The sequence below is a fragment of the Camellia sinensis genome, chromosome 8, assembly GCF_055761805.1.
Source record: "Camellia sinensis isolate YWXY chromosome 8, ASM5576180v1, whole genome shotgun sequence".
In the NCBI taxonomy this organism is placed as follows: Eukaryota; Viridiplantae; Streptophyta; class Magnoliopsida; order Ericales; family Theaceae; genus Camellia; species Camellia sinensis.
Genome location: NC_138968.1, coordinates 60,337,875 through 60,409,963, shown reverse-complemented (window position 1 = coordinate 60,409,963; position 72,089 = coordinate 60,337,875). Strand labels below are relative to the sequence as shown.

The following is a 72,089-nucleotide window of genomic DNA, read 5'->3' as shown; positions in this document are numbered from 1 at the left end:
TCGTTCTGTTACTTCTGTAACCATTGTCTGACTTCGGCGATCCTTACACCGGCTTCTTTTCTTCAGTAAGTTTACTGTTCCTTTCGTTTTCAATTCTTTGATGCTTTCTATTACTTGCTGCCATTACTACATTTGTTCAAACTTTTAATTTGTGAATCATACATCTGAATGTGTTTTTTTCACGATTTTGCCCTTGCCCATATCTTGAACACACGCACTGTTTCACCACTTCCCTGCACTTTTGCCACTGTTCTTGGCCCTATACTTATTGTATTATTTATGCTCTTGATAGGCCATCTTTGTTCTTGATTCTGAAACTCGTTCATGTTTCTGTTTTTTGTGTCTTTTTCAGATTCGTGCCTTCAACTTTGTTTCCATAGACTTAGGTTTGGGATTTGTCTGTAGAACCCACAATTTAGGGCAAAACTGAAACGAACTCCCTCTAGATCCATACAAACCCTTACCAAAGTGTACTTTTAGGTTTTTGGTCAAGGTCTTTTAAACCTTCCAAAAATACTTCTTCCTGAAATCCGATATCTTCATTTAAGCCGACATCATGGGTATGTGGAAACATAGGGTAAACACCCTATCCAAACTAGAATTCTTTAGACAAGAGTTTGAAATCCCAGCCGACGTCCATCTGAGGTTGGCTGGGGATGATGACTCTATCATGCCTACTGATGACTCCATGCCTTTCCCTGTGGTAGCCTTCATTGAGTGTGGACTTCGGCTCCCACTTAACATCCTTTTCCGTGAAATACTTCATTATTACAAGTTGAACCCAATGCAACTTTCCATCAATTCCTATCGAACCATCAATGGTATCATAGCCTTAGCCAAATGAGAAAATGCTAGGATCACATTAGCTGACATCCAGTATTGCTACACTATGTGTGGCCTTAAAAAAGACACTGGCTACATTTACTACCTCAAGCCGAGGTCCACTGAATACAAAATCGTTGCCTACCTCCCTGACTCCAACAAGGGAGATGGGGACGATTATTTCATTACTTTGAGGAACTGGGAGTTTGCCCCAGATGAAGACCTACATCTCTTCCCTCTCCTTCGATCAGTCTTTGTAGAGGGCAATGGTAAGAGCCCTGCATTCATACCTACTTTGTTTTTTAAAGTTTTTCATACTTTATCTATTTCTTAATGTTTATTTTTCTTGCAGCTGTTCCTAAGCCACCAAAAAACTTTCGCCAATCCTTCATTCCCAGCAAGGATTTGAAGAAACTCTTGGACCTGCCAGTCCATAAATGAACAGCGCCTCTGCTTCTTAATTTTATTCCAACATACAAGTCAGCTCTGCCCGACATCCCTAAAAGGAGGAAGAAAAGCCTTTCCCCACCATCTGCCACAACTCCACAAACTGCATCTACATCTTGGACAGACCAAGGGTCAACCTCTGATCTAGCTGAGCAACCGTCAACCTCAGCTCCATACTTGATTCCAATATCCCAACGCCGTCGTCGACACCGAACAGTTTCTACTGTCGAGATGGGTCGCCCAAAACCAGTTGCCAAAAATCTCCTAGCTAACATTCCAACTGATGTTGACGCTCAGCCAACACAAACTCTGCCTCCTCCAAAGCCAAAATGAATCAAAATGGCTCAGCCCAAGGCAAAGGTGCCTCAGATCGATTCTGAGGATACCTTGCTAATTTCAAAACTGGCTCCAAGTGAAAAAAATTGCATCTGTCCCTGCGAAGAGGTCTGTTGAGATACTTCCTTCCGAATCCACAAAATCCAAAAGGCTGAGGTCATCTTCTGCAATGACCTCGGGGTCTAAGAAGTCTAATGCCCCCTGGGCCCCCGAAATCACTTTGGAAGATAAGCCTGTTATGGCTAGTGATAGCACTGATGATATCAATGTCGGCGTTGCCCTCAGTACTGCTCTGCTTCTTCCAGGCAATCTGGAGCGAAATGCTGAGTTCAGTGAGTACGAGAACTATGCCTTGATGCTTCAGCGTTCTATTCAAGTAAGTGTCTTTCATCTGGCACTTTTTTCCTTCTTTCTCATACTTAGAAATTTTCTAATAACTTTTGTTTTGTGTTTTTTCAGGCTATCCAGCATGCCCATTCTTTCTCTATTCAATCTTTTGAAAATTGGGAGAAGTTGGCCGAGATGAAGAGGGAGTTCTCTACTCTTCAAAAACCAACAAGAGTTTACAATCAGAGATGAAAAAGTTGGAGGACCAAGCGAGGCTACAATCAAAGCCCAAACCGATGCCGAAGAAAAGGCTGAATCTGTCGAGGTCATCAGGAAGGTTTTTGAGGCCCAAAAAAGAGAGGCCGAGAAAAAGATGGATCAGGCCCAAAAAGAGCTTCAAGAGGCCTTGGCCACGAAAGAAGTCGAAATCAAGGATGCCGTTGAGAAGGCATATGCCCAGGGCATGGCCGATGTCACAGAGGCCTACGAAAAGCAAGTGAAGGAGGCATGCAACAAGGGTTTCACCCTTGGTTGGATGTCCCTTCTAAAAAAGCTTAATGTCCCTGAGGATTCGCCTTTGAGAAGCGCCGACACTATTCTTCTTCCATTCCCCCCACCTCCTCCACCAGCTCAATCTGATGATGATTCTGAATCTGAAGAGGATGAGACCTTGGTCAGGAAATCCAAGGAGGCTGATGGGGCCAAGTCCCCTTTTCTGAATGAGCAAGTCCTAGACTTGACTCAAGATGAGGAGGGTGATGAGGTCCTCAAAGATGCTGCTCCTGAAAGGGTTTCAGCCAACGTCCCCCTCGCCGACAAGAGCATTGATGAAACATTGCGAGAAATTGATGCTGAGCTTGTGGCGGAGAAGGTGGCCGAGGTGACTTCTCAACAGTCTTCCGAGGTCCCAACCTAGCTTACTGCCGATGCTGAGGAATCTTAATTTTGATGTCTTTTTCTTCTGTCTTTTGTACTTTTGCTTTTCTTCTTTTGGGAACAATTGTAAGCTTTTGGCCGACGTGCCTTTTCTGAATATTAATACAACTTTCCTTCTCTGAGAGGTTGTATCTTTGTCTTCTCTTTACTGCTTTTGCACAATTCTATACTTAGAAATTTTTGCATGTCTTCAATATACACTTCAATCCTTGTGCAACCTTCTCGGGGTGGTACACCTCGATTGTACAAACTGATGATTTATCTCGGCAAGTACCTAACTACCTTTCTCGACGTAATCTTGGTTTCACCTTGTAAATATAAAATTTTCAACAAGTGTTTAATCTTAGTCTTCAATTTTCTAATTTGTCCACAATTTTCAACAAGTGTTTAAACAATGATCTCGGTTTAACTTCAACTTGTAAATTGTCCACAAATTTCAACAAGTGTTAAACTATGATCTCGGCTTAACTTCAACTTGTAAATTGTCCACAAATTTCAACAAGTGTTAAATAATGATTTCGGTTTAACTTCAACTTGTAAATTGTCCACAAATTTCAACAAGTGTTAAACAATGTTTTCGGTTTAACTTTAACTTGTAAATTGTCCACAAATTTCAACAAGTGTTAAACAATAATTTCAGTTTAACTTCAACTTGTAAATTGTCCACAAGTTTTCATAAGTGTTAAACAATGTTTTCGGTTTAATTTTAACTTGTAAATTGTCCACAAATTTCAACAAGTGTTAAACAATGATTTCGGTTTAACTTCAACTTGTAAATTGTCCACAAATTTCAACAATTGTTAAACAATGTTTTCGGTTTAACTTTAACTTGTAAATTATCCACAAATTTCAACAAGTTTAAACATATTCTTCTTCTCTCTACCCCCTAATGTGAACCTGAGTTCCACTGGGGTTCTCATTATGCATGTATTCTAGAGACAATGTCAAGTATCTTGAAAACAAAACCAAGCTGAATCTTTATTTATTTACGTCGGCAAATGAAAAAAGAACAAAGGGATTCTAATAATAGAAAATTTTCAAATTGCAATTGTTCCAAGTCCTTGGCAACTCTTTGCCCTCATTATCTTCAATGCCCCATTGCCCAGCACCGAGATGATTCTATAGGGTCCTTCCCAATTTGGGCTAAGCTTGCCCTCTCTGGGTTCCTTCTTATTATTGACGACTTTTCTTAAGACGAGGTCACCAATCTGAAATTCCCTTGGGTTAACCTTCTTGTTATAAGCTCTGGCAAGCTGTTGTTGGTATGCTGCGAGCTGAATTGCAGCTTTCTCCCTTCGTTCTTCTAGAAGATCTAGATCTCAGGCTAGGAGTATATTATTAGTCCCATTCTTTACTCCCTGGGTTCTGATCCCAGGGATGCCGACCTCCAGCGGAATGACTGCTTCTGTGCCATAAGCCATGGCAAAGGGAGATTCCCCTGTTGATCTTCTTGGCGTAGTTCGATATGCCCAGAGTACATTGGACAATTCGTCTACCCACTTTCATTTCGCTGCCTGTAGCCTCTTCTTTATCCCATCCAGAATTACTTTGTTAGATGCTTCTGCTTGTCTATTGCTTTGTGGAAAGCTTGGGGTTGAAAAGTAGTTCTTGATCTTGAACCTTGCACAGAAGTTCTTAATTAGCTTACTGTCAAATTGAGTTCTATTGTCTGTAATAATTGCTCTTGAAATCCCAAACCTGGTGATAATGTTCTTCCAAATGAAGTTCTTTACGTCCACATCTCGAATCTTAGCAAGAGGTTCAGCTTCTATCCATTTAGTGAAGTAATCTATTGCTACCAGCAAATACTTCTTTTGTCCAGTTGCTTGGGGTAGTTGCTCGACGAGGTCCATGCCCCATTGGGCAAATGGCCAAGGACTGGATACAGGGTTCAGGTCTGCTGCTGGCTGGTGTATCAGAGGTGCAAACCTTTGGCATTGTTCACACTTCTTTACATAGGCTTCTGCATCTTTCTGCATGTAAGGCCGACAATATCCTTGGGTGATGGCCCTATGAGTGAGTGATCTGCCCCCAGCGTGGCTTCCACAGATTCCTTCATGTATTTCATATAAAAAATCTTTGACTTGTAAAGGGTGTACGCACCTTAAAAGGGGTCCAGTGAAGGATCTTCTGTAGAGATGTCCTTCTGCTGTCAGACTGAATCTTGCCGATTTGTGTGCCTCCTTGCGGTCATCTGGCAGCTTTCCTTCTTTTAGGAATGCAATAATTGCATCCATCCAGCTTGCTCCCATGTCTACACACATCGCTTCACGCTCTATGGTTACTGGTTCAATGCTCGGGCCCGACAGGTAGTCAATCATTATTGTCCTTGCTTTTCCAGGTTGTACTGCACTAGCTAGGTTGGCCAACGCATCGGCGTGGCTGTTATCATCTCGGCTTACTTGAAGTAATCGGCAGTTCTGAAACAAGGCTGACAGCTTGATGACCTCCTTTGTATAGGCCGACATTCGTTCATCTTGGGCTGCAAACTCGCTTGTTGTCTGGTTAACTATCAGTTGTGAATCAAAAAAAACTATTACCCCATCTGCTTGCACTGCTGCTGCCAGCTTCAGCCCTGTAATGAGTGCTTCATACTCTGCTTCACTGTTTGAGGCCTTGAACCCCAAACGAATTGATTGTTCTAGTACCTGCCCATCTGGGGATATCAATACTACTCCTGCCTCTGCTCCCTGTCTGTTTGAACTCCCATCAACGAACAGTCGAAAGGAGTCGCCGATGTAAATGCTGCAGGGTCTGAGTTTTTCTTCTTTCTTTTGTTCTTTCGCCTTTGCCTGGGCTTCTCCTTGTTTGTCTGGACATCGTTCATCTTGGCTCAATGGAGCCCGATGTACAATGGAATCTGGCGTGAACTCGGCCACGAAGTCGGCCAAAACTTAACCTTTGATTGTTGTTCTGGGCCTGTACTCCAGATCATACTAGCCTAGGGCGACTGCCCATCTGGCTATTCTTCCTGTTAAGTCTCCCTGCTGTAATGGGGACTTCAATGGATATTCTGTCAGTACCACAATTTTGTGGGCCTAGAAGTAATGGTTCAACTTCTTTGAAGCCATTACTAAAGCCAGTGCCAATTTCTCTAAGGGTAGATACCTCGTTTCTGCGTCGGCTAAGGTTTTCCTTACATAGTAAACAGCCCTTTGCTCCCCTTTTTCTTCTCGGATTAGCACTGCACTTATCGCATGTTCCGAAACTGCCAAGTACAGGAACAGCTCCTCTCCCGGTTCTGGATTCGAAAGAGTTGGAGCTGTGGTTAGGTACTTCTTTAGATCGGCTAATGCTTCTTCGCACTCCTCTGTCCAAAGAAAGTCCGTGGCTTTCTTCACTAAGTTGAAGAAAGGTTTGCACTTGTCTGAGCTTCTGCTTATGAACCTGTTCAGGGCTGCGCCCTTCCAGTTAGCATCTGCACCTGTTTTGCTGACATCGGGCTCTTCAACTCTAGGATGGCCTTGATCTGATCTGGGTTGGTCTCAATGCCCCTTCTGGTCACCAGGTATCCTAAAAACTTACCAGATCCAACTTCAAATGCACACTTCGATGCATTGAGTCGGAGCCGATATGTTTTAAGGATTTCAAAGACTGCTTTTAGATCGGCGAGATGACCCTCAGGCTCCTTGGTCTTAACGACCATGTCGTCGATGTAGACTTAAACTGTTCGGCCAATCAGGTGTTTGAACATTTTGGTTACCAACCTTTGGTAAGTTGCTCCTGCGTTTTTCAACCCGAAAGGCATTACTCTGTAACAGTACAGGCCTTTGGGGTAGTGAACGCAATCTTCTCTTCGTCTAGGGGGTACATGGCTATCTGGTGGTACCTCCTGTAGGCATCTAGGAAGCTCATTCTTCCATGCCCTGAAGTGGCATCTACTAGCTGGTCAATCTTGGGTAGAGGAAAGCTATCTTTGGGACAGGCTTTGTTGAGGCTGGTAAAGTCTACGCAGACCCTCTATTTACTGTTCTTTTTCTTTACCACCACTGTATTGGATAGCCATGTCGGGTAGTGAACTTCTCTAATGGCCCTAGCTTCCAGAAATCTGTCTACTTCTTCCTCGACTGCTTCGACGTGCATTAACATCGGTCTTCTGGCTCGCTGAATTACAGGTTTGGCCAACCTATCAACATTCAGTTTGTGGCAAGTGACCTCGGGGTCAATGCCAGGCATTTCGTAAGGTATCCAAGCAAACACCTCAATATTTGCTCTCAGAAAAGCTTCCAACTCTTTTTCCTCTTCTTCGGCTAAGCCCGAGCCGAGAAGAAAGAAGCGTTCTTCATCCCCATCCTGGACGAGGATTTTCTTCAGTGCCTCTTCACTTTTTTTGACTGGCTCCTTGCCGACGTCTTCTAGGACTTCTACGTCCTCATCTTCAATTTCTGCCTTTTCTGGCTCTCGTATGCTGCAGGTAGATTTCATTACTGCCATGGAGCAATTCTTCGCCTGCAGCTGATCGCCTCTGACTTCCTCTATCCCATGCTCTATTGGGAATCGCAATAGTTGGTACAATGTTGAGGGAACTGCCCCCATCGTATGCAACCATGGCCTTCCCAAGATGATGTTGTAAGGGGAGGGTGTGTCGATGATGGTGAATTCTGTCTTGATCTTCCTGGTGCCAGCCTGCTCCTCCAAGCTTACTGTTCCCAGTGGCCGTGTCGGCGTTCCATTGAACCCAACCATTGGGCCATTGGATTGTTCCATATCAACTGGATAAAGGCCGAGCTCCTTGTAACATCGGACGTACATGATGTCACAAGAGCTGCCTTGGTCAATCAGGATGCGTTTCACTTGGCACTCCCCAACCTGGAGGGATACTACCAAGGCATCATTATGCGAATGCTGGACCATCTCTAGGTCGGCTTCAGTAAAGGTTATCATTGGTCCCTAGCACTCTTCTGCCCGATGTCTTTTCTCCCCGACATGGTAGACATGTTGTAGGTGTTTTACCTTCTAGGTCTCTCCTCAGATTTCATTTTCGTTGACCTTCGAGTGGATTACGTTGATTACCGGAGGTCCTCCTGCCTGCGGTTGCTGTGCTGGGGGAGGTGGGGCTGCTGGTGCCTAAGGCAACCTTGCCCGTTCTTCCCTTGTCCTTGTCTCACCAGGTCTTCTAAATGTGTTTTCAGGGCTCTACAACCCTGAGTGTTTGCCCATCTTCATTGTGGTAGGCACAATTCCTGCCAATGTTTCTTCCCATGAACTCTCCTGGAGTCCTCTCTGGCATTCTGAAATAGGGCTGGTTCCGAATTTGATCTAGGATTTTGTGGATTGGGATTCGGAACACAGTTGTTACTGCTTGTGTGGCCCTCAGTTTTGCCTCATGTTTGCTTGATCCATTGTTACCTCAGCCTCGCTTCGGCGAGCTGTTTCCTTTCTCTTGCTTTATCTCCTTAGTCCCTGACCTATCTTCTTCGGCTCTGGCATACTTCTCGATTCTCGCCATGAGCTCTTCCATACTTTTTGGCAATATCTTTGCCAAAGACTTTCATACTGGACAGTTGTCTTTCAGGCCATTCTTGAAAGATACGACCGCCACCTCTTGATTACATTCGGGTATTCGATTGAACACCTCATAGTATCTTTTTGCATAGGCCCTAAGGCCTTCATCCTTGCTGATCTTCAGGGCCATCAATGCGTCCACCCTTAATGGCTGCAGCTTGTTTGTCACGAACCTGGCCACGAACATCTCAACCAGGCCTTCCCAAGTCTTCATGCTTCCTTTTGGTAATTTATGGAACCAATCTGATGCAATCTCCCCAAAAGATGAGGGGAACACTTTGCAGAGCAACGGTTCGTTCCCACTATACAATGTCATTGAGTTCAAATATAATCCAACGTGAAAGTTGGGGTCTGACTTACCATCGTATATTTGAAACCTCGGCATACTGAATCTCTTCGGCGCCTCAAACTTGTCCAATTCTACCGAGAATGGTGTCCTCGGCTTATCTGGGGAGGTTACCTCGGCTTCGACATTCTGTTGTTTCCTCTTTAGGTAATCTCTTAAGTCTTCCTTCGTCCGCCCAAGAGCTCGGCTATCTCCTACTTTCAATCTTTTTGGTGCGCTACTTTCAGCTTCGTAGTGAGTCCTTTTCGACCCTTCTCCATGAGTTGTGTCGAAGCATAGTGCCTGCCCCTGAACATTCCGATGTCCTTTGGGGTCTGCCTCCTTTGTGCGATGCGTCCTCCGTGATTCTTCTCTTCTTGACTCTCTTCGTCCGACTTCCCTAGAAGGTCAGTGAGAGTATCTGTCGCTCTCGTTGTGCTGAGGGGCTACGGGGATTGTTTTCTGCCCTCCCTTCTGGGCATTGGCCGCTGGAACTGGCGTGTCCTGTAGTGGGAATGGTGGCTGCATTACATTATTTTGCATCATGAAATTGACGACCAACTGTAGGCCTGCCAATTTGTTTGTCATCTCTTTTACCTCTTTGTCCCTTCGTAGGCACCTATCTTTCCAAACCTGGAGGTCGTCTTCGTTGTAGTACCTGCTTCAATCAGGTTTCTTTGGTACGTCGTCAGTCTGGCCGACGTCTTTTACTCCGTGAGCTTGCTCATGAGTTTCTGCGGTGGACCTGTCTCCTTCGACATCAAGGTCAATAGGTCGCCCACTCCCAGCAGGAGTGTCGTCCCCAATCTTTTCCTTCTGTTCGTTACTGGCCATCTATTCTACTTTCTTTCCCACAGACGGCGCCAAATTGTGTGAGTGAATTTCCGATCACACTGCCCAACTCAGTATTCAGCTGGAGAACACTGACAGAATAGATAACACCTGGCTAACCTGTAACAGAAAGAGAAGATTCTGGCGATGGTTCGTCCACCCGGGGGCACTCCAACGATCAAGTCAATATATCTCTCTAAGATAATTAATAGTGCTAATCTCACTGTTCAAAATAAATTGCATACCTTAGACCCACGGGGGTGCCTCTCTTTTATAGTTAACTCAATCCTTGTCCCAACAAGAGCCTAGCTCTAATGGACTTAGGATTACTATCAATCTTGGACTCCTAGTAGGATTAGGATAAACTCCCTAAGAGTCTTATCCTTTCCCAACTGTAGTCTTCCCCTTTTCTAGGATTCTTGTGCCTTATCCGCTTATCTCAGATTCCGATATCTTCGGAGGTAACCTTGGTGTGGACGCGCCCTCGGGCATTATGCCACCACAGTTCGGACTCCCTTTTGTGTCACGGTTCTTAGTCTGAACCAAAGAGTCCAAATCCGGAAAATCGTTTTGAGAAAACAGATTTTTAGAAAAGAAGTGCCAAACATAGACTGTTTTGCCAGATACAGAGTCACCACCTAAATATTTTTTTAATGGGGGAATTTAGGAAACCCTGACTCGTTTGCCTAAGGCCACGTGTCCGTCATTACGAAAGTTGCCTCGACTCGGGAACTTGGGTACGATTGGGGAAGGTCAGCTATGAGCACCCCCTCTCGCCTGATCCGAAGATCGGCCTCTACTAACCATGATATCCAATTTTGAAAACGTTATGTGTTCTTATTCCGGTTAATTAGCTAGAATTATTATGTGATGCGCACAGCAAAACAAGTATAAACTAGATCGCCTAATTTGGAACAAAGCATCGCATATTCGTTTGTTTGGAAAATGTTTTGAAATTTGCTACTCGCGAGTAGGCTAAAACACGGATTTTGATGAGTTGTTCCAACTCAAGCAATCCAACCTTCACCCACAGGCATTCAGGCAGCTCATATCACATAAGCATCTAGCCACATGGTAAGCATGTTGTCATGTTAACATTCACACTCGTGCGAGATGCTAAAGCACAAAATACTTACAGTGTACTCCAAGCCAAAACAAAGAACTCGTTAGCATTCAATGTATGATCCAAGTCCATGTTAAGTGTCTAATGCAACGCATACAGAATGCAATTAGGATAGGCTCGGCTAATCCTAGGATGGCATATGAAATGCAACCATTTGATGCGCATATTGAAGTTAGATTTGAAATACTATGTAGTTAGTATGATGCGCCGAGCCCGATGCATGCAATACTGATGAATGATGCACGCATGCATAGCATAAGGATGCTAAATTAAATATGCCCTAGTACTAACCATCAAAGCAGGTAAGTAAAAGGAAGAAAGAAGTGGGGGTTGGAAGACATGCACACACGCACCCATACTTATTACAAATTTGCCCTCGCTTGGAGGGACCGAAAGAATAATACAGATTTAACTAACCTATAAGCTAATTAAATATTACAGACCAATTAAACTAGTTAAGCAAATTAACTAATCTAATAAAACAGTAAACAGCCTCGGGAAGAGGGCCCAATGCAATGCATGCTCAGCTCCGCTCGGAAGTCTACTGCCATGCACAAGTTGCCTCTGTCCACACTGTTTTCCTTCTCTGATCATTGCAAAATTCCCAAGGTGCACTCTATGAACCCTGTGGGATACCACCGGCCAAGGGAAATGGTCACCGGCCAAAGGAAATGATCACCGGCCACTGGTTAAGCTATCGGCCACTGATTGTTGGTCGGTCGCCACTAAAGATGGCCGGCCGGCCAAATCTTCCTGTAGAATCCTGTTTTGACAGCAGCAGAGGGCAAAACAAGGCATGGCAATGCATTCCAAGCAAATGTGTGCACCAACACATCCCTTATCATGTTTATGACTCAAAGGGACATGGTTCTCGGTTCTCGGACCACCAATTGCGCATTTCGATGCGTGATGGCCCAAGAAACCAAGTTATGCACTTTGATTTCAAATGAAATACACATAAACAAGCAAGAAGCTTAACCTCTATTGTACTCAATTCAAGAGGCTAAGCATGCATGTCAATGCAATGCAACCTAGACGTATGAGCTAGTATGCAACATGAGCAATGCGAACAAGCATACAAGGCATGCGACGATCATGCTAACCAATAAGTATGCCAAATACAATGGGGATGTTCAAGCATGCAAGCAAGCATGTGACTTCATTCAATCATGCCACAACACATGGAGCAAACATGTTAGACAACCTAAACATGTGACAACACACAAGTATGCAACAGCACACAAGGTGAGCATGCAACAACATGGGAACTATGGACTTAAACTAATTTGGGCAGCTCTATACTAAGCCCAAAACAGTGGCCAATATGCTCAAGAATGAAGGCAAAATGACATGCAAACATGCATGCACACAAGGACCAACACTTAGGCATATAGAAATAACTCTCAAGCACACTTAAGAGGATGCAAACATGGACAAATAGCATGCATTATAAGCTCTGAAAGTCATGTTAGAAAAGGTGCCAAACCAATCTACAATGCAAGCTAGGCATGCCACCAAGCCCAAGGACTTAAACCATGACCATATGACACATGAAGCAAATGACCAAAATGAACTAAAACAGTCCTAAATCATGCAAAAGTAAGCCCCCAAAACCACTTAGATGGCATCTAAATGATCTAATCCTAGAGGCATACACAATGGCACAAACATAGAGCAAGAAACACCAACCTTTTAAAGCATGAAAGGGGCATCAAATGCAAGCATACGCGCATATCATGAGGACTGAAATGACATGACAAGTGGTTCCAAACCACTGAAATGATGCAAGGATGGCATGCTAGAGGGGTCAATGCATAGGGCATACAAGAGAGGTTACATGGTAACTATACAAAGCAAAGAATGGACAACCCAAATAACCAAAAACAGACCTTTAGCATGCTAAAACAAGCATAAAAGCTTCACAAAGCTAAGCCAAAAACATGCTAGAAACAAGGCTCAAAGCACAAGGCATGTTAAGGCAATTCATGGCATTACAGGACATGTATGCAAGGCAAGCATGGTGTGTCTAAACCAAGTAAAAATAGAGGTAAGGCATGGCAAAATACTACCAAATACCTACTGAAACATGGCCAACATGAGTTCAAAAATGGTGCTCACACATGAGGCTTAAATGGCACATTTTGAAGACAACAAGGAGAGGGGGTGGCCCTTTCCTTCTTAGGACCTTAAACCACCATCCTCACCACTGAAATCCCTCAAGATTTCAGTGGTGAGGAGGCCCAAACAAGGTGGTCCCGGAGCTCACCAAAATAGCACAAAAATGGGTCCAAACAAGCCCTAAGAGGGGTTGAACAACCCCAAACAACAAAACACCCTTAAACAACTATTTTAAGCAAGTAAAAACAAGACTTTTATTAGTTATATGAAAAGTCTAAAAACAGTTGCAAGATAGGCAAAAAATCTATGCAAAAATGGGGAATAAAAGGCAAGAACACTCACCCTTGAAGAACACTTCCAAGATCACAAGGTCAGACCTCTTCTTGGATCAAAACTAGCTCAAAAAGTCCAAGATCAACCCTCTAAAGCCTCAGCAATTAAGGGAAGGTGTAATGGTAGGTGTTTATGTGCAAAACTATGAACAAACACACACACACTTCTACACAATGAGAGGAAAGTATAGAGATAGAATAGACACACTTCTAACCCTAAAAAGAACCAGACCTCTGGAGCTTCTTTCTAACCCTAGAAGAGGGAGGAGAGGCCTCCTCTTTATAGAAGCTCACTCTTGCAAAGCTTCTCAAGTAAGCTAGTCAAGAGGGAGATCCCTCCATACACGTGTATGGAGGGGAGCAAAGTGGGTGCCAGGTATCACAGCTGGCACAAAATATCTGCCAAAAGCAAATGCACAGTGGTCGGCCAGCCAAAAATGTAATTTGACCAAAATATATGGCCGATGGAAACAAAACCCAGCCGGTGGCCTCAAGCCATGGCCGGTGATGTGTGGGAATGGCCAATAAGCCATTCTCTGCCCCCTCAAAGGCAAAACACAAGTATTTGGTGCAAAACCAAACACAGAACAGTCGAGTCGAGAGATCCTGAGGCAGGGCGCGTGGTCGAGACCTCCGGGAACTCAAGACGAACACAAACATGGATGATCACCGAGTGTTCAAACGGTGACGTCCAAGTCTTGAGGACGGTCAAAAATGGGGTGTCTACACTCGGCCTCGCCGAGATAACCTCGGCGTCATGTCCAGAACACGTGGCACCTCGGCTGACACGTCGGCGTCACCTTAGCCACATGTTGGTACTTAGAAAATATATCCCCACAGTTAGTATGGGGAGCAGTGACAAATTTACGAAGAAATGTTTAAAATGGGAATAATATGAGGCCTTTGATGGTTTACAAGCTAAGATTTATGACTAACTCAGCAAGAATTTTGAGAAAATAACTGGAGCAAAAAGAAAAATGAAAAAAAAAATGTGAACATGTTTGAGCATGGGAGATAAGATGGAAAATCAGTTGTGAACTGGTGTCTTGCAAGTAACCATTGAATTTTGCATGCCAATAGTTGTCATTCTTAGTATCTCAACAAATTATTGTTTATTACAGACTGAATAATTTAATGTCAGTTACTGGCATTCAATTTAAGACCTATCCTTAAACATGATTATTTAGTCATCATTGATTCCACAGAGTCGATTTTTACTTTTACAAGTAAAAGTTCATAGGTCATATGTAAAGGAATTCATTACTTACAAAGACTGCAGGGAAGCAGACAGAGCAAACACTGGTGCACCAAACACACCAGAACCGCACCCTCTGATTGATACATCATCAAATTTTCATGTACTGTTAGCTGCAAAGAGAAGAAAGTGTATATGCTAAAGATGAATCATGAACAATCTACCAATTCTTCCAACATAGATAGCTTATTCACTAAAAAAAATCAGGAAATCATAGCATTAAGGCCTAGTTAAAGAGATAACAATATAAGTAAAACGAAGATTCAAAGGCTTCTCAAAGTCATCATATAAAAGGAACACAACTTACCAGAAAAGCAATTTAAATGTATATTCCGAAGGTTTGGCATTCTTGGTAAGAAATCATCCTGAAAACATTAAGTTGAGGTGTAGACGTCCCCGAACGCCCTGGGAGGATGAGTCCCGTTCTGTTCATTTGTGGGGTCACTACAGCTCGGACTCTCAAATTGTCACGATTCTTAATCTGAACCAAAGAGTCCAAATCCGGCAAATCGTTTTGAGAAACAGATTTTTGAAAAGAAGTGCCAAACATGGACTGCTTTGCCAGATACAAAGTCGCCACCTAAATATTTTTTATGGGGGAATTTAGGAAACCCTGACTCGGTGCCGAAGGTCACATGTCCGTCATCACCAAAGTTGTCTTGGCTCGGGAGCTTGGGTACGATCGGGGAAGGTCAGCTATGAGCACCCCCTTTCGCCCGGTCTGAAGACCGGCCTCTACTAACCATGATATCCGATTTTAAAAACGTTATGTGTTCTTATTCCGGTTATTAGCCTAGAATCACTATGTTATGCGCGCAGCAGGTCAGCTATGAGCACCCCCTTTCGCCCGGTCCGAAGACCGGCCTCTACTAACCATGATATCTAATTTTAAAAACGTTATGTGTTCTTATTCCGGTTATTAGCCTAGAATCACTATGTTATGCGCGCAGCAAACAAGTATAGACTAGACTGCCTAATTTGGAAATAAGCATTGCATATCCGTTTGGTTTTGAAAAGCGCTTTGGAATTTGCTACTCGCAAGTAGGCTAAAATACGGATTTCAACGAGTTTTTCCAACTTAAACAATCCAACCTTCACCCACAGGCATTAAAACAGTTTATCTCACATAAGTACTTAGCCGCATGGCAGGCATACTGTCATGGCAACACTCACACACATGCGGGATGCTAAAGCATAAATACTTACATCGTACTCCGTGCCAAAACAGTAAACTAGTTAGCAAACATGCATGTCCTAGTTCATGTTAAGAATGGATAATGCATCGCATGCAAAAATGCAATCTAGATAGGCTCGGCTAACCTAAACATGGCATGTGAAATGCGATCAACTACCACATATTCAATTTGTGAATTGAAGTACAAATGCAGTTAGCGTGATGTACCGAGCCTAATGCATGCAATACAAATGCATGAATGCACGCATGCATTGCATGAGGTATGCTAATTTAAACGTGCCCTAATACTAACCATCAAAGCGGGTAAATAAAAGGGAAGAAAGAAGTGGGGATTGGAAGACATACACCCACTCACACACACTTATTACAGATTTACCCTCACTCGGAGGGACCAAATAAATAATACAAATTAATTAACTACGCAAGCTAATTAAATATTACAAATTGCCTAATCAGCTAAGCAAATTAATTTAAGCTAAGAAAACAGATAAACCGCCTCGGGAGGAGAGCCTGATACAATGTACGCTCGGTCTTGCTCGGAAATGCACCGCCATGCACAGGCTGCCTCTGTTTTCTTTCCTTTACTCCTCTGGAGGCTGCCAAAACCTCAGGACTGCTTCCTTGGACATCGGGGAACACCACCGGCTGAATGGAATTGCCACCGGCAGTGGGATGTGGCCATCGGCCATGGATGAAGCTATCGGCAGAGAAGAGGTTGCCGGTCGGCACTTAGAACTGTCGGTCGGCAGAGTGTTCCTGCAGAATCTGCAATTGACAGCAACAGAGGGCAAGGCAAAGCATGGCAGCACAATTCAAGGCATATATGCACCAATCATGTCTCTTATCATGGTAATGACTCAAAGGGACATATTTCTCGGTTCTTGGACCACCAATCACGCATTTCCATGCATGATGGCCCAAGTGACCAAGTGTGCAACTTTCATGTCAAATGAAATGAAAACCAAACAAACACATCAAGGCCCAATTCCTATCATCAAGTCAAGGAACAAGGCATGCATGCAAGATGCAATGCAACCTAGGCATGCAAGCTAAGGATGCAACATGGCATGGCAAGGCACTTATGCAAGCATACAAGCAAACATGAGGCAATGAAAATGGATGAAAAGATGGGCTTAAACATGATTTGGGCAGCTCTAAATAGGCCCAAAACAGCGGCCAAAGTGCTATAAAATGAGGGCTAAATGGCATGCAAACATGCATGCACACAAGGACCAACGCTTAAGCATAAAAAGGCAACTCTCAAGCACACTTGGAAGAGACATAATGTGGGCTAATGGCATGTAAAGTAAACATTGAATATGCATGAATTAGAGGTTCCAAACGAACCAATTAACACAAGCAATGCATGCTAGCATGATCAAAGCTCAAAGCAAGCGAAAGGGAGTATTGGACCACACTTAACAGAACCGAACATGGCATGAAAGGAAGGACCAAAATCAGAGGTTTAGCATGTTAAAACAAAGCTAAGAACACAATGACATGACATCCTAGGGGCCTAAACATGGTGGCATGCATGAAGGCACGAACATGGAGCATGAGATGACAACCTTACAAGGCATTAAAGGGACATCAAATGCAAGCTTATAAGCACATCATGAGGTCTGAAATAGCATGTCAAGTGGTTCCAAACCACCGAAACAAAGCAAGGATGGCATGCTAGAAGGGCCAAAACTTAAGGCATATAAGAGGGATTACATGGTAGCTATACAAAGCAAAGCATGAACGACTCAAATGACTTAAAACAGTCCCTTAGCACATCAAAACATGGATATAAGCTTCACAAAGCTTGGCCAAAACACAAAAGCATGGTAGTCTAAATGCTATGCATGTATTTGAAGCAAATCATGGCATTACAAGGTAGGTATGCTAAGCATGCATGGTGTACCAAAACCAACAAAAAACAGAGGTATAATATGACATATTAAGCACAAAAAACAGCCAAGGCATGGTCAATACACACTCTAACATGGTGCTCCCTCAAGAGGCCCAAAATGGTCCATTTCAAGGACAACAAGGAGAGGGGGTGGCCCTCTCCTTTTTGAGACTTCAAGACACCATCTCCACCACTGAAATCCCTCAAGATTTCAGTGGTGAAGCGGCCCAAACATCAAAGTCTCGAAACTAGCACAAAATAGCACAAAATGAGGCCTTTCAAGGCCTAAGAGGGGTCAAACACCCTCAAACCACAAAACACCCTTAATAAACAATCAAGAGGGCTAAAAAATAGAACTTTTTTGTATTATACACCAAGCTCAAAAACGAATTTAAGATAGGTAAAAATACAATGCAAGATTGGGGTAAAAAGGGGTAAGATTCTCACCCTTGAAGACCTCTTCAACAATGATGCTCCAATGGCCCTCCTTGGCTTGAATCCAACACCAAACACCAAAATCAGCCCCTTAGAACCTCAGGAGCCAAAGGAAGGTGAAACACTATGTGTTTTTGTGCAATAGTAAGACACAAACACACTTTAACACACACAAGAGGAAAAAAGAGAGAGATAATGTGTATCAAACCCTAACCCTAGAACTCAAACCCTAAAAATGGCTCTCTAAGCTCTCTAAAATATCTCAAGTGTCTAACCCTTGCAACAAGAGAGAGCCCCTCTCTTTATAGAACTTCTTGTCTTGTAAAGCTTACAAGATAAGCTTCTCAAGAGGGAAATCTCTCCATACACGTGTATGGAGGGGAGCCAAAAGCAAGACAGCTGTCTTAAAATATCTGCAAAAGCAGATGCACAGTAGTCGGCCTGCCAAAAATGTCATTTTGACAAAATTGAGTGCCGACCGGCAACAAACAGTGCCGGCCGGCAATATACATTGCCGGTGGCAGCAAAAACCAGCCGGTGGCCTCTAGCCACTGCCGGTGGTGTGTGGGGATGCCTCACAAGGCATTCCCTGCCCCTCCAAGGCAAAACACAAGTATTTGGTGCAAAACCAGACACTAAACAGTCAAGTTCGGAGATCCTGAGGTAGGGCGCGCGAGCCGAGACCTCCGGGAACTCCAAACGAACACAAACATGGATAATCACCGAGTGTTCAAACGGTGACGTCCAAGTCTTGAGGACGGTCAAAAATGGGGTGTCTACAGTTGCCCCTCTTTGATAGAACTCGAAAGTCATAACAATGATGGGAGTGAATGTCAAAGCCCAAGGACGACCCATTTTTGACAAGGCCGAAGACTTAGACAAACATGCAAGACAATCAACATATGCGCCCGAAGGCAGGGGCAAAATGCAAGACAATGCACAGAGCCGGACATAACTTATGATCATGCAAAGAAAGCTGTAATGAAGCAAACATGCGACAGTTTTAAGCTAGCATACACCGAACTACACTACAATGCAGAAAGGATGTAAGAGAATTATGCAATTCTCAATACGTCTCACTCGGAGGATATAATACCTGTGCGGCTCGTCTGGTTGCACCAGCCTCAAATGAACCGTACATACAATATTGTGCCTGAAAAGAAAACAAACTTAACAGGTACAATATTGTTAGCAACATGCATGACAATGCAAGAATGGATGCAAAATGATATGCAATTTATACAAAACAATGTATAAACAATGCAAATGAAGATGCAATGCAATTGAAACAATGCAAACTAAAATGCAAAGCAATTGAATCTCAATCCAATCACGAGTGGTTCGAAACCACACCTATGTCAAATAGATTGATGGAGGTAACAAGTCTGTCTACCATAGAACGGTCAACTGAACTATGAGCATTGTAGACAGACACAAGAACAAGTATTGGGGGGGAATTGACATAAGTGGGGAAACAACCCGCTGGAGAAAGGACAATGATCCTAATGCCGGATGCAAAAATTACACTACAATGTAATATATATATATGAATATGGCACGCGGGCCAAACCAAATCTTGCCTAGGTAGGGCATGTACGCATACAAGCCATGTCTAACACAGAACGGTCTACTGAACTATGCTTCGACACGAGAAGTATGGGCACATACCAGACCAAGCTCAACATGGAAAGGCGCAAGCCATAAATGGAAGATGATGCAATGAATGCACGCGATCTACAATGCAGTGGATATGGCACGTGGGCTAAACCAAATCTTGCCTAGGAAAGGCATGTACGCGTACAAGCCATGTCTAACACAGAAAAGGTGCCGCCACCCTCAGACCAACAGACCAGCGTGGAATAGGCGCGTACACATGCAGAACTGTGCTTTAACGTGAAAAGTAAGGGCACATACCAGACCAAGCTCAATCATAGAAAGGCGCAAGCCATAGATGGAAGGTGATGCAATGAATGCATGCAATCTATAATGCAATATTTACAAATATGCAATAGAATGGATATTTACAAAATGCATGACAATGCAATATGATGCGATCTACTGGGGAAAATGCAATGGATGCATGCAAGCTACAATGGAAATGCATGACAATACACTATGATGCAATGGCTATGATTGCAACTTTCCCTATCTTACCAACAGGGCGATATACTAGGTTGGTTCAGTATCCAGAACTGAGGCGCCGACACGCCGCCTCAATCTATGGGGCTTCCATACAGATTTCAAGCCGAGGATACACCCCTGGGTATTTAAACCAGACTTTAGTCTTGGAACTCCCGAACCTTTGCGTTCTAGGCATAAGCCATTCGAACTCTAGTTTCCACCGTCCCAGTTGGTCTTCTAGGAACTCACTGTAAACATAGGCAGGTGGCTTTACCAGACCACCGAAAGTCGTTCGGGCACGACAAACACCAAAGGAATTGCACCTTCAGAGGATTTAGGGTCTCCTAGACCGTGCGTGTTTAAGGTCTCGCCAGACCATGCGTGTTTAAGGTCTCGCCAGACCGTGTAATATGCATGACAATGCAAGAATGAGGCACGCATGCTAACGCTAATGACGGCACACATACCAGCGAAAATGTGACACGCATGCCAATGAAAATGAGACACACATGCCGATGAAGATGGGGCATGATGCAAGATGATACAAATGAGTCATGCATGCCTCATAAGATGCAAAATGATACAAGTGTGACATGCATGCCACACGGAATGTAAAATGATACAAATGAGACACGCGTGCCTCATAAGATGCAAAATGATGCAAGTGTGACACGCATGCCACACGGAATGCAAAATGAAACAAATGAAACACGCATGCCTCATAAGATGCAAAAATGATACGAGTGTGACACGTATGCCACACAGAATGCAAACATGAAACAGATGAGACATGCGTGCCTCATAAGATGCAAAATGATGGAAGTGTGACACGTATGCCACACGAAATGCAAAATGAAACAAATGAGACACGCATGCCTCATAAGATGCAAAAATGATACGAGTGTGACACGTATGCCACACGGAATGCAAACATGAAACAGATGAGACATGCGTGCCTCATAAGATGCAAAATGATGCAAGTGTGACACGTATGCCACACGAAATGCAAAATGAAACAAATGAGACACGCATGCCTCATAAGATGCAAAAATGATACGAGTGTGACACGTATGCCACACGGAATGCAAACATGAAACAGATGAGACACGCGTGCCTCATAAGATGCAAAATGATGCAAGTGTGACACGTATGCCACACGAAATGCAAAATGGAACAAATGAGACACGCATGCCTCATAAGATGCAAAAATGATACGAGTGTGACACATATGCCACACGGAATGTAAAATGAAACAAATGAGACACGCGTGCCTTATAAGATGCAAAAATGATATGAGTGTGACACGTATGCCACACAGAATGCAAAATGAAACAAATGAGACACACGTGCCTCATAAGATGCAAAATGATGCAAGTGTGACACGTATGCCACACGAAATGCAAAATGAAACAACTGAGGTGCACAAAACAGTGCGATGCGCAAAACAGCGTGATTGAAATGCACAAAACAGTGCGATTGACTTGAAATGCACAAAACAGTGCGATGCGCTAAACAGCGCGAGTGATTTGCAATGCACAAAACAGTGCGATGCGCTAAACAGCGCGAGTGATTTTGAAATGCACAAAACAGTGCGATACGCAAAACAACGTGATTGAAATGCAATGCACAAAACAGTGCGATGCGCTAAACAGCGCGAGTGATTTTGAAATGCACAAAACAGTGCGATACGCAAAACAGCGCGAGTGATTTTGAAATGCACAAAACAGTGCGATGCACTAAACAGCGCGAGTGATTTTGAAATGCACAAAACAGTGCGATACACAAAACAGCGCGAGTGATTTTGAAATGCACAAAACAGTGCGATGCGCTAAACAGCTCGAGTGATTTTGAAATGCACAAAACAATGTGATACGCAAGAAAGCGCGAGTGATTTTGAAATGCACAAAACAGTGCGATGCGCTAAACAGCGCAATTGAAATGCAATGCACAAAACAGTACGATGCGATAAACAGCGCGAGTGATTTTGAAATGCACAAAACAGTGCGATACGCAAAACAGCGCGAGTGATTTTGAAATGCACAAAATAGTGCGATACGCTAAACAGCCTGATTGAAATGCAATGCACAAAACAGTGCGATGCGCTAAACAGCGCGAGTGATTTTGAAATGCACAAAACAATGCGATACGCAAAACAGCGCGAGTGATTTTGAAATGCATAAAACAGTGCGATGCGCTAAACAGCGCGAGTGATTGCATGCTCTATGCAAATGACGACACGCATGCCAATGAAAATAAGGCACGCGTGCCGATGAAGAAGATGGGGCACACCTACCAATGGAAATGAGACACATATGCCGATGAAAATAAGGCACGTGTGCCGATGCAAATGGGGCACACATGCCGATGCAAAATAATACAAATGAAATAAATGAGACACGCATGCCTCATAAGATGCAAAATGATGCAAGTGTAGCACGCATGCCACACGGAATGTAAGACGATGCTAAGTGTGACACGCATGCCACACGGAATGTAAATGGACTTAAATGCGTAACAACGCACGTGTTTCGGAATGCATGACAGTGCATGGAATAAAAATGCAATGACAATGCATGAGAGATGTGCATGACAATGCAAGGGGTGCGTGTTACAACGCATGTAGTATGTGCATAACAATGCGAATGTGAGGCTCATGACAGCGCGATGTAATGCACCGAAGTAGTGCGATGAACGCGTGCAACGCACATGGGGTAACTTTTGAATTTAAAAGGATACAAAAAGGATACACCTTGCACAAATTCGAGTGCCACGCACAGAAGACACGACCCGAGGTCAAAGCGGAGACCGGTTGAGCGTCGGAGATGCACTTTCTTGCACTTTCTTGAGCTATGAAGACCAGAAACTTCTCATATGGCCTAAACAAGGCTGTGGGAACACCACCGGCCGGGAGGGGAGGCCACCGGCTGTCCACCGGCTGCAGAATAACTCCATCGGCACAATATTATGCCGGTCGGCACAAAACATTGCCGATCGGCAAAAAGTTGCTGAGTCGGGGCAGTTTCGAGATTTCACTTCGGGTGTTTTAAAATAGGGCTTCCAAACCCTATTTTTCATTTCCTCCACCGCCAAAAACCCAAACCCTCTCTCTCTAGAGTGTTTTTCTCTCCTCTTTCGCCCGTTTCTTCGCGTTCTACGCCTGTTTCGTCGTCGGATTCGCGATTTCCTTCGCGTTTCGGACATTTTTAACCGAACAAAACTTTGTTTCGGTGCCTCGTTTGGCGTTCCTGCCTTTTTGGGGTTTGTTCCCCTTGCTTTTCTCTTGATTTCCGTACCATTTCACATCCCGGCCTTTCCGGCCATTTTCGACCTTCTCGGGAGTTGACCTTTCGGTTGACTCTTCGTATTCTAGCCTGGTTTTCCTTCCTCCGGCTATTTTCTCATCATTCTCGACATGGCGGACGACATTCCACGCAGCGAGACTCCCCCGGATCACGAGATGGATCCCGGGGTCGAGCTTCTACCTTTGCGCGAACGCCCGTTTGACCCAGCAACCTACCGGCCGGCGATCCATGTTCTACCCCCCGACGGACTCCGCCAGTTTCGGAGCTTCGAGAGGCACGTGCCACCCGAGCTATTGCTGCGCGAGCCTACCTCCCACCTGTCCTTCGGCGTTTCCGAGGTAACTTTCTTTCCTCTACTTTACTTTCTGCAATGTAGGGCACAAAAACTGTCGTAGCTTATTTATGCTCTTTAACTGCTTTAGCTGATATACCGTATACCGTAGTTGACTGTAAACATACACACAACTGATATCTGCTTGAAACTGACACATGCACACACACTGCACTAGCCCTGAATCACCCAAACACACGGCGCACACTGTATACACACTAGTACCCGATATCTGCTTGAATCTGAACGTATGCACACATGCTATACTGTACTGAACCACCCGAACACGCTGACGCATCACACGCTGTAGTTCACTGTAAGCACACTGGCACCCGGTATTTGTTTAAATCTGTTAAACTTGCACGCATGCTACATTTGTACTGAACCACCAAAACACGCTGACACATCACACGCCGTAGTTCACTGTAAGCACACTGGCACCCGGTATTTGTTTAAATCTGTTAAACTTGCACGCATGCTACATCTGTATGCTTCTTAAAACTGCATTTTGAATGTTGTTTTGCAATTGTTATTTTCTGTTTACAGGAGGATTCCCATACCATCCGCGGGTATGGGAACACTGGCGCTCGGGAGTGGTACGACGAGCTCCCTGACACGGTCCGTCGCATAGTGGACCAGGCGGGCTTCGACGCCTTCTGCCGAGGACTCTCCAGGCTTACCACATGCAAGCCTCTCCTCGCCGCTCTGGTGGAGAGGTGGTGGGACACCACCGATTCATTTCACTTCTCCACAGCAGGGGACATGACGATGACCCCTTACGATTTCTCGATGCTCACAGGCATCGGGGTAGGGGGTGATCCAATCCCCTTTGATATCGACATAGATGAGTGGACTGCCGCTCAGGTCCATCTGCTGGGTGAGGCGCCACCTCTTGCTCGTCCAGGCTTTGTCCGGTATTCCTGGTTTGAGGTGCAGTTTAGGGTCCAGCCCACTCTCGGTGATGCAGATCCGATGACCCCGGAGGCCGTGGAGAGGTATGCTTGCGGCTTCCTCATGTTTTTATTCGGGACGACCATCTTCGCCGACCGGGCGAACACCGTGCCTCTCTGCCTTCTCAGCGCACTGGTGGACATCCGAGACATCCTGCATTATGATTGGGGTGGCGCCGTTCTGGCCACCCTCTATGGTTACATGAGCTCAGCTTCCCGCGGCAGCGGCCAGTTGCTCGGAGGCTATTGGCGGGCTTGGGAGGTACATTTCTTCTCCGCTTTTCATTTCTGCTTTTCTATCTTTTCTGTACTCTGTACACTGCACACATTGTAGTCTGCTTTATACTTGCTGTATACTATACACACGACACACACATACATTATGCTTTACACTGACTGTACACTGCTCACACTGTACACTGTACACAATACGCTGCACAACACACGGCTCTGCCATTTCTGCTTTATTCTGTATTCTGCTTTATCTGATAAATGCACTGGTATTTACCCTGCAGTTATGGGTTTACGCCTACTTTCCTAGGCTCGCTCTCGTACCAGTCACAGAGACTCCTTTGGTCGTCCCCTTTTCACATCGCTTTGACGGGAGATGCACCCGGAGGCCACGAGAGACATTCGGCTTTTTCCGCCGATACTTCGACACCATCACCCCCGCGGAGGTATGTTTTACTTGCAGTTTATTTAAGCTTCGCCTTTCCACTGCATATTTCAAAGACAGCAGATAACAAACTGTATTGCACTTTCAGATCACCTGGCAGCCTTGGGCTCCTTTGCCAGCTGTGACGCGGGATCGGTTCGCCGGTGCCGATGAGACCTCACGTTTCCGGATCTTGTTGGAGGGCCCGGTCTGTCGGGCTTGGTACCTAGGTGAGCGTTTCTTGCGCCAGACCCTGGGGTTACCTGAGCAGATAGTCCCGGTTCACCCTCCTGCGGACATGAGGGAGACCGAGGGGCTCACCACCGAGCAGATAGACGATTTCACTATCGGCTGGGAGGAGGCCCGCTTCAGAGGCATCAGCGACTACCAAGAGTACGTGCAGACGTACCTGATGCGACCTCTGAGCGGCGGCCGTCGAGCGGAGGGGGCCAGGCCCGTGGCGCCAGTGGCTGGGGCAGGAGCAGGAGCTGGAGCGGGAGCTTCAAGGAGGGCCCGAGTCCGTGGCAGGGGCGGAGCTCAGGGAGGACGGGGGGCTGGTTGGCCCGCCCTGCCTGCTGTACTGACTTTCCGGGGGCAGGGTGGGGCGACCTATCAGATCCCCTTCGCCCCTCCGCCAGCTGATCACGAGTTCGTCGGTGTCCCCGACTTACCTCCGGTATGTATTACTGTATTTCTGTACAGCCATTTCATTTCAGTTTATTTGATATTCCACAGAATATTGATGCATCTGATATTTTTGCAGGCTTTTTCTGCGTACACCCGGCAGTCATTGGAGATGAATGCCTCCATGATGGGGATGCTCCAGCGGACCTTTGATCTCCTGGCCCTCTACAACATTCCGGTATGTTCTTCTGACACTGGCCTCAAACCATTCATACACTGCTTCACATAATCTGATGTACGGCACAACACCTGATACACTGATCTCACAGCATCTGACACACTGCACTCACTGCATTCTGCACTGTACTCTGCGCTGGTAAACTGCTCACGGCATTCATACACTGTACTCATACACTGCATTCTGCACTGTTAAACTGTCCACAGTATACACACACTGCACTCATACACTGCATTCTGCACTGTTAAACTGTCCACAGTATACACACACTGTACTCATACACTGCATTCTGTACCGTTAAACTGTCCACAGTATACTGATGCATTTCCCTTTTTATGTACTTTTTCAGCCTCCTTTCCAAATTCCTATGGCAGGAGGTGCTCCAGCTGGACCTTCCGTCCCTGCCCGAGGGAGAGATGAGGAGGGCCGAGTATTCCCCCGCTCCAAGGCGGGGCGCGCTCATGTCGGGAGCAGCTCGCGAGCTCCAGTCCCGGATGATGATGATGACGAGGAGTCAGAGGCGGAGGCAAAGGCGGAGTCCCAGTCATCGGAGGAGGAGACCGGAGGCGGTTCTAGCTCGGGCTCTGACGACGACGCTGATGATGCTCCTGGACCTTCGTCCAGGAAGAGGACTAGGACAGACTGATGGCCCCTGGAGTCGCTTGTCATTGGTTTTTGTTTTTTTTCTTTCTTTCTTGTACTTTTTCTTTTTGATAGTCAGGATACTTTGTACTGCCGCAGGCAGATTTTGTTTTCCTCAAAACTTTGTACTTGAAAAAGATTATGAAATGAACAGAATTTTTTGCTTAAAAAGTGTTACATTTACATATCTCATGTATTGCATCGCAATCCATCATGTTACACCTCAATGTAAATGAAATTGATTGGTTGTCTGAAAATTGAACACTTGCACTGTAATAATCAGATAACTGAACAACCAACAGCAAAATAACCCAAACAACCCACTGCCTGATTCTGGACACACAGCCCTTGCTCTACTGGGGATTAATCTGCATACAGCCCATAGCACAACATTTGGTTCATTCTGCACACAGCAAACTTGAGCGAAACAGCCCAATCTGACAAGACGGCCTTCAAAGGTGAAACCAGCTAGGGTTGAAACATGCTCAGATGCCCCAAATTTTCTTTTCCTTCTTTCGGTTCGCCCAAATGTAGAGAATGGCACAGCATTCCGAGCATAAACAATTTTTGAACTTAAATAAGGGTTTTCAACCGGGGTATCGAGCCTACAACTGGACACAGCGGGGAGGACTCAACAAAGGTACACGACCTAAACACAACGAGACACGCTCAAAAAAGACCTAAAACCAAGGTTGAGATAAACAAAACAAAAGACACGACATACAGACGCGTTAACGAAGACGGGGGACCTCGGATCACGAGGAGCCAGTTTCACTGGGTATTGTTTCCCACCCTGTCTGATTTGTGATTCTCACATCACTCTGGCACTCAAACTCGGTTTTTTTCTCTCAAAACACTTTTCCTCACTTTTCTCTCAACTTACACCTCTCTATTCTTCATTCTCTCATTTTTCGTCCCTCCCCAAGGTGATCAATGAATGAATAGGAAGTTGCGGGTTCATGCCCAATGCCGTTAGCTCACAGCTATTTCTTCTGGTGGGTAGAGTGCTCTTCTGGCAAGTACGTCGATGACGGGGTAAAGACAGGACGCCTGACTCAACTGTGCCCCTAGTTCATCATTTTAACCATTTTTGTTTTTGCTTTCTACTAAAATAGTTTTGATCAAGATGAGAGTCGGATCAACGTACTTGTTCGATTTTTAATTTGAAAATCATGCAAGTCAGGCTGTAAGCACTGAAAATTTTCCTTTTTTGGGTCCAAGACAATGGTCCAGTTTTGGAAAAATGGAATAGTTTTCGAGAAAATAGTCAACCTCAGTAAAAATTTTCAAAAACTATTTTTCAAACATTCAATGCTCAACGGGCATGGAACTTACTCTTTGAGATGCGCAACCTCGGATCGGAGGCAATGGAAAATTGCCCTTGGTTTGAAGGGGGTGGATGGCAACGGAAAGTTGCCCCTGGTTTGCATGGCGGCTCACGGCGACTTGAGGCAACGGAAAGTTGCCCCTTGTTTGGATGATGCCGCAGCAGTCCGCAAACAGTCTTCATTGGCGGTGGTCGAGCTCTTGGGCACAGAGATGACGAAGTCGGTCACAACAAATATATTGACACAGTCGCCTTGGAAGGTGTTGGCGACTGGACTTTGGGATGAAATTGAAACCATTCCATGGACTGAGACGCTATGAAAGAGTTGGGGGCTGGACTTCATGATGAAGTTGCCTACGTATCCCAAACATGGGAATCAAGCCTTACGTAGTTCCGGTTAAGGTACACTCGGGTATTTTAACCTTCACTTTTCAAGCTCTAACTTTTGCCAAGGCGCCTGATGCGGGTTTTCGACCTCGCGAGCTTTTCTTTCTCTTCTTTTTTTTGTTCTTTTCTTTTTCTTTTCTTTTCTGCATTTTTTCTTTTCTTTTCTTTTCTTTTCTTTTGTTTTTTTGCTTTCTTTTTGTATTTTTGCTTTCTTTTTGTATTTTTGCTTTCTGTTTTTTTTTTTTGTATTTTTCTCTTACTCTAACTTTTGCCTGGGTCGCCCTTCCGGGTTTTCGGCCCAGCGAGCCTCTCAAAGGGTAAAAGTGTAATAAGTCCATGCCAAATGGTTTTTTGAAGTTGAAGCCTCTCTGTGTCCAGAAGAACGGCTGTTGCACTGATTTGCAGAAGAATCCATCATGGTTGCTCCACGACCTTCTTCCGGTGAGATCTACTCGTTTTGATTCGGCTTTGATGCCTCCTGCTCGTGGGCTGCCCCTGATCTGGCCATACAGACCTTGCATGACATTTGACCGTTGAACTTTCTGAACGGGTTCAAGGTTCGAAACGGGCGGGTTGAATCTTGAGGCTGAGAGCGATCCTAGGTTGCACAATCTCAAGAGCGGTTCCACACAGGTCTTCACAGGGCCGCGTAAAACATTTGTTTTTGAAAGTTTTTAAGAAAGCGACAAATCGCTCGCGCCGAAGATAGTGTGGAACCGATCTGGGTCAAGCCAGGGTCCTTCTCAGTACTCACGCCGACAAGCATGATTTCACTCATAAAAAGGCTTAGCACGCCTCTCTTTTTCTCAAAATGATCAAAATTTTGCAAAACCCGAGGAATTCCTTCCTCTTCGTTTTCATCACCGCAGTGTTCAAAAGAGGTTTTTTTTTTTTTTTGAAAAAAACTTTAGGTTAATGCAACGAGTTTGGCGCGCAGGAGAGCAGGCGAGATGTACTGTCAGCCCAATCAAATTCTCTGGCACTTATACTGAAAGCAAGCATGAAAGTGAGATAGCAACAGCTGTTTCATTCAGATTTGTTGGTGCAACTGGCCCCTCGGCAGAAACAGACTCAAAAACCAAAACAGGTAATTACAAGACAAAACGGTGTTCGAGGCAACAACCCCAGAATCACCTGGTATTCTATACAAAGAGGACTGACTCATTACAACAAGACAGACCCTTAAGCAAAAAGACTGACTCAAGACAAAGAGACAGACTCAAAACAAAAGACTGACTCGATACCCAAGCCAGGGTTTACAAAGCTAGCGTTCACAGCCATTCAAAAATGCGTGCCAGACGCCACATTCAAAATACATCCAGATGTCGCCCGCAGGTGGTTTACTTTCTGATCACATACTTACAGTATCCTCAAAGTCCAACAGCTCGGTGGTAACAGACTTCGCTGAGGTGGGTGGGAGGATAACCTCATTGTCAATCAAATCTTGCACCTCATGACGGAGGCAGAAGCAATTATCGGTAGCATGGCCTGTCTGCTGGTGGTACGCACAGTACTGAGCAGCATCATGCGTGGCAGGGAGATTCTTCGGGAGAGGCCGAGGCTCCAAGGGTTTAAGGTGTCCCCTCTCGGCAAGGATCTGAAGTGCCTTGGACAGAGGCATGTAGAGAGCGTGAAAAGTCCTGCGCCCCCGGGGCAGGTACTTTGGAGTCTGAGCGCTCTTACTAGCCGCACAAGCAAAAGGGTCGGCAGGCGCCACCTTGGCTTTCGGATCTTTCCCGGGTGCGAGGGCGGGAACAGGAGGAACTATTTTGGCAGGACGGGGCCTATCCCGATTTTCTGACTGGTTTGAACTACCCTCAGGTGGAGTGGGGAAAGCATCCTCCACAGTTTTTGTCACAACTGCGGATATCTGTTGCTTGTTCATCCCCCCGGCTTTCAAAGCCTCGACTGCCCACAGCAGTTGTTCGATGGGATCGGTGTCTATCTTTGCTTTGTGTTTTCCTCTGGCCTCAGCCTGATCGAGGGTTTGAGTTGATGTTGATATGTCATTGCCATAGCTGGAGGCCATCTCCGGTTGGCTAAGTTCAATCACAATTCGCCCCAACAACGGGGGCTCCTGGGGTACAAAACTCCCGGCATACGGTGTGGCTGGAGGTGAAGCTGACATTCCGTAGGCGAGATCCGCCACAGACCTTTGGAGATCACCTATCATCCCCATCAATTCAAATGTAGTAGGCTCGCGAGCCTGGTATAACTGGGGAGCCCAACCCGGGTGCACAACAGGCAACCTAGGTGGATGTGACACATCAATGCTGGTCTCACCTTGCAGGGTGATCCCTTGCTCTAATGCGGCTGTCATAACCACGATCTCTTCTGAATTCTACGTCATCACAAACCCTGCCGCGGCAAGGGGGACGCTGGTTATTCTGTACCAATTCTCTGGACACTCTGAACTGAAAGGAGAAACAAACAGCATTTCAGCCCAAACAGATCAAACACTGGTGTAGTTGAACAACTGTATTCCACTACTGATCACTGTTCCCAGAAATCACTGTCCCCAAAATTGAACTGATACCCACAGATAACTGGTTCTCAACAGTACTGATACTGGTGCCTTCGGGCCCGATACTCAAACTTGCAAACTGATATGTACTTTCCCTGTGAAATACATTCTAAAAGCACATAGCAAGTAAAGAGGACCAAAACACCCCTATATTGGGATAGGGTTTCCCTGTCCTATTTTGTCAGGAGCTAGGGTTCCACTATGCACGCAGCAGTTTCAAACAACCTAACATCGGGTGAGCAACCTGTCCTAGTTTGGAATGGTCACTATGGATTCTGAATATGCACTAGGTCGAATGGTCAAAAAGGGTGCCCCGGTAAAACCGGGGTTTGTGTTCCCATACTGTCAGAGCCCATAACTGGTCAGCCTTATGGTCATGCCTTGACAAGACAAGCCTCCGGCAAACCGTTCAGGAATGGCAGATGCCAAACACTGTGTTCCTAGGCGCACCAATGCAAATGCAATGCAAAGAAACACATAAATGAAATCAAAACAGGATATCACGAGTTCGAGTCAAGCTCTCTAAAATCCCCAGCAGAGTCGCCAGAAACTGTAGACGTCCCCGAACGCCCCGGGAGGATGAGTCCCGTTCTGTTCATTTGTGGGGTCACTACAGCTCGGACTCTCAAATTGTCACGGTTCTTAATCTGAACCAAAGAGTCCAAATCCGGCAAATCGTTTTGAGAAACAGATTTTTGAAAAGAAGTGCCAAACATGGACTGCTTTGCCAGATACAAAGTCGCCACCTAAATATTTTTTATGGGGGAATTTAGGAAACTCTGACTCGGTGCCGAAGGCCACATGTCCGTCATCACCAAAGTTGTCTTGGCTCGGGAGCTTGGGTACGATCGGGGAAGGTCAGCTATGAGCACCCCCTTTCGCCCAGTCCGAAGACCGGCCTCTACTAACCATGATATCCGATTTTAAAAACGTTATGTGTTCTTATTCCGGTTATTAGCCTAGAATCACTATGTTATGCGCGCAGCAAGTCAGCTATGAGCACCCCCTTTCGCCCGGTCCGAAGACCGGCCTCTACTAACCATGATATCTAATTTTAAAAACGTTATGTGTTCTTATTCCGGTTATTAGCCTAGAATCACTATGTTATGCGCGCAGCAAACAAGTATAGACTAGACTGCCTAATTTGGAAATAAGCATTGCATATCCGTTTGGTTTTGAAAAGCGCTTTGGAATTTGCTACTCGCAAGTAGGCTAAAATACGAATTTCAACGAGTTTTTCCAACTCAAACAATCCAACCTTCACCCACAGGCATTAAAACAGTTTATCTCACATAAGTACTTAGCCGCATGGCAGGCATACTGTCATGGCAACACTCACACACATGCGGGATGCTAAAGCATAAATACTTACATCGTACTCCGTGCCAAAACAGTAAACTAGTTAGCAAACATGCATGTCCTAGTTCATGTTAAGAATGGATAATGCATCGCATGCAAAAATGCAATCTAGATAGGCTCGGCTAACCTAAACATGGCATGTGAAATGCGATCAACTACCACATATTCAATTTGTGAATTGAAGTACAAATGCAGTTAGCGTGATGTACCGAGCCTAATGCATGCAATACAAATGCATGAATGCACGCATGCATTGCATAAGGTATGCTAATTTAAACGTGCCCTAATACTAACCATCAAAGCGGGTAAATAAAAGGGAAGAAAGAAGTGGGGATTGGAAGACATACACCTACTCACATACACTTATTACAGATTTACCCTCACTCGGAGGGACCAAATAAATAATACAAATTAATTAACTACGCAAGCTAATTAAATATTACAAATTGCCTAATCAGCTAAGCAAATTAATTTAAGCTAAGAAAACAGATAAACCGCCTCGGGAGGAGAGCCTGATACAATGTACGCTCGGTCTTGCTCGGAAATGCACCGCCATGCATAGGCTGCCTCTGTTTTCTTTCCTTTACTCCTCTGGAGGCTGCCAAAACCTCAGGACTGCTTCCTTGGACATCGGGGAACACCACCGGCTGAATGGAATTGCCACCGGCAGTGGGATGTGGCCACCGGCCATGGATGAAGCTATCGGCAGAGAAGAGGTTGCCGGTCGGCACTTAGAACTGTCGGTCGGCAGAGTGTTCCTGCAGAATCTGCAATTGACAGCAACAGAGGGCAAGGCAAAGCATGGCCGCACAATTCAAGGCATATATGCACCAATCATGTCTCTTATCGTGGTAATGACTCAAAGGGACATATTTCTCGGTTCTTGGACCACTAATCACGCATTTCCATGCATGATGGCCCAAGTGACCAAGTGTGCAACTTTCATGTCAAATGTAATGCAAACCAAACAAACACATCAAGGCCCAATTCCTATCATCAAGTCAAGGAACAAGGCATGCATGCAAGATGCAATGCAACCTAGGCATGCAAGCTAAGGATGCAACATGGCATGGCAAGGCACTTATGCAAGCATACAAGCAAACATGAGGCAATGCAAATGGATGAAAAGATGGGCTTAAACATGATTTGGGAAGCTCTAAATAGGCCCAAAACAGCGGCCAAAGTGCTATAAAATGAGGGCTAAATGGCATGCAAACATGCATGCACACAAGGACCAATGCTTAAGCATAAAAAGGCAACTCTCAAGCACACTTGGAAGAGGCATAATGTGGGCTAATGGCATGCAAAGTAAACATTGAATATGCATGAATTAGAGGTTCCAAACCAACCAATTAACACAAGCAACGCATGCTAGCATGATCAAAGCTCAAAGCAAGCTAAAGGGAGTATTGGACCACACTTAACAGAACCGAACATGGCATGAAAGGAAGGACCAAAATCAAAGGTTTAGCATGTTAAAACAAAGCTAAGAACACAATGACATGACATCCTAGGGGCCTAAACATGGTGGCATGCATGAAGGCACGAACATGGAGCATGAGATGACAACCTTACAAGGCATTAAAGGGACATCAAATGCAAGCTTATAAGCACATCATGAGGTCTGAAATAGTATGTCAAGTGGTTCCAAACCACCGAAACAAAGCAAGGATGGCATGCTAGAAGGGCCAAAACTTAAGGCATACAAGAGGGATTACATGGTAGCTATACAAAGCAAAGCATGAACGACTCAAATGACTTAAAACAGTCCCTTAGCACATCAAAACATGGATATAAGCTTCACAAAGCTTGGCCAAAACACAAAAGCATGGTAGTCTAAATGCTATGCATGTATTTGAAGCAAATCATGGCATTACAAGGTAGGTATGCTAAGCATGCATGGTGTACCAAAACCAACAAAAAACAGAGGTATAATATGACATATTAAGCACAAAAAATAGCCAAGGCATGGTCAATACACACTCTAACATAGTGCTCCCTCAAGAGGCCCAAAATGGTCCATTTCAAGGACAACAAGGAGAGGGGGTGGCACTCTCCTTTTAGAGACTTCAAGACACCATCTCCACCACTGAAATCCCTCAAGATTTCAGTGGTGAAGAGGCCCAAACACCAAAGTCTCGAAACTAGCACAAAATAGCACAAAATGAGGCCTTTCAAGGCCTAAGAGGGGTCAAACACCCTCAAACCACAAAACACCCTTAATAAACAATCAAGAGGGCTAAAAAACAGAACTTTTTTGTATTATACACCAAGCTCAAAAACGAATTTAAGACAGGTAAAAATACAATGCAAGATTGGGGTAAAAAGGGGTAAGATTCTCACCCTTGAAGACCTCTTCAACAATGATGCTCCAATGGCCCTCCTTGGCTTGAATCCAACACCAAACACCAAAATCAGCCCCTTAGAACCTCAGGAGCCAAAGGAAGGTGAAACACTATGTGTTTGGGTGCAATAGTAAGACACAAACACACTTTAACACACACAAGAGGGAAAAAGAGAGAGATAATGTGTATCAAACCCTAACCCTAGAACTCAAACCCTAAAAATGGCTGTCTAAGCTCTCTAAAATATCTCAAATGTCTAACCCTTACAACAAGAGAGAGCCCCTCGCTTTATAGAACTTCTTGTCTTGTAAAGCTTACAAGACAAGCTTCTCAAGAGGGAAATCCCTCCATACACGTGTATGGAGGGGAGCCAAAAGCAAGACAGCTGTCTTAAAATATCTGCAAAAGCAGATGCACAGTAGTCGGCCGGCCAAAAATATCATTTTGACAAAATTGAGTGCCGACCGGCAACAAACAGTGCCGGCCGGCAATATACATTGCCGGTGGCAGCAAAAACCAGCCGGTGGCCTCTAGCCACTACCGGTGGTGTGTGGGGATGCCTCACAAGGCATTCCCTGCCCCTCCAAGGCAAAACACAAGTGTTTGGTGCAAAACCAGACACTAAACAGTCAAGTTCGGAGATCCTAAGGTAGGGCGCGCGAGCCGAGACCTCCGAGAACTCCAAACGAACACAAACATGGATAATCACCGAGTGTTCAAACGGTGACGTCCAAGTCTTGAGGACGGTCAAAAATGGGGTGTCTACATGAGGTGGCATTGTCATAACACTAAATTGGAGCACGTGAATAAAATTTTATGGATGACATGCTGGGAACTCAGTAGAAACTAATGACATGATATAACGAAAGTGCCTAATGCCAAATGGAACTTGAGCCGCCAATATTAAATTAACATTTTCAAATCTAATGAGAGCATGTTGTATCATTTTGATTGCCTCATTCAAAAATGCCCAAAGGCTCAGTAAATATTTATTTTTTAGTTAAGTACATTGAAGGCTCAATTTATTGCCAAGGGAATAATAATTTTCCCAAAAATTCCAACTGAACTGATAGATACTAAGAAAAAAAAACAACACACAAAAATGTTTCGTGCAAAATTCATGACATATTGACATGTTATTCATGAACACAATTGGAACCTCAATTACATCCTCTCTGCTATGGAATTTCAAAATTAATTGCAATCCAAACAAACAGAGCTTCAACTTTTCTCATCACCACCAAACAGAAACACAATCGAACTTTACTATTACAAACAAAAAGAACAAAAATGTAAAAGAAAAGAGAGACATAATAAAATTGGAAGTATAACATAAAAGCAACAAACAGGTAAACAAAATTAAATTAAAATTAAAAAAAAATCCAAATAATGTTGCTCCAAATTCCCAGCAAAAAAAAAATGTGAACTAAGCATCTACCAGAACAATCTCAAGTAGGCTAAGAATTTCTTATTTCATTAAAATTGAACAAAATTAAATTAAAGTATATGAGTAGTATTTGTAACACATTAGTGTAGAAAACACAGAATCATACTTAAATCACCAATGGGTTAAACTCCATTATGCACAGAAAATTAATAATTTCAATTTCAATAAATAGATATGCATAAATTGTTGCAAAATACAAAGAATATAGAGAGAGGGAAAAAAAACATGTCAGAGATTAATCGAAAGAAATACCTAAAAATGTTGATTTTGTGTTGCCCTAGAGAGATCATTTTGGACAATCCAAGGGGCGATCTGAGTGACAATGAATGAAAAATATAGATATCAAAAGAACCATAAAGAGAGAGCAGGAGATTGAGGAACGGAGAGAGAAAGCAAGATTGAGAGAGACAAAGAGATAGAGAATGAGATTGAGAGGTCGAGAGAGTTCGAAACGCCATTTCCTTGTTTAATCTCAAAAGTGAGCTGTGGAGAAGAGGTTGAAGTTGGATTCGACGGTGAAGATGACAGAATCGAGGCTGGCGTCTCGAGGTCTGAATGCAGATGATCTCTACTGGTTTCTGATCATCAAACCCTAGTAGCTCCGGCATTGTTGTCTATTGCTTCTCATCACAACCTTAGAGAGAGAGAGAGAGAGAGAGAGAGAGAGAGAGAGCGCACGACCATGGCGAGCAAAAGTGACAGAGAACTCTGTTTGTGAATTGTCGGGAAAGTCACAATGAAAAGAGGTAGGGCATAGGAATAAGAAAAATGCAAAATAAATAGTAAAAGAAAAAATTATGAACTTGCGGTTGTAAATATTATTTTTTGCGACGGTAAAATAATCCGTCGCAAAAAATTAGTCTCAAAAAACCACTTTTCTAGTAGTGGTGCCTCCAGGCCACATACCACGGTTGGGTATGCTACGTTTCTAGGAGCGTGATGTGATGAACCCTTGCTCCGTTGTCTTGCGTGAGCCATATGTTCACATTTTTCATACTTCCTACTGGGCATGTTCCTTATTATGCATTTTCTGTCCCTTTCCTTATTACCTTCAACCCTGTAGATAATCATGACCCTTTTGGCATTTCTTTGTAGGAGCGCATATGTGCTATGCGTAACTTTGGTTCCTTTCATGAGATAGCGTCCTAGTATCGGGCTCTTCCGAAGACCGTACGTGCACTTCCTTGTGGATGGTTGTGATTTTGGCCCTTTCTACATTACCCTAGGGGACGCTCGGGTCAACCACAATCATCTCACTGCCTTGATGAAGAAGTGGTGGAATATCACCAACTCGTTCCATTCCCCCACTTCGGAGAGATAACGATGACTCTGATGGACTTCTTCATGCTGACAGGCCTTCCTATTGGTGGTGAGCCTATATTCCCTGGCTAGTAAGGACGATGCACTGATTCATTTATTGGGTGTGATCCCTCCACACCGAGGAGGCATGGTGCACTACCTCATTTATCAACAAAGGATGTAGCGTGGCATTTTATCCAACAATCACAATGCAAGTACATATATGCATAACAAAAGTGAATCTAACACATCAATTGATATAGACAATTTAAGAGAGGCTCAAAGAGTTCAAGAATCACAACCCACAAAAAAATTGATTTTAGAATGAGATTAAAAAATAAAGTACGACACTGGCAACTCGGGTTTGCAAATTGCAGAAAGAGAGAAACTTGAGTTTTCAAGATAGTGAAAATGAAGGTAGTGAGATGAGCACCAGATGGCATTGACGACGATGGTGTTGCAAGAGAATGATGTTTGCCTTGGCAGAAGAAGGAAGCACGAGAGAGGAAAGACATTTTTTCGAAAGTAAAGATAAAAAAAAAATGTGGAATAACATATGAACACTACATCAGGCGATGTCCTGTGACAACGTTAAAATACACTTTTATTGCTCCAAACTCAGTTTTAGAGAGACTGATGTGTATGTTTTTATATGCAACTAGAATTTGTGCGAGTATTAACACCATAACAAAACATTATAACAATAATAATAATATTAATAATCATAAATGGTTAAGGTTAAGCTTGAATTGCACCATCGTGGCAAGGACAGAGAACGAAGTACATCATTACACCCTCCTCACAGTTACAAAATACAAATTCTTCAAAAGGAACAAATCAAATTTAAATAAATGCCCACTCCATTCCTGCTCTACATGTGTTCCTTCCTACTTCCAGTAGTCTCAAGCCAGATATTTACACTCACCATAACCTGTACTCACAAATTAAACCACCAATGAATATATGTTATTATTAGCAATGAACAATAGCTACTGTCTCAAACCAACATATAAGCTACAATTAAAATATCACTGAAATTAACACCCACACCCAGGCAGATGCTTATTTTGTCAGACTATTACACAAAATTTTCAAGAATTTAATCCTGAAGAGTGTTTTGTTAACACATGAAATATTGTTCGTGAGAATTTTGAAAAGAAAATTGAAGGAGATATTTTCCATGACATATATCAAGCGTTGGGGGACAAAATAGAGGGGAAATGTTTATATGATTATGAGATTAAATTCAATCAGCACACTTAGAAGACCTTTTTACCATCCACAATTGATTAGCTACCACATCAACTAAATTTAACACAAATACAAGAATACGTACTTTTTTGTCGTATAACCGCCTCCCACAACTCTCTTTCTTTTTCAACTGTTACGATATGCATCTTTGAACTTGGAGCAAGGCGGAGTAGGTTGGGCCGCTGCAGTGACCGAAGGGAAGGGAGGGGATCGCAACAGTGGGAGGGGAGGGTGGAGCAATGACAATGATGATGAAGGAGGTAATGGCACTAGCAGTCCAAAAATTTCAAGGTAATCACACTAACTGCCAAGATTTTTGAAGCTCTCCAGCCCAACATTAAATAATGCCCATTGTATTGGATCTTTGTAGTATTGAGGGTTTTGGCGATAATAATTTTATTAGGTTTTCTTGGTGAGAGACTTAGCTAGGCAATAGGCTGGCTAAGTTGCCTATATGTTGAGTTGGCTTGGTGAGGAATGGTAGAGGAGAGGGGCAGCAGCAAAGAAGGGAGCAAAACAACTAAAAATAAGAGTCGTCCCATATTTATGTAGAATTCAACTAATATGGCAACTAATCAATGGTGACCCGTAAAAAAGAGTTTTATCCGATGGGTCTAATTCAATTTGATCTCACACAATAATATTTTTATCACTAAATATAAAATAGTAGATCTCATGGGTATTTTTAATAATAATATAGCCCCAATGTCTGTCTAATGACAAAAAAATTGATAACAGGGCAGTACTCTTTAAAATAATTAAATAAATACTGAAACCACTTTGACTGTGTGTGTAATTATTGATGGGTCAAAAAATGTGACTAGAAAACGAAGGTTTATGGAGAAACATCATTACTTAGAACTTGTAGTAATTTGGGAGAGGAGAGGAAAAAAATAGATTAGTACTCACTTGGGTCAGATGTGGCTAAAACACCGGTGCCAGAGAAGTCGCAGTTGAAATTCTGGTGACCCTTGGACTGATAGTAAGCGTTCATGACATAAGCTGCATGGGACCTGACTGTGGTAGGGTCAAAGCATGTCCCGCCAGCCTCAATGGGCCGGCAATCCACTCCGTTGCTGCATGCCCAGTTGATGTTTTCCTGCAATGCTGCGTCGCTAGCCTCTGTCCTTGGCACACACCACTGCTTGCCCCCTGTGGATACTGGTGAAGGGCTTGCACCACCACCACCAGCCTATACAAAAATGAACATAAATAAAGAACATGTTTGTTACACAATTTTTCCTTTTTTTTTTTTTCCAAACTGATATGGCACATCAATTTATAAATCAATTTTGTAAGAAAAAATTGTTTGTCTAACATTACTTATAAATAACAGCCATTTACTTGGATCAAATTAACCAGTAATGCAAGAGTTAAACTTCGATTATAAAAAAAGTAAAATAATGCTGGGACGATTACATTTAGATAAAAATGATGTAACTATTTACAAATTAATTACAATGTAATATTGAAACCATTATTATCATATCATTTTGTATGAAATTTATTTATAAATAATACTATTCAAATATTATTTTCATAAAAATTTATTTGTACAAAATGATAGTCATCCTAACCAACAGAATGTTAGGTTTATATATAAAATGCTGCTATATAAATAATAATAACTTGCATTTGTTTTTTTTTTGTTGTTTTACATGTAGCTATCATTTTAGTATATGTCATTTCAAATTTTAAAATTTATTACTACGTACTACTTTCAGCTTGACAAGGCAAATCAACAAATTTATAAAAAAATAAAAATACAAAAATAGCAACCAAAAAAAAAAGGGTTCACAAAGGCCAAAAATAAACAAAAATAATGAAATTTTTTTACTTTTAAAAATTTTTTTTTTAGAGTTTTTCAAAAAAAAAAATTACATTTTAGATTTGTCTATACAATGACTAAAAATAAAAATCATTAAAGACAAAAAATTTCGAAAATAGTAGTCTTACATAGGTGTTTCCAAACACTCCCTTAAATGATATATCTAAAATTAAAATAAATTACACTTGTGTCCCTTGAGATTTGAAGAAAATACAATTAACACATAATTTTGATATAATTACAATAACTACATAAGATTTTAATTCATATAACACTTAGAGCTTTTTTCATCATTAATTTGTTAGCCGCATGAATGAAAAAAAATAATAATAAATAAACAAATAAAAGAAGTTATCTTGTCTTTTCTATTAAAATTTATATTTACCTTGTTTATGTACATATCTACCCACCACCTATATTAGTTTTGATAACTTTTAAGTGTAATTAAGTCAAACTTTTAGAGCTAAGTGTAACTTTGTCAAATCACATGAGAGATGAATGTAATTTACTCAAAAAAATAAGAGAGAATTACAAAGACACTCACAAAAAACAAAAAAACAAAAAATCTTGCCACAAAATAAATTCTGAATTTTATTTTTAAATTTAAACCATCTGCTACTTACGTTAATTAATCTAACGAAAAAAATATGATATTTAAGTAATTCAACAAAAAATTATATTTAGACATTTTATTACACCTATATTAATGACTCGTTTGGAAATTGGCTTTTTAGTGGTTTTTTACTTTTTATTAGGGTGTACATGGATCAGATTGGTCTGGTTTTTTAAAAATTGTCATCTCGGCGTGTCCGTATCGTATCCTTGTCATGTCACGTGTCTATATTTGTGCTTCATTTTATCACTAAATTAATTTTTAATTTGTTAAAAAATATTTAAAAACCAAAGTATTTTTAAAAATATCTATAAAAAAAAGTCATCGAGGACAATAAATATAAAAATATATCAGTTTGTCGCTTTACTTTAGTGATTTTGAAAAAAAAAATCTTTACAAATATATAAATTTTAGGTGCATCTAAAAATTTAAGTTTTTTGACTAAAATATGAAAAATTTGCTAAAAATAAAAATAAGAAACTTTAAATTGTATTTTAAATTAAAAATCAAATATTATTTTAGTTGAGGGGTGAGTGATAGTTAAAAAGAATAAAATGTGATGTACTCTTATAATTAAACGGATATTTTTGTTATTAAAATTTAAATTAAAAAGAATTAATACATGAAGGGTTAATTGTTACAAATTTTGATTTTAAAAACGAAAATGATTTGGCCAAAGGAATGCTAATCACCAACGGTCAAAAACCTTTTAATAATGGAACGTTTCGAATTTCATTAGTAGATCGCGTGGCCCTTGGAACGGAACACGAGAAAATCAGATGAGCTGTATCCTTTACGAAAGCAAAATTTCCGGAAAGTGAAGACAAGATTCGAAATAATAAGATAAAGACAACAAAATACCATCAAAAAAACTAAACGTTATAAATAAATAAAGCAGGGGAATCTTAAAATGACAATATTCAGACTTAATTAAAATATAAATTATTTTTTATGATTTTAAAAATTATATTTCACTTCTAAAAATTTCTAATTTCATAATAAATTATATTTTTCTATTAATAAATTATCAAGTCAATTAATAATTTTTAACGATATAAAAAATATATTTTAATTAATAATTTAAATAATTTTATTATATAAGTTAACAATTATAAATTTTATTTTTTTCATTAATTTTATTAAATAAAAAAATTTAATAATAAAATATTTATAATTTTTCAAACCAAAATAAGTAATCTATTTCTTTCATACCTCAAGTATAATTGCCCTAATTTCAATCAGTGTCCTCAATTTGAACACCGTGGCTGTGTCTACTCATATCATTCCTATTACTTTTTGAAAAATATCTCGGTGGATAATGCAAATCGGAGGGTTGGTTTGGGAAATGGATTGATTTTTGATTTTTTAATTATTTTAATCTGGATTAATTTAGAAAGGATTTTTTATCTTTTTGACTTTTTTGACTTTTTTTTTTTGTGAGAGAAGAGTGTAATGATTATGAGTTAGATGTGATATTTTGTTTTTTGCGACTAAAATAACTTATTTTGTCTTTTGTGACTAAAATAGTCAAAAAAAACTCTTCCCAAACGGAGCAGTATATATTTATATATAAAATTATACAAATTTTTAAAAAGTTGCATAAATAATTTCTTTAAAATGTATAATTTTATAAAAATTCACGTAATTATGTAAATTTATATTTAATTTATAAATTTTTATGAAATTACTCATATAAATTTAAAAAAACTTTCATAATTTTATACAAAAATTACTTATCCGGAACTCGAAATTTTTTTCTAACTTTGTTAGATTTGGTTTGGGAAGTGGGTTGGCTTTTTGGCTTTTTTTTTTTTTTTTTGACTATTTTAACTTGAGCTAAAAAGCTTGATTTGGGAAGAATTTTTTAACTTGTCAACTTTTTTAACTTTTTTTTGTGAGAGAAGAGTGTAATGATTATGGATTAGATGTGATATTTTGTTTATTGTGACTAAAATAACCTATTTTATCTTTTGTAACTAAAATAATCAAAAAAAATCTCAAATCTTGCTTCTCAAATGGTGCCTTACACTACAACAAATCGTACATTTGGCGACTAAAATTGGCGACCAAACCAATTTTAGTCGCCAAAAACAGGGTGTTCGGCGACCAAACTTCCATTTTTAGTCGGCATTCATTTAGCATTTTTAGCTACCAAAGTTTTTAGTCGCCATACAGTGTTATTGGCGACTAATTTGTTTTTAGTCGCTGATTTGAACCACTTTACGCTACCAAAGTTCAATTTCGTCGCCGTATGATAACATTTCGCGACAAAAACGTTTTGTCGTCAAAAAAATGGGAGAAATTTTTATGCTTTTTGGCGACCAAAACAAATATTTAGTCGCTGAATTTCGAAATGTTTTTTTAGAGGGAAACTCATTAATATTGGCGCCTACATTTAACAAAGGATTATTTGTCTTCTGTTTGACACACACCACAGAGCAGTCGATACCAAAGCTCTGCGCCGCTGGCCACCGTCGTTCATCACCGGCGCTCGCGACCACGAACATTGTAGTCCGGCCCACCACTGATTACAGGTATTTGTCTCTCCCTCTCTATCGATCTGTGTCTGTCTGTTTGTATCTCTCTCCCTCTCCATCCCCGTGGCTCACGTGGTATTTCTCTCTCCCTCTCTATCGAAATGTTTTTGAAATGTTCTCTCTCCCTCTCTATCGATTTCGTAATCAAAGCTCTGATTAAGTTAGGGCTTTTTCTGATTACAGGTATTTAGGGCTTTTTCTGATTTCGTGAGGTTGGAGAAAGAGGTTGTGAGGGTAGCTTTTTTGTATCCCCGCTTCTGTATCATCCCCGCTTCTGATTACAGGTATTAAGTTTGCTACTTCTTTTCTCCCCCCCTTCTGTATCATCCCCGCTTCTCTGTATCCCTTTCTGCAAATCATCTGTTTCTCAAAGTATTGTAGTTTTTGGGTTTGTTTTTGTGTTTCAGAAAATAAAAAAAATAAACTTCAGTGGTATTTTTGTTTTTGTGTATCATCCCCGCTTCTGGTTTATTTTTATTTTTATTTTTTTGTTTTTTTTTTTTGTTTTTGTTTTCTTTGTTTCATCAAATCACCTGCGAGGGTAGCTTTTTTGTATCCCCTTCCAGGTTGGTTCTTTTACATCTTGGACTCAAGAGGCTTATCTATTTTCAATCCTCTTTATTAGGTTTTTTCGGTATGGGTATACACTGATTACAATCCATCACTCTTGAATTCCAATGCTACTTGTGGATGGCTATACACAGAGCATGTTTGACAACTATTGAAGTTTTATTGCTGATTTTCTTGTCCTACATTGGTTTGAACAAACTCATCTAATTTGGAGTATAGATTAGTCGCTCAAATTGTTTCTAAATATAATTTTTGCTTCCATACACAAATCAATTCAATATTCTGCGAGGCAAGTCAATTTCTTAACCTGGGATTTTTCATCTTTCTGTATTTTTATTTATTCATTTATTTTTTGAGCAGATGGGCAATGTTTGGTTTTGCTGTTGGGATGCTAACAGAGTATGCAACAGGCTCAGACTTCGTTGATCAAGTAAACATTCTTCTCTCCATTTTCGGGATTGTAGACTTGGAGTAACTTATCTGTTTGATTTCCAATGCTACAAATACGTACTCTCTGTTACATGTAATTTCTGTAGTTAAATCCAATGTTTCATCTCCCGCTTTTTTTGAGTAAATTTTCAATTTTCATTTGTTTGAATCACTTAATTATCTGTATTCTCACTATGTACATGAATTTCAAAAAACACAAATTTGTTGTGTGTAATTTGATCATTTATTATCACTGGGTCCATGACACTAGTTCAAAATTAGATCATTTATTTCTTAACTATTGAAAACAGTGCTAGAACAATTGATGTTACTAGACTGACTCACTCAATAATACCTTCCAATTGATAAATGTGCCTGCTTGGATTTATAGTGTTGATTTGCAATGTCATGTGATAAAAAATAAAAACAATAAATTAAAGAAAAGTTGCAATTTTAAATTTATCTATATTTATTTTATGTTTGATTTTTCTATAGTTAATTATGCTGACGGATAAGCATAAATTTCAAAACACCAATTGTCATTTCGATGCCAAAACATTGACATTTCAACTTACAATGATATAAACTTTTTAAAAAAAAAAAAAAAATGTATTTAGGTTAAGAAACAGGTTGTTCTTTGAATTGTATAGTGTTTTTGAAATGTATCTACTTTTAATGTCTGTCTATTGAAAGCTCATTTATATGTGTATGCTTTTTCAGTTCTCTACTTTGTCTGCTTTACCAGCTTTACTGATGATTTATGATATACTTTTTCCCCACTTTCGGTTTTACTTTGAGAAAAAAAATTCTTCATTTCTTTCATCATACAGTCAAATTATGGAGTAAAATTATTATTGTAAAGTGTCCATCTATGTTTTACACCATGTAGTAAATGTCTAATATTTTTCTTGAATTTTAAAATGATTTTGCTACTGATTGGAACAAATATATAGAATTCAGTATAATGTTTGTTACATATAAATTATATATCTCCCTGTAAGATGACTTGACATAGAATTGTTCATGTATGTCACATTAGCGTATGCATACATGCCGAGTTACTACTGAAATTAGCCAACTCTATGCAGCTGAGAAATAGGCATAACATCCCGATATGTCATTACTATTTCGGTAAACATCAACAAGCAATGCTAATCGAACCCTTAAACTTACTTAAGCTCTCTTCCATTACAGAGTATTTTTCCAAGTTCCCGTCCATTCCCAGGTTCATCTTTGGTTGATGTGTACTGTTCCAATAATGGATAAGAGTTGGATGATGATACAAGATCGGCTAAAAAGTAAAGAGTATTTAGAGGGTGTTCAGTCATTTATTGAGTTCGCTACAAAGAATTTAGGGCCGCAGGATGAGATCCGTTGTCCTTGTGTTGATTGCTTGAACGGCACAAAATTTAGTCGACACGTTGTACGGTTGCATTTGATTCGAAGAGGAATCACAATTTCTTATCGAACTTGGGTGCACCATGGGGAACATGCTCCCATGTTTCGTGATCATCGTAGTATGCGAAACGATGATACCGAAACCAATGAGAATCGAATGACTGACAATCACGAAAATGTGGATGAACTTCCTACCATGTTACAAGAGATTTACATGAGTGGTCTCATGGATGATAATATCGACGAAGAACGTACTAGTTCGGAGAGGCACAATTTGTTGAAGTTCATGAAGTTCTTCGATGATGCTCAACGCAAAGTATATCCAGACTGTGAAAAGTTCTCCATCTTGTCCTTCGTAATTAAGATGCTTCATTTGAAGGTGTACAATAAATGGAGCAACAAATCTTTCGACATGGTTATGCAAGTTTTCAAAGACATTCTACCAAACTGTGATGAAACTGTTCCATGGACTCTTTATGAAGTGAAAAAGTTCTTACGTGAATTGGGTTTGGGATATGAGGCCATTCATGCATGCAAAAACGATTGTACTCTATTTTGGAAGGACAACGCCACATTGGAGAATTGCCCTACATGTACGGAGTGTAGATACAAGTTGAACGACAAGACGGGTAAAAAAATTCCACACAAAATACTTAGGTACTTTCCTTTGACACCGAGGTTGAAGAGATTGTACATGTCGAAAAAAACAGCCGCATTTATGACATGGCACAAAGATAAGCGTGTGGATGATGGAGTACTACGACATCCAGCTGATGGTGAGGCATGGAAGGATTTTGATAGGTTGCATCCTACGTTCTCTGCGGATCCTCGGAATGTAAGACTAGGGCTTGCCACAGATGGTTTCAATCCATTTGGAAATATGAGTACATCGTACAGCATGTGGCCCGTAATCTTAATGCCTTACAATCTACCCCCATGGAAGTGTATGAAAGATCCATTTGTCATGCTGTCATTGCTTATTCCAGGACGATCCGCACCTGGAAGAGACATCGATATTTATTTGCAACCATTAGTAGAAGAGTTAACTACTTTGTGGGAGCATGGTGTGCAAACATATGATGCCTTAAATGGCCAAATATTTACAATGCATGCAGCAGTCATGTGGACCATCAATGACTTCCCCGCATATGGTTCCTTGTCTGGTTGGAGTACAAAAGGTTACTTGGCCTGCCCTAATTGCAACATGGATGCTTCATCTCAGAGTTTGCGAAGTAAGATAGGGTATATGGGTGCTCGGCGGTACTTACCTGAGAACCATATTTGGCGAAGAAGTAGGCTATTCAACGGTGAAATTGAGAATCGGTCCAAACCCGTGGAGTTATCGGGAGAACAAATACTCGAGCAAATTAATTTGGGGACGTACAAGCCGTATGGAAAGCATCCAACCAACCAAAAAAGACAAAGGACTGAAAAGCCAACTCCAAACTGGACGAAAAGAAGCATTTTGTTTGACCTTCCCTATTGGAAAACACTTAAGCTTCGACATAACCTTGATGTCATGCACATAGAGAAGAATATATGTGACAGTCTGCTTGGTACACTATTGAACATAGATGGCAAGAACAAGGACACAGACAAAGCACGTTTGGATCTGGAGGACATGCGAATACGAAAGGAGTTACACTTGATAAGGCATGCGAATGGCTCTTTCGAGAAGCCTCCGGCATTCTACACATTGTCCCTGGCAGAGAGACAAGGGTTTTATGATTTCTTGAAATCGATTAAGTATCCTGATGGCTATGCTGCAAATGTATCCAACTGTGTCACTGCGAATGGTGGTAAGTTAGTTGGCCTTAAGAGTCATGACTGTCATGTCCTTCTACAACGTCTTCTTCCCATTGGGATGCGAGGATACCTTCCTACCGAGATTGGGACCACATTGTTTGAGTTAGGAACTTTTTTCAAACAGTTGTGCTCAAAGACATTGCGGGTCACTGATTTGGAGCAATTGCAAGAACAAATAGTACTTATACTTTGTAAGCTTGAGAAGATTTTTCCTCCTGCTTTTTTTGATGTCATGGTCCACTTGGCAATTCATTTGCCTTATGAGGCTATGCTTGGAGGGCCTGTGCAATATCGATGGATGTATCCTATTGAGAGGTATAACTACGATGGGGGTGCTTTTTTAATGTAAATATAGTTCAATGTAACCATACTAACGATCAGCCTGATGTTTACATGTAGGATGCTCGGACTTCTTAAAGGATTTGTTGGCAATAAAGCTCGGCCAGAAGGTTCCGTTGCCGAGGGCTACATATCGAAAGAGTGTGCGACGTTTTGTTCAATGTATTTGGATGGAGTTGAAACGGTCTTTAACCGGGAAGAAAGGAACTACGATGGAGGTGACAATGGGCCGGGGTTGGCAATTTTCACTCAAAATGTTCGTCCTTTTGGTCAACTCACAAGGGAAATTGATGTGTCCGTAACTGACCGCGAATTCGCTCATTGGTTTGTCCTACACAATAGTTTGGAAGTTGACGAATATCTAGAGTACGATTCCTCATCATACATGCAACATACATCTTGTACACGGTTTTTTTTTTTTTTTTCGAAGTCTTCATTATTCCAATTACTTATGAATTACATTGTATTAAGTAGGGAACACAAGCTCGTGTTGCAACAAACATATGGAAGTGATTGCAACATTGCAACGCGACAATGCAAAGAATTTCCTAAATGGTTCAAAGATCGCGTAAGCTGAAGCTCGTTATTGTATAGTTTGCAAATAATGTTACATTATTCTAAGTTTGAATTAACTTGACATACTTTCTTCTGTAGATGAACCAACTGCGAAATCAAAAGTCACCCGAAGCAACCGATGAGATGTGGTCATTAGCCAATGGACCTAATGCCTTAGTGAACACATATTCGGGATGCATTGCTAATGGCGTCCGATTCCATACTATCGACCGTGATAACCGTCGTAAATGCCAAAATAGTGGGTTGGTAGTGGAAGGCGACCACGAAGGCCAATTGATAAAGTTCTACGGCTACCTTTGTAAAGTGTGGGAGCTGACATATTTGTTTGGACATCGGGTTGTTTTGTTCCAATGTGAATGGTATAACACCGGTAGTAGTCGAACTTTGCGTGTCGAACCACATGTGACAACCGTTGATGTAAGAAGTCGATGGTATAAAGATGACTCGTTTGTGTTCCCAAGCCAAGTTCAACAAGTTTTCTATGTTCCTGATACGAATTTAGGGCCGAATTGGCGAGTCGTAGAAAAGTTTCAACATCGACGACTTTGGGATGTGCCAGAAGTAGATGTGCCAGAATTTGATGACGTCTTGCAAGAAGATGAGACCACTACTGTTGTACCGACTGACCCTATTGATGATGATGCTGTTTTGCTTCGGAATGACATTGAACCTGAAATAATTTCAATGGAAGTTTCGCATACCAAAAAGCGTGTACAACCCGAGGGTGTTATGGATGATGCTTTCATTTGTGATGACGATGATGAACTAACAATCGCGGGTGATGACGAAGAAGATGAGATAGAAATTGATTTTGATACAGATACGGACCTAGAGTTTTAACTCACTTTGTGGTAAAATTACTTTATGTGTTCTCTAAGTACATTGTTGATGAACTTTGTTTGTTTGTCTGTCTTGTTTTGTTGATGTGATGGGGGGCTTTAAGCGATCTTGTTAGAATTTGCCAAGAAAAAATGAAGAACCTGGCTTCGAGCTCGCTGAAGATCCTGCTCCAACTGAGAGAGCTTTATCCTACTTGACTGTAGCTGCTGTACATAGGCCTATATATATATATATATAGAGAGAGAGATAAGTTGGTATAGATCCCAAAACTATGAAGATTGTAGTATAAGTTTTAGACAAGTAATGATCATTTGGAGGACTAGTTTATATCATTATCTGCACATTTAATCTGGAAAACTGTTTTTTGAAAACACTATAACAAAAAAACTTAGTAATTGATTTGTTTAAAACAACCCAAAACAGTGTAATGGAAAGACAAATTTTTTTGTTATTTTAAGCAATGAAAAATGTGTTTTATTTATTTGTATAAGATAGGTGAATAAAATCATACTGGGTCCATAGGAATATAGGGTTTGATGTCTAATTCCAAGATAAGGTGTAAAAGGACTTGAATGTACAGTTTGGAGATTGATGTTGCTGTTGATGTTGTTGGGCTTGTGGAATCTAGTTTTCAAATGGGTATTTTATAAAGTCATCATAACCACCCCAAAGACTTCTTCATTTTTCGAATGGGTATTCGAGATACCCATTTGAATAATTAGTATTGAAATGGGTATTTGAAATGGGTATTTTATAAAATCATCATAACCACCCTCAAATTATTCAAATGACTTCTTCATTCTTTGTTTATTCAGTAAATTAGTTTTAAATGTGAGTAGACTAATTATGTCTTGTTTTGTTTTTTTTGTTCTTGTTCTTCTTCATCTTCTTCTTCTTCTTGTTTGGACCCCAATTTCCCAACTACATTCATATTCTATGGACTTAATACCCTTGTAATTAACTTCCTATACAATTTGTATGAACTTTGGCAGAAAATTGAAAAGCAAATTCATAGTGAAGTCAGATTTATGTATGTTTGCTGCTGTTTACTCATCTGCTGGCAGATTTACTGAAGCAAATTCATAGTGAATCATAGTGAATCTGCTGGTTAATCTTGATAAGTTTTTTTGGTCTGCCTCTGGCTGCTGTCGCTGGTTGTTAATCTTGTCAATCTGCTGGTTGCTTAATCTGCTGGTTAATCTGAGTTGGGATGTTTCTATTCATGGTTAGTCTGCTGGTTACTTAATACAAGGCTCCAACTGGTTACTTATGTAGGTACCATGGTTCCTGGTATGAAGACGGGGCGGCGGAAGACAGCAACAAGTGGCAACGTATTATCAGGCTCTGAAGCATGTCCACCAGCAGTTATTGGCACCCCGTTGACGTTATCTGATGAGACACAGCCACCAGATGATACACAAACAGTGGTGGAGGAGACGCAGCCAGGTGGCGTGGGTAAGAGCATTTCACTTACTTCGTTACAAATTCTTTTTTCCTTTTTCCTGGGCTGCCTAAGTCAGGTCTTTAAGGCAATGAGAACCCCATAAACAGGAAGAAAAACAAAGAAAATGTGAATGCCTTGTTAACCTGATTGGTAAGGAATGCCTTTGTTAATTTGTAGGTTAATCTGTCTGTTAATCTTGTTAGTCAATGTGAATGCCTTAGTTGGTTCAATAAGTGGGAGTGTATGAAGACCTAGTAGTCAATAACTGTTAGTGTAATCGCAATTATAGCTACCAGAAAAATGAAGTCATGGAATCTAATTTGCCACATGAGGTCGATCACTTTTCCAAAAACAGGGGTCAGGATGATGCTACACATACGGAGACAGATGAAAATGGAGATGAAGGTAGTGGAAGGTGGTAAATCTGCAGAGGAGGATGACGAGGATGATGTGGCAAAAAGTGTTGAAGGGTCAATCAATGGAAATCACACAGTGGAAGGGTTGTCAGATGATGTAGATGGAGGTAATGATTGTATGCCTGGTTCAGTGGTTAAAGAGGGTGGTTAATTCAAATTTGAGTGACTGTATAGCCCAGTCCAAGGCTTTGTCTACAGTGGAGAACTCAGCCTTCAAGGATAAACAACAGAGGGATGGCCCATTGCAGAGTGCTACTGCTAGAACAATGAGAAAGGACGAGCTAAAGATGAAAGGCACTGAACAGAGGAAAGGAAGAAGGAGGAAGGGTGCACATTCAAACCAGAATGGGCTGTTATTTAATAATTGTCTAAAAAATAGGGCAATCCTTAGAGCGGCAGCAGCAGCCATATCCATATCTTGCTGATGATGCACTTGGGGAGCTCAAGGTTGCTTATGAAGCTCTGAAGGAACACAATATCAGTTCTGAAGCAGCAAATATGGAAGTCATTATTTTATATGAGTTTATAAAGCAACATGTGTGTGATATTGAAGCAAAGAAGGGTGAGCTTCTGGGTCTGTATGAAGCAGTAAGGCAACACAGTACTATTCTTGGAGCAGAGAACAGTGAGCTTGTTAAAAAGCTTGGTGACTATCAGCCACGTATTAGTGTATTGGACAGACAGTTGGATGAAATGCACTCAAGTTCAGATGAGATGGCTTCCTCTATCTCTAATCAAGTGGAAGTTCTGCATAAAGAAGTAGCTGAGAGGGCATCAATACTTGAGCAAGAATGGAATTCTACTGTTGGTCAGGTTGTTCAGACAGTCGAGAAGCTTGATGCATTGATCAGGAGCTTGTTTTCTACTGCTTCTGTTGATGCTGCAACCAAAGTGATTGACAATCTGCAGGAAAAATTAGAAGCTTCTGGCAAAGATCACACAGCAATGTGCAGTTCATACAAGGACATGATTGAAAAGTTCAATGATTTGCATAGAAAGAATGAATTGGCTATTGGTGTATTACATGGGGTCCATGGTAACCTTCAGAGGCTTGTAAATGATTCATGTCAGCATGTAGAACAAAGCCAGATCATTAACCAAAATGAGAACCTTATAGATCCTCTACATCTTGATAACTATGATACCCTCATGGAGCAACTGGCAGTGCTTCTGGGTGAGAGGTTGCAATTCAAATCTATGAACGATAAACTGAACTTGGAGTTGATTGATATGGCAAAAGAAATGGAGAAACTGAAGAAAACAGGCCTTGATTCAGATACCATTCTAAAGCTGGTTGAAGATGTTGAAGGTGCCGTTAAGCTGAATGGAACTGGCATTGACTCAGAAAAGCTTGAATCACGCTTGCAGCGTCTTATATCTTTTCTCTCTGATAGTTTGGAGATTCTAACTCGTGATTATGATGAGGTGTCGGAGAAGGCAGTCCAATTTGAACTTCAGAATGATAAGTTGCAGAAGGCTTTGCAAGAGAAATTGGTTGTGAAAGTCAGAAATCAGGAGCATCTTGAAGGTGAGATAAGAAGAATATTGGAGGATTTGGTGCATGATTTGGTGAAGGATTCTGTTACAGAGGACGTGGTTTCTGCTGGCAGTAGTACCGAGTGTTTGGAACAACTACTGCAGAAGCTGTCAGAGAAGTACACAGCCCTTGCTTTGGAGAAACCTATTCTTGTTGACTCAGCTGATGACAAAAATACATAACTAACGCAAACAGTAGTAAGGCACACTGTTTAAACATATGTTTTTAAACATAAAGTTCATTGATTTAGTTGAGTTCTAAACTTAAAAGAAACCAAGGGTTGTACACTTGTAATTAACGATATTAGTTTCATAGTCAGTTATTGTCTTCGCTGTAATTAAGATGCTTATATGTGTTTATGTATTTTTTTTTTTTAAATTGAAGCAACAAGCAATACTCGAACATCTTACCTTAAATCTGTTTGTAATTTGTGGCGTGCTTCCCCTTTTGTAGCAGGGCGAAAAAGAGCAACTCGTGTACGAGGACGTACATTGGGCAAAGGAGTGCAAAAAAGAATAGCAAGGAAAAAAGGAGAGAAATTACATGTGTATGTCAATCGGGTGTTGAACGCAATCACAGGAGGGAATGCAACCCCAGCGACGAATGAGTTGGGATTGCAAATTAGACGGTTGTGCCCTCTTCAGAGCGTGAAGTCATGGACGAAAATCAATGAAAGTACCAAAGATGCGGTCATCCAAGCGGTGCTAGTACGAGATTTATCTTCCCATAATGTCGTTATTAAGTTATTTGTAATTGCTTAAATTAATTGATGTAGTAATTGTCTTATTATGTTTGTAGGACAAGTTTGTTATCGGGGATGATTTTGATAATGATGAACAAGCTCAACAAATTCTTGATAGAAAGGCATATTTGCTATACAAGGATTGGAGGTACAATCTAAAGCAAGAGTTCCTCGAACTTGAGGAAAAGGGTGTTGATGACCCGTATAGTCATCCGCCTAGTGGAGTGAGCTTGGATGACTGGAGATATCTTATTGATGTTGCTTGGAAAGACGAATCTCACTTGGTAACAAATTAATTAGAAACCCCATTCTTGAAATTCATTGATGTCAATATGAATAAAAATTCTAACAAAATTGGTTTATGTTTGTAATTTTTTTTTTCTTGTTAGAAACGCTCTAAAGCTGGTAAAGCAAATAGGGCTATGCTCCCGTACAATCATACAAGTGGATCGCGATCATTTCCTATAGCAATGTCGCTTATGGTGAGAAGTAGTTATTTGTTTAGTAATATAATGGATGATTGATTCTTCTTCATTTTGAATATTACTATGTACTACTTCATCAATGGAAATTTTTGAAACATAATAGGCAAATGAGGATGGACAAATAGATTTCCCTGAATTTTATAAGAAATCACACAAGTCCAAGAAGACGGGAGACTGGATTGACCCCAAATGTGGTGAGCTACATGTGAGTATTGAATGTTGAAACCAATTTTGTTGTGTATCAATTACTAAAGTTGTTTTCAATTCCTTCAACTATCTTGACTTTCTTATTTTTTTGCCATGATAGGATGATATGGTCAATCTACAAGTCGTAGCCACCGATGCGGGGTTGCCATTGACCCACGAAGAACTATCAAGGCAAGTGCTCGGGGCAAAAAAAAATTACTTGCGTGGATGTGGGATAGGCCCACAACCCTCTTCAACAGCTTCGAATGTGGCACGAGCACGTGACAAACATATGGAGTCAATGAGAACGGAATTGGAGGCTCTTCGTGAGGAGCGTGAAAGAGATCACGAGGAGTTGCTGAAGGAGAAAGAGGAGCGGCAAAGAGATCACGAGGAGTTGCTAAAGGAGAAAGAGGAGCGGCAAAGAGATAGGGAGGAAATTATGAGGGAAAGAGAGGAGCTGACGAAACAAATTGAAGAGGAAAAAAAAGCACGGGAGGCACAACAAGTACAACTCAATCATTTGAACGACGTGGTGTCACGACTGACAACCCTCTTGCAGGGTTCAGATGGTCATCCTACAATTCGGTAAACATAATTTTATTGATAAGCTAATGCAAGTTGTAGAAAAATATGGATCATATTGGCATAAAATTGGTTTCTAAAGTTGCTATGCAAATTTTTGTTGTTATGTGCTTCGAATAGGTTATAAGGCATAATGTGAGTAGACTTTGCAGCAGATGGACGGTAATCTGAAGTTCATAAGGTAACCACTTGATTTCAATGAAATATGAAGTTAGTTCCCTTTGGTATAATTTGATTTCCATCGGGTTGTAATCACTTGATGGCATAATCTGATTTCATAAGGTAACCACTTGATGGCATAATCTGATTTCCATAAGACAACATGGAATTCCAACAAAATAAAAAAAAAAAAAAATTTAAACAAAAATGATGACCTTTTTTTCTAAATGTGGAATTTACTTTTGTTTTTTATGTGAACTGACTCCGTCCAAGTCCATGCTGGGAAATAGTTGGCTATAGTCTGAATAACAAAATTCTTCGTATTGTTCGGTAGAAGTTAACATTTGTCATGTCAAGATAGCCTGTTCTACGGGCAGAGTTATGAGTACCTGATACAACTATATATTACCTGCAAAAATCGTCAAATAGTATCCAAATGAACCATATGGATGTGAAACTTCTCCAAAATTCCGAATTCTGGGGAGTATCATCAGTTTGCAGCCTTCTCAGCTGCTATATGCAACACATGGTTAATATATACAGTGATAAATTACATTGATGGTCTATATGTTTTGGCCCTTATATTATTTTGATCCTTATAAATTTAATGTATTCGATTTTGATCATGAATTTATGCTTTTGTGTTAGTTTAGTCTAATTGATAACAACTGTGTGACGATCCTCACATGTATATTAATTTATTCAGAGAATTTGCCTAATTATGTGTTTAAATTTTGTGCATATATGGAACTAATGGAACTAATGGGTGAAAATTTTGTGAAAATTTTTGTTTACAATGGAACTAATGGGTGACATTTTTGTTGTGTAGGTGGCTTTTGGCATTGACATGTGGATCTTCTATTTTTTTTGTCCGGAAGATAATTCACATTGCAAAGTTGGAAAGTTTTTTGTCGTCCCTGGCTTTTTGTGTGGAAATTAGATGAATCATACATATATTTTTTGGCAGGGTACATAGTATTTTTGGAACTTGTGTTAATTGCTCTGGTGGTATGTATAGATTACCTTTTGTCGTGGTACATATTACCATGGTAATTTGTACCATGTCAAATGGTCATTACAATGCATAGTATAGTAACAATGTTTTGTGTATAGAGGACATTGTTTTGGTAACACAGTTGGAATGTATGACGTTATTATTTGTAATTGGAATATGTTAGTTGGTTTATATATATAAGTTAACATTGTAAGGTATTATTTTTGGTTTGATGGTTGTAAGTGAAACATGCATTACGGAATAGGTGATAAATATATATATTGATTTGTTTGTATTATAGGTTGTGGTGGATATATATAGGTTTTGAAAAAAAATTATTAAAATGAAAAAAAATAAAAAATGACATTTTTGGTGACAAAAAAATTGGTAGCCGAAAAAAATAAAAATATCTTTTGCCGACTAAATATTTAGTAGCTAAAATGAATAGAAAATAGTTTTGGTGACTAATTGTTTTGTAGCGAAAAATTGAAAACAGTTTTGGCTACTAAAGCCTGTAGTAGCTAAACTAGAAGAAGCTTTCCCCGACAAAATCTTTAGTAGCTAAAAATGACACTTTCGGCGACTAATATCTTAGTCGCTAATAGGACTCATCGGCGACTAAAACAGCGTTAGTCGGTAATAGCTTATCTTTTGCCTACTAAAAATTAGTCGGCATTATGTTGGATTTTTAGCGACTAAATCCTTTTTTTGTCGCTAATTACTGCCCGTTTTGGCTACTAACAGATTAGTCACTAATTCTGGTCGATTTTTAGCGACTAAAATTTCTTTTAGTCGCCACTACGTTTGCCGACAATGCATCTGCGACAAATCCAGCGACCAAAGTTTTTGGTCGGCAAATATTTTCGGCGACTAAAATCTGTGCTTTTGGCGACAAAAGCGTTAGTCGCCAAAAGTGTATTTTTTTGTAGTGTTAGTCGGTGAGGGAATAAAAAAAAGTCGGGGATCACTTTCACTTTTACAGTTGTCGTATCGTGTACCCATCTAAACTTTTCTCTTTTTTTTAGGAAACTTGCTACCATCATTTTGAACATTAAGGCCGGTTTGAGAATTTCCAAATATTTATACTTTTTTAAAAATAAAAAAAAAATTCTGATTTATAACAAATTTAAAAAATTAAAATAACCAAAAAACAAATTACTAATTTTATCTTTTCTAAACTTTTTTTAGAATTATTTTATTTTTTATTCGTAGCAAAATCTAAAAAACAAAAATAAGGCTACAACAAAATCACAATAAAACGAACCCAAACACCTAGCGATGTTTGTTTTGCTCAGCAGGACTTGATTAAGAGCACAAAGAAAACAAATTAATTTTATGAGATTATTAAATTGTCATTCATGACTCTGTTTGCCTTCTTTTTTTTTTTTTTTTTTTTTTTTTTTTGAGTTACATTAATAATCAAAAAATAGTAACGGAAACTATCCATCTCCCAAATTTTAAATAATTAATTTTTTAAAATTTATTTAATTTATAAACATAAATTACACTAAACAGTTTCAAACAAACATTTAATTTTTTTTTTAAGAAGGTATAATCAACTTTTTTTAAACCATAACATCAAGGTTTTAATGTTATACCTAGATTAAAATTTGAAAAAATTATAAACCAAAGCAAATAAATTGAGTGCTATGAAGGAATGTACTGTAATAATGTTAGTGTACCTGTCCTGGTCGCATAATGCCGATATCATATACGGGTGAGAAATCGGGGCGGAACAAGCCGAAATTCCTCTCATCAGCTGCACCGGGCTTGAGATTCTCATTGAAGAGAGCAAATATATAGGTCTCGAACAGGCGTCCGGGCATCAAAGGCGTACCCACACCGGAGCTAGCCTTCCTCAAAACATTCAAATTGTGCCACCTGGCATTCTCAACTGTACACTGATACATCCCAGGGTCTCCCTGCGAAGGCCACCCCACCTCTCCCACCGCAATCTCCACATCCCCAAACCCCAACCTTTTCATCGACGAGTACACCGCGTCCAGCAACAGATCATACACGTTCGTATAGTTCTTACCCGTCACCCGATCTCGAACTCCCGGGTTCGCCTCGAATAGCGCGAACTGGGTGTTATTCGGGTTCCACGAGAAGTACGGGTACGGGTTTACCATAAACGGAGATTTACTCTGCCTGTGGAAGAGAAGCATGGGGGCTAAGACGTCTCGGTCCCATCCGGGTCGGAAGCGGGCCAAGCTGGGTGGATCGGAGCTTAGGAGTATGCCGAGAGAGTGAGCGGTGGTGACCTTAATCGCAGGAGAGAGGCCTTCCTTGACGAGAGCACTGTTGATGGCTCTCATGGCAGGGACGAGGTTAGAGACCATGTTTTGGTCGCCCCAGTGGAGGACTTCGCTGCCGACTAAGATGTAGTGGATTTTGGTGAGAGGGTAGAAGGGCTTGATATTGGTGGTGACCCATCGGCGGGCTGTGCGGGGGTTGGCTAGGGAGGGGATGTCGCCGTTGGGGATGGTGATGGAGAGGAGGATTCCGGTGCCGGAAAATGCTCGAATGATGTCGGGGTTGAGGTCGAAGATCTTAACGCGGTCTATGATGGTTTTGTTTTTGAGGAACTCAGCCACTTGTGGTGCTGCTGGGAGGTTGTTGGCTACGGTTCCGTAGTTGACGCCGATGGAGATCACTCCCGCGGTCAAGTGTTGGATGATGATTACAGTTGAAATTAGGAAGATGAGGTTATGGTATGGAGGTTGTTGTGTCACGGATATCTTCATCGTTGTTGTTGGGTCTGGTTTCCGGACAAATCAAAAAGCAACAGATTCTCAGGAAAATAAACTAATTATGCATAAACTCTGTTGGTGAATAAATACAAATTTGGAACAAGGAAAGAGATGTGTGGTGTCCGTGTGTGCGTGTGGGGGGTGTGGTTGTGGTTGTGGTTTTTTTTAAAAAAAATAAAGTAGGTTTGTACAGAAACAGATAACTACAGTCCTCGGTCTAAAAGAACAGGCTGTGTGAAGTTGTACCTTCTTGAACGCGGCCTCTTTCTTTGACTCCCGAGGCCCAAGTTTCAAACTAGCATATCTGTTTGGCTAGGGAGAAAACTATCTGCTTTCCTTTTTATGTGACGCCCCGTATTGACACATAAAACAATTATCCGTAAAGAAAATGCGATGATGGAGATGAGAATGGATAGAACGGGGAATGGAAACGCGTGTTTGTTTTGTGGGAAATTGAAAATTATTTAGTGCATTTGGTTTAGTTTTAGAATTATAATTATTTTTTTTACAGTTATGATTTAAATATGAAATTGTGAGTTGAGTTTTGAAAAAAAAAATTTGTTTAGTTATAAGTTTTGAAAAATATTTTAAAATAAGTTTTTGAATTTTGAAATGAGCTGTTTGGGTCTACTTGATCGTCCGTTTGGACATCCTTCCGGTCTTCCTCCCTGACATCTTTCTGAATGTCTAGTCGATTGATTAAAACAGTACATTTTTTTTTTTGCAATTGTAACTTATTTTTTGAAATATATATATATATATATATATATATATGAATATTTATCAAAAAATCTCATCTAACAAACAAATACTCCAATTAGTTTTAAGTTTTTTTTATTGATCTCTTAAGTCCTATTAGTGAATAGTTTCTTTCTGTGTGATCCTATTTTTTATTTTGGTAATGTTTTGGTGAACAACATACCATTTTAGTAATGTGACAGATATGATATAATACTCTAATGTAACAGGTATACTCTAATGTAACAGGTATTAATGTGACACTTCGATGATGTGACACTCCAAAAAAATAAAAACTCTTTAGTATAATTTTTCCTAATATGACAATGTAGCCACTATGATGTGACACTTCAAAAAAAATAATATCTCTTTAGTATATTTTTCTCAAATGTGACAACGTGGCGGGTATGATGTGACATTTCAAAAAAAAATAAAAACTCCTTAGTGTACTTTTCTCAAACGTGATAATGTGGCGAGTATGATGTGACACTCTAAAAAAATTAAAAACTCCTTAGTATACTTTTCTCAAACATGACATATGACACTCTAATGCGGCGAGTATGATATGACACTCTAAAAAAATTAAAAATTATTTAACGTACTTTTTTCAAATGTGACACTCTAACGTAAAGGGTTTGATGTGACACTAAAAAACTCTTTAGTGTACTTTTTCCAAATATGACACTCCAATGTGAAGAGCAAATGAGTCATTACACATCCAAAAGAACTAAATGTGTCACACTAAAAAATATGGGACTCTATCGATTATAAGTCCAAAATATAAGATTTATTAGTCAATCCCCCAAAAAAATAATATATTTGTTTTAGATATTTTTTAAATATAAATTTTTTTTTTTTAGATTTTTATAAAAATAATTTAACAATCACATCACTAACCATCTTCAACACTATATCATCAAGAGTTGTGTGTTTGGTTGTGAGTTTTGAAATTAATTTTTGAATTGAATTTTGAGTTATGTATTTGGTTATGAATTTTGTAAAGCGATTTGCAAATCTTACCTTTAAAATCATGATCCGAAAGGCAAACCAAACATAGTCATTGTTTGTTCTTCGAGCAAATAAAGGGAATGCTCCAACATAGTTGTTATTGGTTCAATCAATGATTCATCACATTTTTGTCTCTTTTTAAAAGACTATGTGTCCTGATACAAACCCGGTACTTGGAGGTTCGGCGTCACGACTAGATAAAAACTGAAGTCATAAAAAATTAATAGTGCAGCGGGATAAAATAAAAGGGTACCCAAAACTTTATTTAATAATAACAAAACATTACATTAGAGTTTCTATTTAATTACATTGTCAGAGCTTAGATTATGACTATAAAGTGCCTTGTGCCTACCCACGCACTGATCCTGACACGTCACCTGAAAATGGTAAACAACAATAAGCACATGGCAGAGTGAAAAATATTATACTAAGAGCATAAGGGTATAAAATTTACCATGAATAATTATTGGCTAAACAGAGCTTGATATTAAAATACATAATATATAATACGGAAATCATATAAATAAAATGAGTATAACTACGGTATAGAACAAAACAGAACAGATGTATGGATTTAAGAGGTGACTCGTACGAACTCTAGAGGTGACTCACACAATAGTGTAACACTTAACTCTGTACAGCACTTTGCTCCACATCAGAAATCAGAGTGTTAGTAGATCTATAACAGATAGAGGGTCACAAAGTGACTAATCAGAAACCAATAGTTATTTAAGTCTCCCAAAACATGGGACTTCCATGGTAGTACTTATAAAATAATTACTCAAAACACATTTTAATAAACAGTTATATCCATGAGTTTTTCTTATTATATAAAATAAGGTTCATAAATAAAAAATGCTAATATAATTTATAAAATATAATTTATATAAAATAAACTATAGTAACTTAAAACATATGTAAAATATATAATGGTAACTCAAAATATAATATAACTCATCTTAATATTAATTCTTACTACTTTCTTCTTATGCTGATTTTATGAGACCCTTTTTTCCTCAATCCTTTTTTCTTGTAAATTTTCTTTTTGTTTTGCTTGCCTTCGATTCACCCCTTATATACACCCCTTATATACTGGAGCTTGACATGGTGACTCACCATTTATTTATTAATCTCCTGGATGATTCACTCATCTATCTAGTAGGATTTACTCATTAATATAGTAGGCTTAATAGGTGTCTTTCTCGTCAGGTGACCAACGAATAGGACACATTTCACCATATTTCACCATGGCCCAACTAATTTAATAATTGCATTATCATCTTTTAATTAAACATGATGATCCCTATTTTAAATTAAATTACATTTTAACACATACAATTATAAAATTAAATATACTTTTTCAATTATCAATTTAACTATTTATATTAATTTAGCTTAAAATATTCAAAAATAGGAATGTTACACTATGGAACTGTTGTTCCTCAATAAATAGTGTGGAACAATATTTCAAAACTAACCACTAACTTCTCATAATATTCACCAAACCTTGTTTGGTTTTCAAAATTGAGCTAATTTTTCAAAATTTGAATTTTTATTTTTATGTATTTTTTTATTTTTAGTCTATAAAATTTAATATTTTAAGAATTTTTTATATTTTTTAGATACATTTAACATAAATACACTGAAAAAGTATAATATTTATAAAAAAATCTTTAAAAAAATTATCAAATATTAAAAATATATATAAATTCATAACATTTTCATATTTCTTACATATTTATTGAATTTTTAAAATATTTTTCACAAATATTTTATTTTTAGGTGCATCTGAGTTATGTATATCTAAAAAATAAAAAATAAAAATTAATAAAAAAATTTAAAAAAAATCACTGAAAAAAAAATTTCAATTTTTAGAAAATCAACCAAAATCATGTTGGAAATGGTAGAAAAATTCTGGGTAAAATCAGAATTTTTTCTCAAGTTTGGTCTAATTTTTAGGTGGGCCCCGAGTGTCGATTTACTCGGGTCAAAGTGGTAACGCGTTCTATGCCGCGTTGTGATTCACATGGTATATTTGGTTGCTCAAAACCATTACCGAGTGAATGGGAAATTGAAGCCAAAATGTGCTCCATAGAAATGGAGTTTTGGTGGAAATTCCTTAAGGTTGTAAATTGGCTTGTCCCACATTGATTTGGTGGGAAGTTTTGAAAGGGTTTATAAGGCTTGGGTTAGATACTTGGAGTGTGCCCCAAGGGGTACTCAAGTGTTTTAGAGGGAGAGGTTATGGGCAAAATGGGCTAGACCCATTGGCGAGCGCCACCGCCGCCGTCCGTCCGGTCGGGCGGGCTGGGCTGGGCTTGGGTGCGGGTGCGTGGTGTGTGGTTGGGCTTCTAATCTTTTTGGGCCAAAAACATTTGAATTTAATTTTATTTTTTGGTAAAATAAAATCCAGAATTCAAATTAAACTGATTTGGATTTTCTGTACATCCAAACAGGGCCCTTCCCGTTTTCAAACAGAAATAAACTAGTTTGGAGTTAGTGCACACCCAAACAGGGCCCTTCCCGTTATTGCTATCTGTTTGAATTATTAAACAGATTCAAAATCTGTTTGAATTCAAAAACCAACAGGTATCATACCTGTTCAATTTAAAACCAAGAGTCACCTTTACATCTATAAATAGGACCACCCTCATTTGATGTTTTAAAATTCAGAAATTTCGTATTTCACCTCTGCTAATTATATTCTTCATCTTGCTGCATTTTATTTCTGAAAGAAAGAGTGTAAACACTTAGTGTGTTCGTAAGGCAAACAATTTGTAGTGCTGCTATTGTTTGTGGTAAGATCATTTCATCTTGGGAGATAGACGTCCAAATTCTGAAAGCACCGTGGAGAGGACGAATCTGTCTTAAGGACACAGTGTTAAACACTGGACTTGATCAGAAAAGTTATTCAAATAAATTAACCAAGTAAGTTGTTTAATTTTATTCTGTTTTTTATTTGTTTATTTAATCAGATTTTATTTTTTGTTTTTGTAACAAAATAAAATCTGTGGCTTTATTTATTTATTTTTATTTCGAGTTTGATTTTTGTAATCAAACAAATTCTCTTATTTTCTTTATTTCTTTAAATTCTAGTTGTTGTTTTGTACACAATAGAATTAAATCTTTTAAATACAGTGAAGATTGACCAACAATCTTAAGACAAAATCCTTTTTTGGTATCTTCATTGTATTTAATTTTCTGTGTTTCAAAGTAATATTCTGGTTGGAAAAACAAATAGTGATTTATGCTATTTGACAGATAGTAGTAATATACTGTCTCTTGTCTTTAACAACTAGTAGTAATATACTGGTGTCATTAACAATTGCAGAATATTATTTGGTATTACAGAAAATTGTTGTGATATTTTATTTTTCTAGTTTTAGTAACAAGGAAAAATAAAATTATTTTGTTGTTATAATTTGTTTTCTGGTTTTAGTAACTAGAAAATTAATTTGTGTTTTAATTTTTTCTGATTTTTGTAATTAGAGATTATGGCTACTATAACTGAAACTGCATCTGGCAGTGGTACTCCTATTGTTACACCTACATCGGTCCCTATTCAGAACCATGTTCATGTACCAATCAATCATGGAGAAAAACCAGAAAAATTTAACGGTACTGAGTTTAAGAGATTGCAGCAGAAGATGCTGTTCTATCTTACAACTCTTAATTTGGCCCGGTTTCTCCATGAAGAGGCTCCAGCACTTAAAGAGGGTGAAAGTGATCAGCAAGTTGTTGCCGTTGTAGATGCTTGGAAACATTCAGATTTCCTGTGCAGAAACTACATCCTAAATGGCCTTGACAATATGCTGTATAATGTATACAGTCCTCTGAAAACAGCAAAAGAATTGTGGGATTCTTTGGAGAAGAAATACAAGACAGAAGATGCCGGCACGAAGAAATTTGTCGTCGGTAAATTTCTGGACTTTGTTATGGTAGACTCCCAAGCGGTAATATCTCAAGTTCAAAGTTTTCAAATAATTTTGCATGATATTCATTCAGAAGGTATGTCTCTTAGCGAGTCATTCCAAGTCGCTGCTTTAGTGGAAAAGTTACCACCAGCTTGGAAAGATTTCAAAAATTATTTAAAACACAAACGCAAAGAGATGACTATGGATGAATTGATTGTAAGATTAAGAATTGAGGAAGATAACCGAAAGGCTGAAAAGAGGAATGGGAAAAATCACATTGAGTCCAAGGCTAATGTGGTTGAACAAGTTCATAAACCACATAACAAAAAGAGGAAGTTTACTGGGGATGGTCCTAAACAAGGCGATAGTAGCAAGAAGTTCAAAGGAAAATGCTATAACTGTGGCAAAACTGGACATCGAGCTTCTGACTGCCGCCGCCCTAAGAAGAATCATGGAAGTACAAGTAAGAAGACCACCAATCAGGCCAATGTAACAGAATTGGATTACATCTCTAACGGAGTGAATGACATAAACCTTTCTGCTGTGGTGTCTGAGGCTAACTTGGTTGGAAATCCCAAAGAGTGGTGGGTTGACACTGGAACAACTCGTCACATATGTGCGGACAAGAAGATGTTCACTACCTACAATGAGGCAGCAAATGGTGAACAACTTTTCATGGGAAATTCTTCTACTTCTACTGTGGCTGGACAAGGAAAAGTTATCTTGAAGATGACATCAGGGAAAGAACTGACCCTCAACAACGTACTGCATGTACCTGACATCCGAAAGAATTTGGTTTCTGGGTCTTTGTTAAGTAAAAATGGTTTTAGGCTTGTATTTGAGTCTGATAAATTTGTATTAACAAAGAGTGGTATGTATGTTGGTAAGGGATACATGAGTGATGGTCTCTTTAAGTTGAATGTAATGACAGTTGTACCGAAATTTGCTATGAATAAGAATAACACATCTTTTGTTTATATTCTTGAGTCAAATTTATGGCATGGTAGATTAGGACCTGTGAATTTTGATGCTTTGCGTAGATTAATTGGTTTAGATTATATACCAGAGTTTGAAATTAATCCTAATCATAAATGTGAAATTTGTGTAGAAGCAAAACTAACTAAGGCTCCATTTAAATCGGTTGAAAGGAAAACCGAACCTCTAGAATTAATTCATACTGATGTATGTGATCTAAAGTTTATTCAAACTAGAGGAGGCAAAAAGTATTTCATAACTTTTATCGATGATTATACAATATATTGTTATGTTTATTTACTTAGAAGTAAAGATGAAGCCTTAGAAATGTTTAAACTCTACAAAACAGAAGTTGAAAATCAACTTGGTAAAACCATTAAAATGGTTAGAAGTGATAGGAGTGGTGAATATGATGCACCATTAAATGAATTTTGTGCACAACATGGCATTATTCACCAAACTACAGCCCCTTATTCTCCACAGCAAAATGGAATTGCTGAAAGGAAGAATAAAACCCTAAAAGAAATGATGAATGCCATGTTACTAAGTTCAGGCTTACCACAGAACTTGTGGGGGGAAGCAATATTGTCTGCTAATTATGTTCTTAATAGAATACCCCACAAGAAAACCAAAAGCATTCCTTATGAATTGTGGAAAGGTCGACCACCTTACTACAAATACTTAAAAGTGTGGGGGTGTTTGGCAAAAGTTGAAGTACCTGTTCCTAAAAAGACTAAGATTGGACCAAAAATAGTAGATTGTGTGTTTATTGGTTATGCTCAAAATAGTAGTGCATATCGGTTTCTGACTTATAAATCAGAAATACCTGATATAAATGTGAACACTATTATAGAGTCAAGGAATGCTGTGTTTTTTGAACATGTCTTTCCTTACAAGAAAGGACAAGAATTAAGGTCACAGAAAAGAACTTATGATTGTACACAAAGTCAAGAGACTAATGACAATCAAACACAAGAGACTAGTAATAGTCTCGACCAACAGGATTTAACTAATGATGAACCTAGACGAAGTAAGAGAGCAAGAACATCAAAATCCTTTGGTCCAGATTTTCTGACATACTTGTTAGAAAATGAACCTCAAAGCTTTAAGGCAGCAATGACAGGTCCTGAAGCACCTTTGTGGAAAGAGGCTGTTAATAATGAAATTGAATCCATTATGCAAAATCATACTTGGGAATTGGTGGATCTTCCACCAGGTTCTAAATCTCTTGGATATAAATGGATATTCAAGAGAAAAATGAAAGCAGATGGTTCAATTGACAAGTATAAAGCAAGACTTGTAGTTAAAGGTTACAGACAAAAGGAAGGTCTGGATTATTTTGACACATATTCCCCTGTGACAAGAATAACATCCATTCGCATGCTTATTGCTATAGCAGCGTTGTTTAATTTAGAAATACATCAAATGGATGTTAAGACAGCTTTCTTAAACGGTGATCTAAATGAAGAGATCTATATGGAACAACCCGAAGGGTTTGTAGTATCAGGGCAAGAAAAGAAAGTTTGTCGACTTGTAAAATCCCTTTATGGATTAAAACAAGCACCTAAGCAATGGCATGGAAAATTTGATCATGCAATGCTTACTAATGGGTTTAAGATAAACGAATGTGACAAATGCGTCTATGTTAAAAACACTGACCAAGGATATGTCATAGTTTGTCTTTATGTGGATGACATGCTTATCATTGGAAGCAGTCAAAACATGATCAAATCAACTAAGCAGATGCTTAACAAAAGATTTGATATGAAAGATATGGGGGTCACAGATGTTATATTAGGAATGAAAATTACTAAAACATCTGACGGATATGCATTATCTCAATCTCATTATATTGAGAAAATTCTTGATAAATTTATCAAGGATGATTTGAATTTAGCTAGAACACCTGTAGACATCAGTCTTTATTTATCAAAAAATAAAGGTGATGCAGTGTCTCAGTTAAAATACTCCCAAATCATTGGAAGCCTAATGTACCTAATGAATTGTACTCGTCCTGATATAGCTTATGCTATCAGTAAATTGAGTAGGTACACTAGTAACCCTGGAGAAGACCATTGGAAAGCGATCATTCGGGTTCTTAGATGTCTAAGATTTACTCGTGATCATGGTTTGAACTTTACTCGATATCCAGCAGTACTCGACGGTTATTGTGATGCCAATTGGATATCGGATACTAAAGATTCAAAATCCACTAGTGGATATGTCTTTACTCTAGGAGGCGCTGCTGTTTCTTGAAAGTCCACGAAACAAACTTGCATCGCACGATCCACAATGGAATCCGAGTTCATTGCTTTAGACAAAGCAGGTGAAGAAGCAGAATGGCTTCGTCACTTCTTAGAAGGCATTCCAATGTGGCCCAAACCTGTGCCAGCTATTTGCATTCATTGTGATAGTCAATCTGCAATAGGCAGGGCACAGAATCACATGTATAACGGTAAGTCACGACATATTCGTCGTCGACATAATACCGTAAGGCAATTGTTGTCAAATGGAATAATTTCAATAGATTATATAAAATCTAAAGAGAATATTGCGGATCCATTAACAAAAGGTTTGACAAAAGAGCTAGTGTATAGTTCATCAAAGGGGATGGGATTAAAGCCTATTACTTAAGAGTCGTCATAATGGTAACCCTACTTATATGACTGGAGATCCCAAGAACTAAGTTCAAAGGGACAACTAAGTTATGTATGACTCGCCAGAAATCACCAAGGGATTAAAATTCCTACGCATTCCTATGGTGAGAGTGATATCTACAACATATGTTGTCTGCAGGGATATAAGGATAAGCTTTGCTTTTAATGATTACTTATATCTTGATTAAGGCATAAAATCAAGACGAGTATAAGGAGATACTCACAATAAGAATCACCTATATGAGTGTTGAACTGGGGCCGGTTCTATGAGAATGAAAAAGGCTACATTCTCTAGAAATACTCATGAAAACCAGGTGCGTTCAAGGCCAAAATGAACACAACAGTGAGAACCACGATGTGTTAGAAGATATTTTGTGTGAAATCTATTGTCTTGGCTTACACAAACGGCTGAACAATTCAAGGCATCGCGTCCATTGGTTAGCCAGTAAGTCCGATAGGTTATCGCTAGGGAAGGTTCAAGGCCGAAAACTACCTATCCTGATGCAAGATATTTTCGACTTATACTCTTTCGTTAAATCTGCATATTGTTGCATTTCCGTTGTCATCAAATTCCATTCATGTGGGGGATTGTTGGAAATGGTAGAAAAATTCTGGGTAAAACCAGAATTTTTTCTCAAGTTTGGTCTAATTTTTAGGTGGGCCCCGAGTGTCGATTTACTCGGGTCAAAGTGGTAATGCGTTCTATGCCGCGTTGTGATTCACGTGGTATATTTGGTTGCTCAAAACCATTACCGAGTGAATGGGAAATTGAAGCCAAAGTGTGCTCCATGGAAATGGAGTTTTGGTGGAAATTCCTTAAGGTTGTAAATTGGCTTGTCCCACATTGATTTGGTGGGAAGTTTTGAAAGGGTTTATAAGGCTTGGGTTAGATACTTGGGGTGTGCCCCAAGGGGTACCCAAGTGTTTTAGAGGGAGAGGTTATGGGCAAAATGGGCTAGACCCATTGGACCCAAAAATCACCACACACGCGCGCGCGCGCCGCCGGCGCCGTCGGTCCGGTCGGGTGGGCTGGGCTGGGCCTGGGCTTGGGCGCGGGTGTGTGGTTGGGCTTCTAATCTTTTTGGGCCAAAAACATTTGAATTTAATTTTATTTTTTGGTAAAATAAAATCCAGAATTCAAATTAAACTGATTTGGATTTTCTGTACATCCAAACAGGGCCCTTCCCGTTTTCAAACAGAAATAAACTAGTTTGGAGTTAGTGCACACCCAAACAGGGCCCTTCCCGTTATTGCTATCTGTTTGAATTATTAAACAGATTCAAAATCTGTTTGAATTCAAAAACCAACAGGTACCATACCTGTTCAATTTAAAACCAAGAGTCACCTTTACATCTATAAATAGTACCACCCTCATTTGATGTTTTAAAATTTAGAAATTTCGTATTTTACCTCTGCTAATTATATTCTTCATCTTGCTGCATTTTATTTCTGAAAGAAAGAGTGTAAACACTTAGTGTGTTCGTAAGGCAAACAATTTGTAGTGCTGCTATTGTTTGTGGTAAGATCATTTCATCCTGGGAGATAGACGTCCAAATTCTGAAAGCACCGTGGAGAGGACGAATTTGTCTTAAGGACACAGTGTTAAACACTGGATTTGATCAGAAAAGTTATTCAAATAAATTAACCAAGTAAGTTGTTTAATTTTATTCTGTTTTTTATTTGTTTATTTAATCAGATTTTATTTTTTGTTTTTGTAACAAAATAAAATCTGTGGCTTTATTTATTTATTTTTATTTCGAGTTTGATTTTTGTAATCAAACAAATTCTCTCATTTTCTTTATTTCTTTAAATTCGAGTTGTTGTTTTGTACACAATAAAATTAAATCTTTTAAATACAGTGAAGATTGACCAACAAATCAAACTAGGTGATTGGTTTTTTTTCTTCTGATTTTTTAGTTTTTTGTGAAAAGAAAATGATATGCAAGTCTTCGTTTTAGATCCAATGATTTGTAATTAATATGACTAATTAAGGATTAGGAGAAATATAAGAGAGTGTTATCTCAAATATTCTAATTAATTGACACTTCATTATACCCAAAAAATATATATATAAAAAAGTAAAAAATAATGTTTCAATTTATATCTTTCTTTTTTTTTTTTTTTTACTTTTTAACTTGTTTCCAAACCACCTTAGACTAATAAAAATGAAGCCCACTAAATGTTTCTTACTCAAAAATAAATAAACACTAAACAAAATTCAGAATTTAAAATGTTGTATGAGATTTAATTTGAAGATAACTGATATTGCACCAAATTTAAATTTTCATCATGTATTTAAATTTTATGTGAAACTAAGTGGACGGGCAAGAAAGTTAGAAAAATAGAGGATAACAATTTTAAATTATATTATAGTTGCAAGAATAAACATAGGAATAGGATAGGAATAATAATTGTTAAGGGTCTTGTAGAAAATGTACTTGCCGTCATTAGGAAATGTGATAGGATTATATTAGTTAAACTAGTTATTGGAGAGAATACAGTAAACGTTATTAGTGCATACGCCCCCAAATAGGGTTAGATAATCAGACTAAGAGAGATTTTTGGGACCCAATAGTTGAGATATTACAGGAGATACCCGTAGGAGAGAACCTACTTATAGGTGGTGATTTCAACGACCATATAAGAATAGATAAACTAAGTTATGAAAGGGTGCATGATGGGTATAGTTTTTGTGATAGAAATGAGGTTGGAGAGAGTATTTCAGATTTTGCGTTGGCTTCTAACATGGCGGTGGCCAATCTATGTATAAAAAGAGAGATGAGCATTTGATAACCTTTAAGAGTGGGTCAATTAGGAACTAAATAAATTACTTTCTAGTAAGAAAAGTCACTGTCTACAATGTAACGACTTTAAGGTGATTCCTGAAGAGAGCCTAACGTCTCAACCTAGAATGTTGGTATTGGATTTATGCTTTAAAGGGCAATACCAAGCTAGGAAGGATAGTGGACGTCATATATAAGACGAGATGGTGAGATCTAAAAAGGGATAAATTAGAAATATTTAAGAATAGAATGGATAAAGAAGGTACTTGAGCCTTGGAATATGATGCTAACACTATGTGGAACTTGATGGCCAATTGTATAAGGAGAATCTCAAGGGAATTTCTTAGAGAGTCGAAAGAAAATGGACCCAACTCTAAGGAAACTTGATAGTGAAAGGAGAAGGTTCAAGCAATAGTAAAGATGAAAAAAGAGTATAGAATTGAGAAAAACCTTAAAAGTTATAGATTAGGTAATAAGGAGGTAAGAAAAATAGTGAGAGACTAAATTGAAAGCCTATGATGATCTATACACTAGACTAGATAGTAAGGAGGGAGATAAGAGGATATATATAACAACCCCAAACTGTGATTAGTCAATAAACCATGCTTAAGAATGCCTAATGAGTAATTAAGAAGAAATTTTAAGTTAATTGCATGTGTTTTGTATTAATTGTGCTTATATTTGTCTGCTGCAGGAATATTTGTCAATAATTCTGTTTGAATCTGCGAATTGAAAACCTTATCAACCATTCGAACACGAAATTGACTAGGTATACATGTGGTTTGGGATTTTTAGAATTTTATAGTAGGTTTAATTAGGATTCAATTTCGAACCAAATAATTGGAATAAATTAATTAAATTGAGTGAGATTAATTACCCTTAAACACAATTAATTAACCTAAGCTAATTGGACCTATATAAGGCCAATATAACTTCTTGAATACAATCTTATCACCATTTTGAGCTCAAAACGTGAGAGGGAGAAACAAGGAGAGATTGAATTTAAGGTTGGTGAAGAAGGATTGGGAAGAAATTGAAGGAAATTGGCTTGCTAGCTCAAGAATTGATCCTCTAGACTCTAATTGAAGAATTAA

General features: G+C 39.8%; 2 protein-coding genes across 3 annotated transcripts; one reads left to right on the top strand and one right to left on the bottom strand.

Annotated features, from left to right (window-relative positions):
- Window positions 1–38,127: 38,127 nt before the first annotated feature.
- On the bottom strand, window positions 38,128–59,380 carry LOC114261000 (glucan endo-1,3-beta-glucosidase). The gene is made up of 3 exons (XM_028201206.2): window positions 57,850–59,380; window positions 39,593–39,875; window positions 38,128–38,363 (listed from the first exon to the last, which is right to left on the bottom strand). The coding sequence occupies exons 1-3, from the start codon at window positions 58,912–58,914 to the stop codon at window positions 38,335–38,337; spliced, it is 1,377 nt and encodes a 458-aa protein (XP_028057007.2). The 5' UTR covers window positions 58,915–59,380; the 3' UTR covers window positions 38,128–38,334.
- Window positions 43,138–56,791, top strand: LOC145796946 (uncharacterized). 2 transcript variants are annotated; one of them, XM_082882762.1, is made up of 11 exons: window positions 43,138–43,658; window positions 43,845–43,945; window positions 44,592–44,661; window positions 50,895–51,074; window positions 53,473–53,723; window positions 53,815–54,042; window positions 54,148–54,240; window positions 54,347–54,448; window positions 54,551–55,017; window positions 55,135–55,195; window positions 56,003–56,791. In XM_082882762.1, the coding sequence occupies exons 4-10, from the start codon at window positions 50,900–50,902 to the stop codon at window positions 55,139–55,141; spliced, it is 1,323 nt and encodes a 440-aa protein (XP_082738888.1). In that variant the 5' UTR covers window positions 43,138–43,658; window positions 43,845–43,945; window positions 44,592–44,661; window positions 50,895–50,899; the 3' UTR covers window positions 55,142–55,195; window positions 56,003–56,791. The 2 variants fall into 2 exon arrangements, with proteins under 2 accessions (XP_082738888.1, XP_082738887.1); XM_082882761.1 differs by having other exon boundaries at window positions 53,470–53,723.
- Window positions 59,381–72,089: the final 12,709 nt, after the last annotated feature.

Coding starts and splice junctions, on each gene's coding strand:
- LOC145796946 (XM_082882761.1), top strand. CDS start 50,900: ATGGTTCCTGGTATGAAGACGGGGCGGCGGAAGACAGCAACAAGTGGC. Junction 54,241..54,346: donor CTATAGCAATGTCGCTTATG/GTGAGAAGTAGT, acceptor GAAACATAATAG/GCAAATGAGGATGGACAAAT. Junction 54,449..54,550: donor CCAAATGTGGTGAGCTACAT/GTGAGTATTGAA, acceptor TTGCCATGATAG/GATGATATGGTCAATCTACA.
- LOC114261000 (XM_028201206.2), bottom strand. CDS start 58,914: ATGAAGATATCCGTGACACAACAACCTCCATACCATAACCTCATCTTC. Junction 39,876..57,849: donor GCATTATGCGACCAGGACAG/GTACACTAACAT, acceptor ATTTTTGTATAG/GCTGGTGGTGGTGGTGCAAG. Junction 38,364..39,592: donor TTTAGCCACATCTGACCCAA/GTGAGTACTAAT, acceptor TTGTGAGTACAG/GTTATGGTGAGTGTAAATAT.